Source organism: Acartia tonsa, chromosome 11 (genome assembly GCF_053477335.1).
Source record: "Acartia tonsa isolate MP-2025a chromosome 11, ASM5347733v1, whole genome shotgun sequence".
NCBI lineage: Eukaryota > Metazoa > Arthropoda > Copepoda > Calanoida > Acartiidae > Acartia > Acartia tonsa.
The window spans coordinates 47,894,665-47,966,753 of record NC_137270.1 but is presented as its reverse complement, the minus strand read 5'-3'; the positions used below and the strand labels follow the sequence as shown (position 1 = coordinate 47,966,753).

The 72,089-nt window shown below is 32.2% G+C and overlaps 2 protein-coding genes and 2 long non-coding RNA genes across 4 annotated transcripts; 1 reads left to right on the top strand and 3 right to left on the bottom strand.

The window, feature by feature from the left end:
• Positions 1-25,670: 25,670 nt before the first annotated feature.
• Positions 25,671-29,871, bottom strand: LOC145332106 (uncharacterized). The gene is made up of 11 exons (XM_080177035.1): positions 29,786-29,871; positions 29,579-29,682; positions 29,346-29,446; positions 28,511-28,788; positions 28,209-28,327; positions 27,762-27,816; positions 27,345-27,405; positions 27,010-27,053; positions 26,530-26,631; positions 26,109-26,247; positions 25,671-25,794 (listed from the first exon to the last, which is right to left on the bottom strand). Exons 3-11 carry the CDS (start codon positions 29,377-29,379, stop codon positions 25,757-25,759), a joined length of 870 nt encoding a protein of 289 aa, XP_080033161.1. The 5' UTR covers positions 29,380-29,446; positions 29,579-29,682; positions 29,786-29,871; the 3' UTR covers positions 25,671-25,756.
• Positions 29,872-30,154: 283 nt separating this feature from the next.
• Positions 30,155-38,022, bottom strand: LOC145331341 (uncharacterized). Its single transcript, XM_080175958.1, has 15 exons — positions 37,861-38,022; positions 34,875-35,000; positions 34,529-34,620; positions 34,028-34,182; positions 33,425-33,496; positions 33,182-33,353; positions 33,036-33,057; positions 32,739-32,804; positions 32,335-32,407; positions 32,147-32,218; positions 31,797-31,900; positions 31,394-31,494; positions 30,572-30,690; positions 30,362-30,480; positions 30,155-30,293 (listed from the first exon to the last, which is right to left on the bottom strand). Exons 2-15 carry the CDS (start codon positions 34,961-34,963, stop codon positions 30,155-30,157), a joined length of 1,395 nt encoding a protein of 464 aa, XP_080032084.1. The 5' UTR covers positions 34,964-35,000; positions 37,861-38,022.
• Positions 38,023-40,262: 2,240 nt separating this feature from the next.
• Positions 40,263-43,507, bottom strand: LOC145331504 (uncharacterized). The gene is made up of 5 exons (XR_013883760.1): positions 43,462-43,507; positions 42,327-42,407; positions 41,215-41,283; positions 40,852-40,887; positions 40,263-40,346 (listed from the first exon to the last, which is right to left on the bottom strand). It is a non-coding gene; the product is annotated as an uncharacterized LOC145331504 (long non-coding RNA).
• A 12,521-nt stretch (positions 43,508-56,028) lies between these two features.
• LOC145332103 (uncharacterized) lies at positions 56,029-57,953 on the top strand. Its single transcript, XR_013884029.1, has 3 exons — positions 56,029-56,339; positions 57,248-57,368; positions 57,779-57,953. It is a non-coding gene; the product is annotated as an uncharacterized LOC145332103 (long non-coding RNA).
• Positions 57,954-72,089: the final 14,136 nt, after the last annotated feature.

Here is a 72,089-nt window from a genome sequence, read left to right as displayed (position 1 = left end):
ATAATACTGTTGAACACACACATATGTTTCATGCTGAAATAGCTCTTTAGGTCAAGGCATCAGGTTTCAGATGTAAAGGAGGGTGGTTCAACAACCACCACTTAACTAATATTTGTTTCAATTTTATATACTTTAACATTTAAAATAAGACTGTAAAACATATAGATAGGTTTTATGCTGAAATAGCTCTTTTGGTTAAGGTGTCAGCTTTCAGATGTCAAGGAGGGTAGTTCAAGACCCACCACTGAAACAATATTTTTTTCAATCTTACATACTTCAACATTTAAGATAAGACTGATGAACATACACATATATCTCATGCTGAAATAGCTTTTTTGGTTAAGGCGTCAGGTTTCAGATGTTAAGGAGGGTGGTTCAAGACCCACCACTGAACTAATATTTTTTTCAATCTTCTATACTTTGGCATTTACAATAAGACTGTTTTAAGGCGTCAGGTTTCAGATGTTAAAGGGGGTGGTTCAAGACCCACCACTGAACTAATATTTTTTTCAATCTTTTATACTTTGGCATTTAAAATAAGACTGTTGAACATACACATAGGTCTCATGCTGAAATAGCTCTTTTGGTTAAGGCATCAGGTTTCAGATGTCAAGGAGGGTTGTTCAAGACCCACCACTGAAACAATATTTATTTCAATCTTATATTTTACGATTTAAAATAAAACTGTTGACCACTTACACATGTCTCATGCTGATATAGCTCTTTAGGTCAAGGCATCAGGTTTCAGATGTAAAGGAGGGTGGTTCAAGAACCACCACTTAACTAATATTTGTTTCAATCTTATATACTTTAACATTTAAAATAAGACTGTAAAACATATAGATATGTTTTATGCTGAAATAGCTCTTTTGGTTAAGGTGTCAGCTTTCAGATGTCAAGGATGGTTGTTCAAGACCCACCACTGAAATAACATTTCTTACAATATTATATACTTTACGATTTATAATAAAACTGTTGGACACTTAAACATGTCTCATGCTGAAAGAGCTCTTTTAGTTAACGCATCAGCTTTCAGATGTCAAGGAGGGTGGTTCAAGACCCACCAATGAACCAATATGTTTTTCAATCTTATACAGGGTGCACCACATAAATCCGGACTTTTTCTTATTTTTAAACAAATAAACATAAAATCGTCAATTTTAAAGATTTTATTGAATTTTAAAAACTGGGAAGCCACCTAGGTATATGACTATTAGATTATTTAATAAAATCACCGCCAGCCTCAATCACCGCCTCTACCCGCCCCCTGATCTGCCCGTTGACCCTGGTCACCATGTCCCTGTTTAAGCAGGCGAAGTTCTCCATGATGGGAGCAATGAGAGATGTCTTTTTGGTATGGGCGCAACTACTTGTTCATGCTTTAATGGCGCTCCAGGCCCAAAAGTCCGTTGGATTAAGATCGGGGCTGCTGGGAGGCCACATCTCCATAAGGACGGGAGTAACTGCAGGATCCAAATTAACCCATCTTTAAAGCTACCCTTTGACACGGTAGCTCTCATTTGGGCCACAGTTAAGCTATAACAACGTTTTATACCTTTTTAAAAATGGCATGAAGATTAAGATTGGGTTATTAGCGCAATACATAGTCTAAAACGAGTTTCAAGGCTACATATTGGCCCCTGACATTTTTGACATCTTAAAATCTATTTTTAAAAATATTTTTAAATTTTTTTATTACTTATTATCTCAGACAGTGAAAATTAAATTTGGTGTTTGGGTTGTTGCAAACTGAAAACTATCGAATGGAACCTCATTTCTACCCCTGAGCTACGATGACAGACATGGAAGAGTGTGAAATTTTAAATGATACTATAAGAAATAAGTTTTTGTATACATTGTCTATTTTCACAACTAATAATTGGTCTCCAATATAGCTCATTTATAGAATGTTGGTTACCTTATCTGTATGTTGCGGGTTCGAGGCTCTCTGAGAGGGGCAGGGATTTTGTTGTTGTTAAAAATTGGGAGTTTCTGTGTAATAAAAGTTGTCACAAATATAGGTATTAAATAATTACTTTGTCCCCTAGGGGAGGGCATGAGAGGTCAGGAAAATAGCTTAAATCCGCCCAGTAAGATAAGTATAAAGCTTATCTGAAAAGAATAAAACAATTGAGATCACCAATTTCTATGATTTTTAACTGTAAACAGAAAAAAACCTTAAAATACTTAAAGTTATTGAATATGTTTTAACTAAAAAATAAAAAAACTTAATTTTATCATAAAACAAGAAATATTTAAGCTATCTGGCTATTTTTTTTAATATGATAGAAATTTTTTTTGCTTAACAACTTTGCTTTAATTTTTTGTTTTGAAAAAATTAGTTTAAAACCGGTTTAATTGTGTTTGAAAATTTAATTATGAGTAATTAGTGTCATAACAGCTTGAATAAGCCTAGAGTAACCCTTGTCAAGTGGGAGAAGGTTAGTCTACTCTACCCTTAACCGTCAACTATTTAGAGGCACCTTTCCCTACTTAAGGGCCCTTAGACTAACGTAATCTAGCATAAAGACACTCTTCCTTAAGCCAGGACACCAATACCCAGGTTATCTAGTACCCAGGTGGGCCAGGGTAACACCAAAGAAGTCCTCTGTAAGCTTGAACTAAAGATCTTTAACCGATACTAAGATATCTTCAACCGTTGTCTACTTTTAAGCCTTCTATACTACGCTAAAGGGTCTCTAACTACCCCCTGAAGGACAGATTTACATCGTAAAGTACCTTAGTAGACACTTTTGTGTTGTCATATTACACTAAAACCTCTACCAAATTAATAAAGGGTCACCGTGGACATTCGGAGATAGATGCACATCATAGTTCCCCTAGAAAATACACTATACTTGAAATTTCACTTATAAATGTTTAAAAACATTAAATTCCAAATTGACAAAATCCATGTTTCTTCGATAACTAGCGAACAGATTGAGCTAGATTCGATGTTAAGGTGTCTAAATGACCGTCTCGACCCCACGGACTCACACAAAAAAATTAGGACTTAGGACAATTTTTAGGGGGGTAGACCAAACGATGTTTGATTTTCTGATGCAAGTTTTGGCGAATTTTTTATCAATTTTTCTTTAAAAATCAGTTTTTCCTAGAAAAACTTTTTTATTTCTCAACCGATTTTGAACTTCAAGGTGGCAAAATGTCCGTCTTGATGAGATACACACGTGTACAAAATTTGGGGTCAAGATTTCAACTCCTTCCCTGTCGGATCAAACGATATTTGCTGAAAAAGCTACGCCAAAACTTGTATCGATGGACTTACATCTTGTGGTCCAGCCCCCTAAACGTTGAGCTATCAACCTAAAATTTTTTGTGTAAATTCTATTCACTAAGACGGTCATTTTGCCGTGTTTAAATCTTCTGTAGCTCTATCCTAACCCAAATGAGAAAGAAAATGAGATTTTTCAGTGGCACCCTGCTGGGTTCACGCCAAAACTTGTATCGATGGACACAAATCGTTTGGTCTACCCCCCTAAATATTTTCCTAGGATCTTCATCTTTTGCAAGCTGATGAGGCTCATTGAGACGGTCATTTAGACACCTTAACCTCGACTGTAGCTCTATCCTAGCCCAACTGACAAACTTTTGCCAAAACTTGTATTGATGAGTTGAGAGGCCGAAATCCAACTTCGCCAAAACTTATATCGATTGAACATACATCGTTTGGTCCAGCCCCCTTAACTTTGAGCTACTGACGTCAAATTTTGCACAGGTGTCTGGCATGATAATGCGCTAATTTTGCCGTGTTTAGATCCACTCTAACCCAATCCGTTCACTAGTAATAGGGGATTACTGAAATTAGTTTTAAAATTTTGTTAAAATGAAGCTATAGTGCTGGTTATGGAAAAACTGGATTAGAATCAGTTCTTAGCCATACTAAAAATCCATGTATACCATCGCATTTTAGTAAATTTCCTTGTGTACCAAAATTAAAATCGTCAAATTTTCAACAGTTTTGTTAGCCCAGACAGTCTCCCCCTTAAGACTAACAAAACAGGTTAAAATAATTTAATTTTTTATTTTAATATCCGCGGAAAGTTGTCTATATAGGATGCGATAAATAAATATCATTTTAATGTGGAATTGATAAAAAGACAATTTTCTTAGGGACCAAAAGGGATAAGACAATGGCAAATTGATGTACATTCCCAATGATGATAAAAATTTACCCCTTTATTTAAAAATATTTAAAATTTATGGGCTGTTTATTACACTAGTCCCCAAAGTTATATAATGAAGTTTTCATATTCGTTGGCTCAACAACTTTGGGAACTACATTAAAGTTTTATTAGTTGGATCATTTATTTGAGTGTTTAAACGTTTCAACCACTAATTTTACGCTACAGAAGGGGCAATTTTGTGTAACGTCATTGGGGATGTACATCAATTTATCGATCATTGTACTATCCCTTTAGATCCCTGCATAATATATCTATGGTTACCAACACCCATCAGACAGACAACCAACCCTTTGATTGCATGATCTTTGTCTAAAGAGTTTTAACTGTGCATGGTAATTAGTGGCGCCTATTTATGTTGCACACCTGACATAGAAGCAGTATGAACCATTTTTAACGTCTTTAGTTTTCAAGATATAATTTTTAGAAACATAACTTTATAAGAAATTCAAATATTTTCAGCTAACTTATAATATGTTTTGTCATAGGCTTCCCTTTATACGAAACAATTCACCCAAGAAAAGCTTTATCCTAAGATATACGTTAATCTACACAGAGAGAGAGAGAGGGGACAATGGGCTGTTTATTACAAGAGTTCCCAAAGTTTTATAATAACGTTTCCTTATTGGTTTGCTCAACAACTTTGTGGATTAAAGTGAATTTTGATTGGTTGGCTTATTAAGTTTTGTGCCCAAACGTTTCAACCACTAATTGTAATCTACAGAAGGGGTAATTTTTGTGTATCATCAATGGGGATGTACATCAATTTATCGTCTTTTGGCTTATTATGCAAAATAAATGCAATAGTTAAGCCCTAAAATCTGTACAATATTTCAACCAATGACATAACCGGACTGTTACTCCGCTGTTATCCTATAGGCTTCCAACATTCATAAGTAGCAAAGCACACAAAAATGAAGTTTTTTTACATTTAACTTAAGTCCGTCCGCCCGTCCGTACGAGACAATTATGTCCTTTTTGACGAACATTGACAAATATAGAGTTCTATCTCTCTCTCTCTCTCTTTCTCCTAAATTACACCTAAATTATTAACCTTTAAACCTAAACGTATCTATAGTATCTATCTATCTATTTTTCTCCTTCTTTCTATCTTTAACTAATACATTTTAAAGATACTTGTTGCTTCGTCCCTGGTCCTTAGGAGAGGGAAGGGAAGTTATAAGCAGAATATTAACTTAAGGTATATAAACTTACTGTAAAATTGTAAAGATATAGGATTCTCTTTACAGGCATCCTTACATTTTAACAAAAACAATTTATATATATGCTTTGCTTAAAATATTGTACCTTTTGGTCCTAGGAATCATTGCTTCATAAATCAGATTATAGGGATAATTACATTTTATAAAAGATTGTCAAAAATTTAAAAATTTAAATGTTGGTAAAGTCAGTTCAAAATACCCCCCACCAAATGTTAAACTATGTTTACAAAAATGTAAAAATATGTAAACAAGGATGACAACATCTATAAAAGCGAAGCACTGAAACGGTAGGACAAACGGACATTAACACTTGTATAGTGTCAGAACTGAATAATCAGAATATAAATAAAGAATCGGAGCAAAATTGCAAGTAAATTTGTTGATAAACTACTTGATACAGGATAATGTTTATGGACATACTGACATTTTTAGGACTTGATTATAGAGTTGCTTTGCTTATACTTTGTTGTCCCAGGAATCAACTTTATTGAACTGATTGAGTTCTTTGTTTTAAGGAAGCTTTACATAGGTCCAGAGAAGGTTTTAGGCTATTTTTCAAACTCATTCTTATCCCTTAATATATATTGATAGATAGATTGACTATTATTAAATCTGTTAGAAATACTTATGGACCAACAATTTTCAAGGGAGCAATAAAAAGCTTGCATGAATATTAATTAACAAATTAGTCCAGCGGTTTCAGGGATCTTTTACTAAATATAGACAGATATATAGACCAGCTATAAAGAAATATATTTAGAATGATAAAAAAGCTAAAGAGTAGCTCTGCAATGAAATATTTATGCTTAATAACCGCTTTTCTCAGCTTTTTATCTTAATACTAGCGGCTACGCCCCTAGAGGCTTTCTTAGGGCATTTGAGGTGGGGAAGGGAGTTAAATTCTAAAAGAAAGAGTAAAATTTTGTTGTTTTTTTTGGGGGGGGGGAGGGAAGTTGATTACCCCCATTTTCATTTCAATTTTTAAACGAAAAATTGTGAGGGGGTGGGGTCATTTTTTTTGGTAGAGACAGACACAGATTATCACTTCCTTAGATAGATAGATAGATAGATAGACAAAAAGATGGGTAGATAGATAGATAGAGATAGATAAAGAGACAGATAGATAAATAGATAGATATATAGATTGATGGATGGATAGATAGATAGATGGATGGATGGATAAATGGATAGATTGAAAGATGGATATATGGATAGATATATAGATAGATAGATAGATATAGATGGATTGATAGATAGATAGACAGATAGATAGATAAATAGATAGATAAATTAACAGATAGGAATATAGATAGATAGAATCAAATAAAAAGAAATAGCCTAAAACCTGTCCATATAACAATACTAAGCTTCCCTGACAATTTAACAATGAATAGTTAAGAAAGCGTCATCTATTAAACTGGTTTTAAACTAATTTTTTCAAATCAAACCATAAAAGCAAAGTTGTTAAGCATGAAAAAAACTCTAACATATTAAAAAATTAGCCAGATAGCATTATTTTTCTTGTTTTATGATAAAATTAATTTTTTTCTGTTCTACAGTTTTTTTCTGTCTAGAGTTAAAAATCATGAAAATTGGTAAACTCAATTAGTTGTTCTTTTAAGGGCAGCTTTATACATATCTTACTGGGTGGATTTAAGCTATTTTCATTACATCCATCGCACAAATATATTATAATCTTATATAGGAAATAACTGCAGAGAGAGAGGGGACAATAGTCCCTAAAGTTTTCGTATTCGTTGATTTAATAATTTTATGGCCTAAAGGGAATTTTGATTGCTTGGTTTATTGAATTGTCACTCACTAATCTACAGATAAGGTAATTTGTGTATAATTTGGGATGTTTATCAATTTATCGGCCATCGTCTAATCCCTTTAGATCTCTGGTTATATTATAACAATTTGTTATTAAAAAATCTTTAAATGTCATTTTATGTTTTATTCTTTTTAGTAACAAAGCTACTCTATAAATAACTTTGTGTGTCTGTCCGTCCGTCCATCTGTACGGCTAAGGGGAAATATCAATTTCGTAGAAAGCTGAAATTTTTAGTGTTAACCTAAGAGAGAGAGGACAATGGATTGTTTATTACACTAGTCCCCAAATTTTAAAATAAAGTTTACTAATTGTTGGCTTAACAACTTTGGGGATTTTTCTTGACTTTTGATTAGTTGGTCCATAAAGTTGAGTGACTAAACGTTTCAACCACTAATTGTAATCTACAGAAGAGGTTATTTTGTGTATCATCTTTGGGGTTGTACATCAATATATCGGAAATTGTCTTATCCCTTTAGATCCCTGGTTATATTATAACAATATCTTATTTATCTTTATCTTTAAATTGCTTCTTATGTTATCTTTTTTAGCAGCAAAGCTACTCTATAAATAACTTGGTGCGTCTGTTCGCGCGTCCATCTTTATAAATAATGGGAAACGTGTATTTCTTGACTAATATTTAAGGTAGAAAGCTGAAATTTTCGTTGAAAACTTGTAAGACCCATGCACATCTTGAGTGAGCCATACCCCTAATTTTTCATGCGTCTTTTATTTTTTCTTTCATTTGAGCTAGGATTGACCTACAGTCAAGGTTAAATACTCTACAGAACCGTCTCAATGAGATGGAGATATAATTCCAAACAACCCCTAGTCTAAAATCAATATTTCGTTACGCTTTCCGGGGTAAGGCTCACTTTTGAGTTTTTGAAAAGTGAGCCTTACCCTGTAAAACGTATCGAAATATTCATTTTAGACTATGGGTTGTTTGGAGTTTTATCTTTGTCTCATTCAGGCGGTTCTGTAGAGTATTTAACATCGACTGTAGGTCAATCCTAGCAGAAATGAGAAAATTTGGTAGCTTGGGAAAATTTAATATCTTATTTCTAATATTCTGGGCGAAAATCCGAGAGAATGTGTTTGCAAAACTTTGAGCAACAGTATAATTTTCGGATTACTTTGCTTCTAAGAAAGCTTAATTTATTTGAAAATATGAAAAATAATTGAGTATATGCAATGCCATAGGTCCTGTGATGGTTTTAGGCTATTTTAATTTTAGATTTAAGTCTTGGTTTTAAGCTATTTTTGAAGCCCTTTTCTATCCGTTAGATACAGAGCCATCCTAGAAATGAAAGTATGTACTTTATTTAATTTATTTTGCAACAAATTCATGTTGTCTGATGTTGTCATTCTTATTTTGGTAAATTTATGTGCTGTATGAAATAAAATTAGAAAAATTATTGACTAAAATAATCCTTATATTAAAGTAACAGTGTGTGTGTGTGTGTGTGTGTGTGTGTGTTTGTCTGTCTGTGTGTATCAAATGATCTCGCTAACCACCGAACCGAGATGGTTTTCTTTTAAAATGTAGCTTTTTATAGGTCCTTGTAAGGTTCTTAACTATTTCAGGGGAGGGTACTACGACCCTCTGTTACAATACTTTTAACCTTTTGATATTCATTCTATGTTAAATCATACATGAAAACTTTTTAGTAGCGAAGCTACTCTATAATTCACTTTGTTAGTAGCGAAGCTACTCTATAATTCACTTTGTCCGTCAGTCAGTCCGTCAGTCAGTCAGTCCGTAACGCTATGGGGGAAATGGGATTTACTCAGCTCCTATAAAAGATAGAATGCTGAAATTTTTTGACAACATTCCCATCATTAAGAAGCACAATTGACTATAAAACATCATTGGCGTTTGGACCGATTTTTAGCAGGTTTTAGGCTATTTTTATATTTTTCACATTTTTCTCAATATCTCCAGTGTTTATGGTCCGATTTTCAAAATTTTTTCAGTTACAGATATCAAAATTAAATTTCCCGTCGTTTAAAGGAACAACCATGAAGGCCAGACTGCCTTTTTAGCAGGTTTTAGGCTATTTTTATATTTTTCACATTTTTCTCCATATCTTCAGTGTTTATGGTCCGATTTTCATGTAAACAAATATGTCAGTTACTTTGCTAGATAGATAGATAGAGAGAGAGATAAACAGATAGATATTTGCAGGGTTCTCCTTGGAAACAACAAATTTTTAAACAGTCATTTAAATTTTTTGTCTGACTGACAGTTAAATACTTATTTTAGGTGTAAATGTACTTTATTGGATATTCGGAAAGTGTCATGTGTGACGTCATTAAAACCTACCCTTTTTAGGGGTTTCCTTTTCCACTTCTCCTCTAATCCTTTCTCTTTAGATATATTTTTATGACGTCATACATGACACTTTCTGCATAACTACCTTTCCTTTAAAATTTAAATTTCAAATTTTTATTTTGTTTATATTAATGAAAACAAAAATCAATAGTTAGCTTTGCTCCTCCTACATATTTGTATATTGCCCCAAGACAACTCAAGAAGGGTCCATTTTTAAGGGAAACAAGGATGACAACATCCATAAAAGCGAAGCACTGAAACGGGAGGACAAACGGACATTAACACTTGTATAGTGTTAGAACTTAATTATCATAATATAAATTTATAAGAGTCAAAGCAAAATTGTAAGTAAATTTGTTGTAAAACTGCTTGATACAGAATAATTTTTATGGACATACTTACATTTTTAGGGCTTGATTATAGAGTTGCTTCGCTTATTACATTATACTTTGTTGTCCCAGGAATCAATATACCAAAAATCAGATCAATCCGATGATTTGATCACATAAAAATTTGTTGTTAAAAAAGTAAAAAAATCAACATGTTTAAAATGGACGTACGGACATTCTGGTAATGATTATAGAGTTGCTACGCTTTCTAAATCGTACCTAACTACTAAAGGAATCACCATGCAAAATTTGAAATCGATAGGACAATTCTAACATGCCTAAATTAACGTAAAAAGCTATCCGTTACGGACGGACGGACGTACGGACGGACCGACCCTAATTATAGAAAAGCTTCGCTTTTAAAAAAGGAAAAGGGAAAAGGGGAGATATAAAGATAAGTAATTATACACAGTGCCTTCGAAGGTGCTTTGACTTTAGTGTCAGAACCTAAATTGGGACATAGTGCATTTCATTACCCTAGGTTAGGTAACTTCATTTAACTTTTCAATAAAATCTAAAATGCAGCGGTTTTTGAGAAAATTAGATTTAAAAATTTCAAGTTCAATTTTCACCCACTAGGAGTTACCGCATAATCATGACAAGAAAAGCAAAGATTATTTAATTATTATTTTGAACAACTTTGCTTTTATAAAGTCAGTCATAAAACCTCTCTATATATGATTTATTTAAGGCTGAATTTATGTGACCTTAGCAAAGCAATTGATAAAAATGGCCATTAATTAACTCACTTCAGGAATGGTTTTATGAAGAACTTTATAAAAGCAAAGTTGTTCAAAATTTTAAATAAATAATCTTTGCTTTTCTTGTCATGATTATGCGGTAACTCCTAGTGGGTGAAAATTGAACTTGAAATTTTCAAATTTAATTTTCTGAAAAACCGCTGCATTTTAGATTTTATAGAAAAGTAGAATGAAATTACCTAACCTAGGGTAATGAAATGCACTATGTCCCAATTTAGGTTCTGACACAAAAGACAAAGCACCTTCATTTGCTGTGTATAATATCTAAAACAAGGGTTGTTAAAAAAAGGGTGAAGGAAGCGAAATTTGACTTACATTTGGGTCGGAATTTCACTATAAAACAGGAAACATGCACAAAACTTTGTAGCCCCTTAGCTCTAAGATGAACTGAGATAATAGGGGGGGGGGCATTTAACGCCCCCCCTCCCTGACCAATTAAGGTGTGGGGCAAGGGTCCCGACAGTTAATGGTTAAATGAGATGCCAGTTAGGTTATATTATGAACAAAGTAAATGTATTAAAATTACTAAATATTATGTAATTATTCCTAGCCCATTTACTTTTCTCTATATCCACGAAAATGTCGTTTTAAGTGGGGGGGTTGACAAGGGATAGGGAAAAATATGCTTCAAGTATTTCAAGAACTCTTTTTGTATTGAAATCTTTAAATCTTAGAAAAGAAACTGATAGGAAGGGTTAGGTAGGAGGGATTTGGGAAGATTTACTAGATGGTTTGCAAAAAAAGTAATTTTTTTCATTATGTTTAGAAAAAAATCATATCAAGCACATAAACTAAACATCTAATAACAATTTTTGATTACATATTTCTGTCCTAATGTGTTATTTACTTTTTCTTTTACAAGTTCACTTTTATTACTAAGTGAACTTGAAAACTCTTCCAACCTTTGTAAGATATGCTTAAAAAAAAACAAATGATAATGCACAAAATTACCCCTTCTGTAGATGAAAATTAGTAGTTGAACACTGAATTAACCAACCAATCAAATTCACTTTAGTCACCCAAGTTGTTAAGCCAACAAATAAGAAAACATTATTATAAAACTTTGGGTACTAGTGTAATAAACAGCCCATATTTCCTTCTCTCCCCCCCCCCCTCCTCTTCCACTCCATCCTATTCTATAAAGTAGTAAGCTTTTTTTGTCTGTAGTGAAGGATCTTGCTAACCGCTGAACCGATAAATAAAGTTTTTTTTTATGGGAACCCGTCAACACATTTAGCTGTGCGGACGAGATAGCACATCATTTTATATGATTAAAGAAACAGAAATACTTTGCAGTAGGGGAGATTTGAATATGCTTTTAATCTAACATTTATGTGGTGATGAATAAATTATCAAATTACATAAAATTATTAAATTCATAATGAAGCTACTCTGTTATTGAAAATTTCGTTATCATTTACGTAAAATACTGTCCAACAAACAATTAACCCTTTGATTGCACGAATTTTTTTTCTAAAAAGTTCTAACTGTAATTGTTAACGAGTTGCGCCTTTTTAAAGGCCAAGGCATTATCCCTTCTCTAACTGTTTATGACGATCACATGACAAATCCAAAGTAGAGAGGATTTTTAATAACTTTAGTTATGATCTAGTGTCAGTCTTACATTCGAACCTATCACCTCAATTTTTAAATTAACAAAAAGAGCTAACCGTTACGAACAGACGACCTTAATTGTAGTTTTATAAAAAAAATAATAAAATGAAAATTATTTCATATTTCATTCTGAATACTGAAAAAGAAAAAAAATATTATTATTACTTATCGTGCTGTGCTAATTTTGAATAATTTCATCCTTTTAATCAATTTTATCAAAATCTTTGGAAAGGTTGTGTGATTTAAACAAGACATTTTTGGTTTTCATATGTGAAAACTCTTAAACTGGCTCTAAAAAAAATATTGAGAGCCACTACATATTAGATTCCAATGTTTATCTCTAGATCAAGGTATTTATGACTTGGTGCTTATCTTAGCTAAAATCTTTTACATATAAGATTCAACAATGGCTCTTTAAAATTCTCCAATGAGCCGGCTCTCGGATTTTATATTAATACATACAGACGCAAGTATGCATGATTGACAGATGAACAGTTTTCTTTCAAAATAAAGTGTAACACCGAATTCCCCCCCTTCATACTAATAAGTTAGATTCATTGCTACCTTGAAGATATTTTAGTATATAAAAAAATAAGGGGGCTGGGGTTCATTACTTTCACATGAAAAATAAGGAAATATAGATCACAGGTAGGCTGATAGATTTATGAAAAAATACAAATCTTACGTTATAGTTATACTTGGAATTTAGTCATATAATAAGATATATTTCAAATCGTATTGTTTTTGGATTTAGAAAATATTGTTGGAAATATAATTAGAGCCGAGTACCTACAAACCATCAGAAAGCTACTTGCTAGCAAATAAAAAGGGTCTCCACTAATTTGGGCAGGTATATATATGGATTATACATCTATTCTTATTCATTTATTGTCGTAGAAACAACTATTACAATTGATTATAAAGATTAAAACATATCTAATTTTTTACCTCTATCCGTTTAAAATCCGATGGATTACATCCGGATTTAAACCATACATAATAGACAATCTTCCAAATTAAAAAAAAAAATAATACCTATTTGTTAGACCGGAACTTAGGCCCCTCTTGTCTAACAAAACTGTTTTAAATCTTATAATTTTTCATTTTAATATCCTCGGAAAGCTGTCTATAATACGATGCAATAAATAACTTTATCAATACATTTTTGTAAAGGTGTTTTTAAGCAAAAAAACTCAAATCTTTGTAAACGCAGCAATAACAAACGTCCGCAATGTTTTGTTTTTGCAGATTATGACAATAAATCACTAAATTCTATATTTTTTAACAATCCTCATTGTTTATTTCTTTAAAATTCATCTTTAAATAACGCATAAGTGTTATTGATTTTACCAATATATCCTCATAATAAAGTAACAGGAAGTTTGTCTGTCGGTTTGTACCGAAGGATATCGCTAACAGCTGGTTATAGGTTACCTTCTCATAGGTCCTGGGAAGGTATATAACTATTTTGGGAGAGGATACCCTCACAAGAAAAATAAATATAAAATAAAAAAAAACTCCTCCCTCCTCAATTGCTCCTAGACACCTCTAGGAGTATAACCGCCAGAATAACATACATTATTTGTATTAACTAACTACTCAATAGTAAAAGCTTAAGAACACATCTTTTTTACATAAATGTTGCTTTATTTCTAGTAATGAATAATAAGAGTTTCACAGGGAGAGAGAAGGAAATAATATGAAAACAATATCGAGTCATGGAAAGATAACGAAGTAGCGGGTTTCTTCGAATTTTCCCAGTAGTCTTTAGGTTTTTAATAGGTTAGGTAAATAATAATGATTGCCTCGCAAAGTTAGAAAATAGGAAGTCCCATAGAGTTAGAGCCCCCAGCAAGGGGAGCAAAGCTACTGTGCAAATACAACTAAACCCGATACTTCGTTTTCTTTCCATGATCCACATTTTCAATTCAAAATCTACCAGTCATGGCGTTTTCATATAAAGTTACTTTTGAGCATTAAACCCCTACCTCTCAATTTTTAAAATAATTGAAAGCAACCGAGGAGAGTATTATTAGTAATATTTGTTTATCAGAATAATTATTACAAAACCATGATAAGGATAAGAGAAAAAAATAATAATAATAATATTGTATGTTCAGGAATATATGTAATATGCATTATGAAAAAATTGTACTTTAACACAAATTGACTTTTGAACATTGTTACATCACCCCTACTCCCTTATGTTTTATGTAAACGCCTCTAGTGCTCTAGTGCTAAATTGGGGGGATAGGGTGATTGTATATTTACCCCGGCCCCTCCTGTTTTCAATTTTAGTTCTCCAACGTAAAATAAAATTTACTAGGGCAATCACTCTTATTTGAAGAAACTCTCGCAACTGCGCCTCTAACAGTTAGGGTCTTATGATTAGTGTATATTGGGCAGAAAAATAACCTAAAACCATAATATTTTAGGGGAGGGTACCCAAGAGTGATTGCCCTAAGAAATTTTATTTTACAAATTTGAGAACTAAAATTGAAAACAGAATAATAATATGTTATTATATTGATAACTAGCGGCTACCCCCCCTAGAGGTCTCTAGGGGCAATTGAGGAAAGGAGAGTTGGATTTTATAACCCAATTTATTATTTTACATTTTAAAACAATATTTTTTGGTTGGGGTGTCCAACCCATTTTTAATTTTAGTTTTGTTTTAGATTTGTTTGGGGATTTTTTTTCTAGGGGCGCCCGAAAATAGTTATAAACCTCTCTGGGACCTATAAGAAGCTACCCTGTTAAAGAGAACCCTATCGGTTCAGCGGTTAGCGAGATTCTTTGGTACAAACAAACAGACACACAAACATACAAACAGACATCCTGTTACTTTAGTATAATGATACCAGCAGAAATAAAAAAATTATATTAGATACTACTCATGAATGAAAATTTTTTGTCTCAAATACCATGTCCCTGGTAGCTATGATATGGAATAAGATGCTTAACAGAAGATTGAATACAGCCATAGTCTTGTCTTAACCATACTATATAGTAGGGTTGGGCCGGATACTGGATATCCGGCAGATTTCAATGCCGGATATCCCTTAAATTACTGGATATTTGGCCAGGTAACTGGATATCTGGCATTATAAATCAGCCGGATATCCGGTATCCGGATAGTTTTGATATCCAATATCCGGACCAACACAACAGTATATAAATAGGGTTGGACCAAGTTATTATTCTCCTTCATTACACCATCCCTGGTAGCTAAGATATGGAATAAGATGCTTAACAGAAGATTGAATACAACCATAGTCTTGTCTTAACCATACTATATAGTAGGGTTGGGCTGGATATCCGGTCATTTTTAATATCCAGCCGGATACCAGATATTAAAAACTATCCGGATACCAGATATCTGGTCATTTTCAATATCCAGCCGCATACCAGATATTAAAAACTATCCGGATACTAGATATCCGGTCATTTTCAATATCCAGCCCGATACCAGATATCAAAAACTATCCGGTTACCAGATATCCAGCTGATTTCTAATGCCGGATATCCGGTCATCAGGGCGGATATCCGGTAATTTGCCTTATATTGAACGTTTGCTAGGTACCGGATATCTTGCATTAGGAATCGGCTGGACATTGGTATCCGGTATCCGGCCAAATTGAACAGAGAGAGAGAGGGGACAATGGGATGTTTATTACAATAGTCTCCAAAGTTTTACAATAACGATTACTTATTGGTTACTGAATTTTTATTGATTGATTTATCAGGTTGAGTGTTTAAACGTTTCAACTCCTAATTTTAATCTACAGAAGGGGTAATTTTGTGTTTCATCATTTAGGATATACATCAATTTATAGGCCATCGTCTTATCCCATTAGATCTTTATAAATCTATACTTATAACATAAAGATAGATAGAAAAGGAAATATATTCACAACAATCTGGAGGGGGTTAGGGGATGGGGGAGGGTTGCGAGAAATAACCCCACTCACCACCCTCTGTCCTCAGAAACTATAAGAAATATCAAAACTAAAAAGCAAAGTTTTTGGACGAACTGGTAAAGCGTATATAGTTGCTACGCTTTCTAAATTATAACTGTTAAAGGTATCCTCATATAAAGTTTGAAATTGAAGGACAATTCTAATATAGTAACCTTTATGTATTTACTTACAGACCCTAATCATAGAAAAGCTTCGCTCTAAAAAGTTAAACATCCAAATTCAAATTAAAATTTTATTTTTTTGTACAGTTATAAGATATCTGTCTCAACCCTACTAAGCAATACCATATGAATGTCTTAAGCAATCCATATGATTCATCTCTTTTCATAAAGAAACAATCATAGAGTAATAATAAAGATTAGTAAATATTAATCCATATGATTATCTATTTTCATAAAGATACAATCATAGAGTAAAAATAAAGAGTAGTAATTATTAATCCATATGATTCATCTCTTTTCATAAAGATACAACCATAGAGTAAAGATAAAGAGTAGTAATTATTAATCCATATGATTAATCTCTTTTCATAAAGATACAACCATAGAGTAATTATAAAGATTAGTAATTATTAATCCATATGATTCATCTCTTTTCATAAAGATACAATAATGGAGTAAAAATAAAGAGTTGTAATTGTTAATTGATATGATTCATCTCTTTTCATAAAGATACAATCATAGAATAATAATAAAGAGTAGTAATTAGTTATTCTTATAATTTATCTCTTTTTAACCAGTATTATTTTGAAACTGATTAATATACACTGGATTAGAACTGGTTCTCATTCAAACGTATTAAAACAATTTTCTACGAACATTTAAAAAAAACTGGTTCTAATCTTACAAATTTTTTAAAGTCTGCGGAAAACTGTTTATAATATTTTTAATAACTATTACAGATTTAATTACTTTTGAAAAAGACAGAAACGTGTTTACCTCTTTTCCTATTTCTCAATGGTAGTAGCCAATTCATTTTTGGTTAGCTACAGTCAATTTACATTATATATAATAGATCTTATTCCTAGTACATAAAGAAATATCTGTCTATCTGCTTACTCGCAAGTAATAGGATGATTATGTTGATTATGCGTTAAGATCTAAATTGTAATAATGTTTTATGATTTACAAGAAAGCTTAGTTCTGGGTTAATAATTAAAAATCAATTCAAGTAAACCAATAAATTACAAGAATATATTAAAAGCAGCTTATATAGCGTCTGACAATGAGAGGCCAGTATACATTTTACCATTGATCAATTACAATGAATAATGGCCTAAGATTGGTCATTTGTATTGTATGGCGTCATTTTTTATCAGGCACTATAAGCTGCTTCAAAAGAAAAATAGAGCAATTTTTTGTTGGGAGGGTGGGCAATTTTTCTTGAAAGAGTTGACGTACCCATTCGAAAAATAGATAAAAAAAACATTTTGGGATCTAAAAGAATCTTCACTTATGGATTTAGCGGATTATTTATAAGGCACAGACACACAGACAGACAAATAAACATTCTTTCTTTATATAAAAATTTAATTTTTTTAGCTAACAGAATGTTGAAAATATGAATTTGTGAAATAAGAAAAACAAAGAAAATTTCTGAAAAGAAAATACTAAATAATTTAGAAATGTTTTTAGAGCTATGTTTTTTTACATTATTTAGAGCGTAGCAATTCGAGTATTTATCCGTTCTTGAAAAAGTATTTCATAAAGATTAATATATTTCAGAATATTTTATTACCATTTCTGTAGATAAGAAATAATGGTGGAAAACTTTGAACACTTGTACACAAAATCAAAACTTTTTGAAAGTCCCCAAAGTTCTTAAGCAAAAATAATGGGGAATATTTTATAAACTTACTGGTTGAGTTCAATTTGCAGGCTAATGTTCATTTTCAAAGTGCAAATCATCATGGAAGGGTGTTGGTACCCTCATCCAATAAGAAACCTATAAGAAAATTAACTGACAAGGAGGATATTATCGGTTCAGCATTTAGAGAGATCCTTCGCTAAAGACAAAAAACTACTTTTTATAATAGGATACCACATATTGTCTCTAATAACTGTTCAGTGTTAACTTTAATCAATATATAATTGCTTAGATGTTGCACCAAATTTCCATGTACTCTGACAAAGTGATGCTCGTAACTGGCTAAAAGATTAGTACCCCATCCACCCCAATTTACCCCATACTCTCCCCTCCTATTGGATGAACGAACTGACCAATAAATGAGGTCCATATTACTTAGGAAGCTAAATTGATGACATGTTTTCCCCTGTCAATATATCCATGTATATATTATATCCATTATCTTATTATTGCTGCGCTACTTATGAACACAAAACATGTTCTTGTTATAATATATTTTTGAGAAAAATAATTTCAATTGATTGGCGTGTTTGTTTACATTTTCAGATCAACTAAAAATTGATTACCCATTTCTTCCCTATTTTCCGAAATTGTACAGCAGATAACCCAAACATTGCAAAATCTATTTTCAGCTACTCCGGTCAAAGGGAAAAGCGATATAATGTATAAACAAGTTATGCATTATACATTCAAAATTTTAATTTTTAATTTTTTTTTGGAAATTTGAAGCTTTTTTATACTGCTACAGGAATGGATATAGAAAACATGGATATATTGACAAGGGAAGGGTTTTCTTCAATTTAGGTTGCTATTATAGACCTTATTTATTAGTCAGTTCTATCATCCTGTAGGAGGGTAGTAGATAAGGTAGAAAAGGTATTTTGTAATTTTAGCCAGCTGTGAATATTACTTTGTTAGAGTACATTAAAATCTGGTGCAACATCCAAGTAATAATATATTGATTGCTAAAGGATACGGGGATGTGCCAATAGAGAGAAATTAATATTTCTCAAAATTCTAACATGTTTCTTCTTATTTTAGAAGCTGAATAATTAAGGAGGGAAAAAGGTTGTTGTCTATTCCAATAATTTTTACCAGTTCAATTTCCTAAATTCTAAAAATGTAATAGAATTCTAAAAATATAATCCTTATAATAAAGTAAGGGATGTTTGTCTGTGTGTTTGTTTGTACCGAAGGATCTCGCTAACCGCTGAACCGATCGGGTTCTCCTTAACAGGGTAGCTTCTCATAGGTCCCGGGAAGGTTTATAACTATTTTCTTGGGGGGTGGGACACCCCCAACCCCCCCAAAAAATGAAAAATCCCTCCCCCCCCAAAAAGAAAAAAAAAAATTTTTTTGAATTTTTTTAACTAAAATTAAAAAAAAATTTTCGTCCCCCCCCAAAATTTTTTATTACTTTTTCTTTTAAATTCTAAAATAAGAAATTGAATTATTAAATTCTTTCCTCAAGTGCCCCTAGAGGCCTCTAGGGGCGTAGCCGCTAGTAGTATATAAAACGTTTAGTAGCGATGCTATCCTATAATTTACATCGTTTAGCAATTAGTTGGTAATGCTAAGGGGGAAGTGCTATTTTCTCAGCTGATATTTAACATTTATTTAAAATTTTATTGTGCTTCACTTCTTATGAGTGCTGTCATCTTTGTTGTTTCTAGAATAGTGCCCGATTACAGATCCTCTGAATACTAGAACCGTAGGTAAAATAAAACAAAACATAATGAAAAACATAACATAGAACTCTGCTACTTATATTTGAGAATAAAACAGTTGTTCAATTTTAAAATAATAATGTACACACATTTAGAAAAGTTTTTAGTAGCGAAGTTACTCTACATGTGACATTTTATGTTGTTCCTCTTTATTTCTCTCTCTTTTTCAAAAAGCTACTTTGTTTTGAAGATGATTAGAGTCTGTCCACAGATTATGACCTCATACGATAAAATAACCAATGAGAGGCCAGCATAAATTTTACCATTGGTCAATTGCAGTGTATACTGACCTCTCATTGGCTATTCTATCGTAATATGTCATAATCTGTGGAGGGACTTTAATCATCTTCCTTTGTTTTTTTTCCAGTGGTGTGCACAGTGATTTATCAGGTGGGTATACACCATTATGGGGTGGGGAAAAAAAGTAAGACAGGTCTAGCAAATTTCAATTTTAAGGGGGGAGGTGATGACAACACTCTAAAAATGCCTTTAGTAATGTTACTTTGTGTTTGGAGCAAAAAAGGTATAAATAATGTGTTTTTGGGCAAATATAGAAATATACTTGGATTCTGAATGGTTCAACTTCCAATTTACAGGCTACAAGGATTGATTAATCATTCTTACACGAAGCACAATAAGATTATTAAACATTACTAAATTTATCCATCAGATGATTTTTTTCTCAATGTCTTACAGTTTCAAGATTTTTTTTCTTTCAAAAGTCGGCCATGTCTATGTACTTGGCTGTGAATTTTAGAATAAGGATCCCAATCCTTAAAAATTAGTTAAAACGGCACCGTGTGTGTGCTTACTAGTTGTTTTCATTTACATTTTCATATTTTCATGCTTTTATGTTTATCTTTGTTATCACGTGTTTTCACAAAAAAACAGGTAAAAAAAAAGTTGTGAAAATTAGAACGCGCGAATGTGGCGTAATATATCCTACTATATAACCTTACAAAAAAGTAACAAGATCTGTGTATGTCTGTCTGTACCGAAGGATCTATGTAACCGCTGGATCGAAATATTTCTTGAGAGAAAGTGCCTATAAAAATGACCTATAAAATTGTTTACTTTCTGTTTCTTTTTATAACTGAAATATGGCGTGGGAGTGGGGTAGACCTCCCTCTTACATCAAGGGCTCAAGGGTCATAGCCACTCATATCATAAAAAATGAAACATCTTCGCATACATTGGTGTTCACAGTTTTTTACCGGGGGATGTAATAAATTCAAAAGGTTTAATACACTAGTCCCAAAACTTTTATAATTAACGTTTTCTAATTCGTGGTCTTGACAACTTTGGGAACATTTATTAAATTTTAAATGGTTGGTTAGTTAAATTGAGTGTACAAATGTATCTACAGAAGGGGTAATTTTGTGTATCATCATTGGGGATGTACATCAATTTGACAGTCATTGTCTTATCCCTGTAGATCCCTGTATTATGCTAGTTTTTTTTAGATGTTTTGTTGGGACTCAACTTTGCTTTTATGTTTGTTTGCTCTTTCAACATCTTGCCACTTAGCTAAACTCATATGTTCAACAGCTAGGGATTTAAAGGAATAAGACAATGGCCGATAAATTGATGTATATCCCCGATGATGATACACAAAATTATCCATTCACCATCTTGCCCCTTAGCTAAACTCATATGTTCAACAGCTAGGAATTTAAAGGAATAAGACAATAACTGATAAATTGATGTATATCCCCTATGATGATACACAAAATTATCCCTTTAACATCCTGGCACTTAGCTAAACTCATATGTACAACAGCTAGGGTTCTAAAGGGATAAGACAATGGCCGATAAATTGATATATATCTCTGATGATGACTTACAAAATTACCCCTTCCACATCTTGCCACTTAGCTAAACTCATAAGTACAACACCCCAGGGTTCTAAAGGGATAAGACAATGGCCGATAAAATTGATGTACATCTCCGAATATGATACACAAAATTACCCCTTTCACATCTTCCCACTTAGTTAAACTCATATGTACAACAGCTATGGATCTAAAGGGATAAGACAATGGCTGATAAATTGATGTACAGTACATCCTATTGATGATACAAATCTACGCGTTTCATAAGAATGCATGCTTTTCTTAAAATACCAAACAAATGTTGTAATGTCAGATTTTTATATTGATGACATTTTAGTCAATCATATTTTCGGACAATTTTTTTTTTAAAGCGAAGCTTTTCTATAATTAGGGTTGGTCCGTCCGTCTATCAGTTCGTCCTTCAGTCCGTCACGGTTTGCTCCTTTCGTTAATTTAGGCATGATAGAATTATCCTATCGATTTCAAACTTTGCATGGTGATTCCTGTAGCAGTTAGTTACTATTTAGAAAGCGTAGCAACTGTATAGTCATAACAAAATATCCGTGTGTCAATTTTAAACATGATGATTTTTTTTTTTACTTATTTGACATTATTTTTTTTATGTTAGAATTATCCAATTCATCTGTTTTTTGGATCACTGATTCCCATTACAACAAGGAACAATGGTATAAGCAAAGCATCTCTATACTCAGGTCCTAAAAATTTAGGTATATCCTTAAACATTTTCCTGTATTGGCGCAGTTTTTCAACAAATTTGCTTAAAATTTTGTTTCTAATTTTATACGTTTATATTCTGATTATTCAGTTATGGTACTCTACAAGTGTTAATGTTCGTTTGTCATACTGTTTCAGAGCTTCTCTTTTAGGAATGTTGACATCCTTGTTTCTTTTTTTAATGCAGCTACACAATGATTAGTGTCAGTATGTCCATCTGACTGGTTGGCCTCGAACATTTTTGTAAGAGAGACTTAAAATGGGATCTCAATGGATAATACAAAAACTTTCAATCAACAACTTGAGATTTTGAAAAGAACCCAAAGTTTTTAAGCTAACGAATAAGAGAAAGTTTTACAAATAAACTAGTGGCTACGCCCCTAGCCTCTAGGGGCTACGCCCCAAGAGTCAATATAAAAAAATTAAGTATTTCTGGTGCTGCCATTTATTTTGAAATAGTTTCTCCAGGAAACAATTATTTTTTTGGGGGGGTCGAATTTTAATTTTTTTGGGGGGGTTTGGGGTGTCCCACCCCCAAGAAAATAGCTTAAAACCACCACAGGACCAAAAGGTATATACCCTGAAGACTAGAATCCGATCGGTTAAGTGGTTACCGAGAACTTGAGGGACGGACGGACGCAAGGACGGGCAGACATACCGGTAGATATCATTTTACTTTGCATTTTTAGATAAGTCCAATGTCCTCGAAACAATTAAATATGTCTGCAGTAAATATTATGTGTCATTATTTTATGTTGATACTAGCGGCTACACCCCTATGGGCCTCTCCGGGGACATGGAATTGGGGGAAGTTAGAAAGTGGACGCGTCCCCCCCTCCCCCATCACTTTCAATTTTAGACAAGTGCTCTGATGCTGCTCTGCTAGAGGACAAAAATTTCCTTGTTTCATTCAAAATGTCGCTGGTCTTGTTACTATTTTTAAAGGTTTTGAATTACATGACAAAAAAAGTTAACATTTGAAACTTTATAAACAAAGATTGACATGTAATATTACAAATAATTAATCTATGAAATATTAATCCTGACATTTCTAAAGCATTTGACAATCAACAATAAGAAAATAAAAAAGTACTGATAGTTTTTTTTATAGTATTATAGACAGATTTTTGGGATATTATTATGAAAATTAAAACCAGTTTGTTTGGCCCGGTTGGCCAAAGACCCGATCAAAAAAACTGGTGTTAATTCTATAATTTCATTTTAATATTCGTGTAAAACTGTCTAAAATGAGAGTCAATACATGATGTTTTAGTATGGCTGAAAACTGGATCTAGTCCTGCAGACATTAATAGCAGACATAGCTTGGGTAGGAGTATTTTCATGAACAAGGAAGACAGCATCCTTAAAGCGAAGCTTTGAAACGTTAAAACTTGTAGTGTTAGAACTGAATAACAGAATATAAACGTATACAAAATTTTTAGTAAATTTGTTGAAACATGTTTAAGGACATACATCCTTTTTTAGGACTTGATTATAGAGATGCTACGCTTTTAATATTGTACCTTGTTATCATAGGAATCAGTATGCCAATTATCAGATCAATCGTATAATTTTATCACATAAAAATTTGCTGTTAGAAAAAGTAAAAAATCAATATGTTTAAAATAGACGTACAGACATTCTGGTAGCGATTGTAGAGTTGCTACGCTTTTAAAATCGTACCTTACTACTTCAGAAATCACCAGGCAAAGTTTGAAATAGATAGAACAATTCTAACATGCTTAAATTATTGAAAAGAGCTAACCGTTCCGGACCGACCATAATTATAGAAAAGCTTCGCTTTTAAAAATTTGGGTGGTCGAAGGTATATTTCGTACCAAAATCATAATATATTTCAGGTATTTAAATATTACATTTTCCAAATGAACAGGTATATCCAATTAGCACCTTTAAATTAAACTTTGTTTAGAATAAGATAGCTCAAATTCATATAGTTTTTTTCGGGGAAATACATATATAAAAAAAAATATTTTTGGGGTGAATCATTTTTATTAGCAGGGTTGAGATTACCTGGACATATAAGAAGCTTCACTATAAAGGAGAACAAAGTTGGTCCAGAGATTAAGTAGATTATTTGGTAGAGTCCGACAATTATTGTATTACCTTATTTTAAGTCTAGGGGCTGCGCCTCTTGAGGCCTCTAGGGGCACTTAAGAAGAGGGGATTTGAGTCCAAAACCTATTTTTTAAAATTTTACAGGGCGTTTTCTCTTGGGAGGATGGTGGTACCCTCCACAAAATAATTATAAACACAATACTGCATACTTGCTACATTTAAGGAAACTGCCATCTGTAAAGAAAATATTGATATGAAATACCCAATAAAATTTGACTGTATATATAATAATATAAATGTCTTATTTAATTCATTTTTTATTGTTGTTTATTTTATGTATGTAACTAGCGGCTTCGCCCATAGCCTAATACCACCACAGGACCAGTAGGTATATTCCCTGAAGAGTAGAATCCGATCGGTTCAGTGATTACCAAGATCTTAAGCTTCAGATGAACGGACGAACAGACATCAACCTACTTTGTATTGTAGATTGTACACCAAGAAATAATAAATCTAAATCTAAATCTGAAGCCATAGTTTAAATAAATTAAAATTTTGACCCCCATAAGAGGAGAAATAAAAATAAAAATTTATACATAGCTGAAATAATAGACCTAAAACTTTAAGTCTAGGTTCAATTGTCATAATTTGTTAGGATGTTGGGTTTAGATAGTGTGCTTGTCAAAATTACAAAAAAAAATTGCTTTCTTGGGATACCCTAGTATTCATAACCAGTGGCATTAGTGTAAATGATAGCATAATACTGCATCATATTTAAGAATGGCACTTACTACTGATATGTCTCCTACGTTCCACTAATAGTGAGAGTAGGGGGAGTGCCTTGACCCATGAACAGGCCCAACTCATTATCATGCACAGTTAGGACTTCAAGACAAAGGTCATGTAATCAAAAGGTTGGTTTTCTGTTGGATGTTACTTAACCTGATATCTTTGGGTGTTAATGTATCACATCCCATCACAAGCGGATGATGCTATGGAATTTTTGGATAATTAAAGAAGAATCCTGCGCAATGTAAGGTATTCATAAGCAATTTTAAAATTATATAGTACTGGTATTTCTTTTGATAAATAATAAACCTTTTTAACTGTTATATGTATTTCATGAAGATCTTAACATGAATTTAAATTACAATTGTATTAATTGCAATGAGGGAATGCTCTTCTTTAGTACTTAAGAATGGCACTGTTCACATGAACCATACCTGCAAAAATAATCAATTCAATTCACTTAATATAATATAATATAGAAAATTACTCCTTCTCCTCATTAAAAATATAAAGTATTATCCTCTATGAAATATTTTTTATATTTTTTTAAAATTTTTATACCCCCCCCCCTTCCCCTCCTCCTCCTAGCTTGCCTAGCCGTGGGCACTCGGAGGTGGGTATTAAAATTTTAGAATTAAAAAAAAATATTTTTGAGAGATTTACGCCAAATAGAACTCACCACAATCTCAAATGCCTCTATAGGCCTCTATCAATAATAACTAAAAAAAGGAAATAAGGATAAATTTACCAACTATCCAGTAAATGCACTGGAAGAGTACAACAATAAGAGGAATCCCAATTCTAGCAAACATCTTGCATTTGACAAGCATGTATCTCTCCTCATTATTAGCTCCTCTGTACATCCTATCTCTGGCAAGGATTTCAGTCTAAATATAGGAGTATTATTCAATTATTATTTGATAGCAAACTAACAACTCTTACATTCTTCAACCCCTTATTTTAATATGCTTCAAAAAACTTTCAAAAAATATTTGGTGGATAGGAACCAGTTTTCATCCATAACAAAAAAATTATGTCTGGCATTGTATTATATCCAGTTTTATATGAATATAAAAATGTATATTTTATATCTGCGGAAAGCTGTTTATAATACGATGCAAGATATAACTACTATCATACTAAATATCTAAGTGTATATAAAATCCTACAGTTTCATTTCTTGAGATGATATCCAGTGGGTTGATCTTGTTATCCCTGAGAACTTGTTCAACTGATGCCATGCGGTCATTTCGCTTCTGGATAAATGTTCCCTGCCATTTTCAAATAGTAAGTAACTTTTTTAGATTAATTTATTATTACTTAGATGTTGCACCAGATTTTCATGATCTCCAATAAAGTGATACTTCTAGCTGGCTATAATAAAGATACCCCTATCTACCTACTTTACCCCCTACTTTCCTACTGGATGAACAAATTTTCCCCTATATCCACCTATTCTATATCCTTTCTTTTATCATAATGAATATTTTGGGTATAGTCCCTTTTGTGACAATGACTCTTAAGGGGCATTTGGAAGTCAAGTTACTCTATACTTCACTTTGTCTGTCCATTAGTCTGTATTATACTTTTTTCTAAATTATTTAAAAACTTATTTGAATAGTTATTTTTTTTCTAAATTAGATTTTTACTTTGAACAGATTTTCCACATCATTCACCTTGTTTGTAAAAAATCCTGAATAGAAATTTAGATTAAATTAGATATATTTATATGTATCATATTACCATCTTCTTGCCCCTAAAAAATAATCCACATGAACTTATTTTTCTTTCTTTTTAAAATTAGAGATAAAAAAAAGAGTGTTACATCTCCCTCCCCCCTCTCTGCCACATTTTTAAAGGCCTCTTGGCGCATAAATGCTAGTTATATATAGAACAATAAATAACTAGAGTAAATGTAATTAGATGTCAATTCTTTTCTTCAAATTGCTTCATGATCTCTTTAAAGGTTGGAATTATAAATTACCATTGTTGGACACTTTTATCTTCTTTCCATGATGGTTGATTTCACGTCCAGCCGTTCTTACCTTCTCAATATTTAAATAATCTTTATTTTTTTCCAAAGATCAAAAGGTATTAGACATTGACTGATAGATTAATTTACATCCCCAATGAGGATACACAAAATTACTATTCATGTAGATTATAATTAGTGGTTAAAAGTTCACTAAGTTGTTAAGTCTATGAATAAGAAAATGTTATAATAAAGGGAAAGTGTAATAAACAACCCATTAGCCTCTTTTTTCTGAGATTTTAACTAATACGGAAAGACTTAGAAAATTAAAAACTGCAGGTATGAATAAGAAAATATAATATTTATGTTTGTTTGTAAGAGATTTGGAAAAATATTAAAATTTGCAGTTGATGAAGAAAAATGAATTACTAGACTATGCGATGAATTCTTCATAACATCTCCAAGAGGATCATCACCAGATTCACTGCAACATAAGTAATTTTTTAAAAGTATTAGGATGTCAATGGTTGTGAGTGTGTTTGTCTGTCTGTCAGCACCAAAGGATCAACTCTTTAGCCAGTTTGGTTCTTCATTACAATGCACCTTTTTATTTATCCTGGGAAAGTTTATAACTATTTGAGGGAGGGGACCATCGCTTTTCTAAGAGATTTCACACATCGTAAAAAATAAACCCCACCAATTTTTTTTATTAATAATAATGGTTCAATTACACCTCCCCTTGTGTCCTCCATAGATATTATAAAATTTGTTATAGCTGGCCTATATTGGGCTAGACAAATTTTAGTTTAACAAAAGAATCACATACTGTTATTAAAGTAAATATGATATTTATTCAAATAGATGAAGTTTACTTACAGTCGTAGGTAATCCATGTAAGTATGAAGAAGGACTTCCAAAAAGGGCACAAATAGACAGAAGAGAAGGTAGACATCTATCATCTTTATGTAGGATGTGGGAGGTAAGCTATTGCTAAACTAAAGTAATTACAATATTACAGTGATTCATTGATATATATATATTGATAAAATACTTTCAAATTTAGGTTTACAAAACAATTACTTTAAAAATAACTCTAGGACATTTAAGTTTTCTTGCATTTTCTAAAATACTGTAACTATTTTAAGTTAAGAATCATTCAAATAATAAAAAAAACTTACACTGACAAAAAGTGTCACCAATACAAGTAAAGAGGTCAGATTTACAGTGACTGAGGCTTCAAAGAAAAAGGGTTTGAAATAGTTAGTGGCATGGCTAATAATTGTTAGCAATATAGTTGGTATGTACACTGTTAGCACTAATGCCATCAGCCGTCTGCCCAAAATTATATTGATCTTCAGATAGGTAATTCCCTCTTCGTCTGTTGTAGACATGTAATAATGCTCAACAACATATTCATTTTGCTCAATTTCTCCCAGAAAACTCAATACCATTGCCTCTAAAACATGAAAAATAAAACCATTAGGCATTGTGGAGTAAAGAACAATATTTAATAATTTGTCTCTTATTCATTCGAAACAGATTATAATGTGGTGGATTAGAACTGGTTCTCATCCATACAAAAAATTATGTCTTTTATCATATTATATCCAGTTTTATACGAATAGAAAAATTAACAATCATAAGATTAAAACCAGTAGCCTGTGCCTTTGGCATCTCAGGGCTAAAAAAACTGGTTTTTAATCTAATAATTATACATTTCATTTCCACGGAAAGCTGTTTATGATATGTTGCAAGAATTTACTATTCTTGTATTCATTCAGAACCAATTAATATCATGTAGATTAGAACTGGTACTCATATATGCAAAAAATACTATCTCTAGCATTATATTATATCCAGTTTTCTATGAATATAAAAATATACAATCATAAGTTTGAAACCACTTTTAATATTATAATTATACATTTTATATCTAGGGAAAGCTCCTTATTATACAATGTGAGAAATAAGTATTAAGGAATTTGAATTGGAATAATTTGATGATGTGTTTACCTAATTCTGCAAAATCTCCTGATTTTCCTTGCATTCTAAAGATAAGTTGGCAATTCTGAAGGTCAAATGGATACCATTGTAAGCGATAAGTACAGAGAAACCTGTAGAAGTACATTAATCATAAATAATTTTTTGTAGGATCTAGAAATAATTATCAAACTCCAATTTTTATTTCCAGTCAACTTGGTTTGTTTCAACTATAGTTAAGAATCTTAAAATACTACAAAAAATACCTTGTGTTGTAAAATCTTGACAATGTTATTGGATTTTCACTGCCTTTATAGATTTGTCTTGTAGCAGTTTCACTTTGAGGTGAAATTGTATGATCGCCAACCCTCTAAATTTAATTAGATAAATTATAATATCATACTTTATAAACTTATTATAAACTTTTATTAATTGAACACTTTACATGATAAAATTGTATTTATAAATAGTACCTTTATAGTACCACTGGAATTATCATCTGCAACTGTGTTAGGCTTTTCCTCTGTGTTATCTAATACAAGGCTTGGAATCCAAAGAGACTATTGGTTAAGATCTTTATTTTATAAATAATCTTGTTAAAAAAAATCGGGTATAGTCCCTTTTGTAACATCAGACCTTATGGGGCGATTCTTTGTATTTTTCACAGTAGCCTTTCTCATATTTCCAGCCCCTGCGGGGGCTCTAACCCTGCGGGGCCAATTATCTAACCATGTGGGGCAATCACCTAACCCAATATAACTTAACCTAACCTAAAATAACCTATAAAAAGCCATTTTAAAATACGACAAATTGCCCCTTATGGGGCGATGTTATGAAAGGGACTATTCCCAAAAAATCTTTTCCTCTTTAGTGCTTACACCATGTTGAAGCTTATTCGTTACAAACAAATATCTTTCCTGTTTTTCATCAGGTGATAAACTGTTTAAACCAGTATCATTTCTCAAATCATAGAAGTTTAGCCTAAATCATTTTAAATATAGGTTTTTGTCATCAGGGAATAATTGATGTTCAATGAAATGACATCTTACCTTGCATCATACCAAGTAAAATGTAAGAAAAACTGAACATGAAATATTGAGGATATTTCATTGATTTCCATAATATTGACAAGATCAGCAGATACTTTGATGATTAGTTTAGACTCATTCTAATAAAAATAAAAAAGATCATTTTTACAACCTAAATATTATTGAAATCAAGAACTTCTTATTAATTTTCTGTATGAAAAGAATGTAAGCCTTAAAGAGAACAGGTGGAGCAATGTATTTCTGATAAGCAGAGTCTAGACTCAATCTGTTACATCCTATTTCATCACTTCTGTCTGAGCAATCTGGTCTACTGTTGCATCTTAACTCTACATATTTTTCAACAAATTATTTCACATTAAAATAATAAAAATTTGTGTAACAATGGGATTTAAAAAAAAAACAATTGTGATTGCTTAACATTTGTATATTGTTTAAAACTTTAATATCCATTTGATCAACATTTTTTGTCATGTCCTAAATAAAAAAACTGTGCTAGTGAATAATAAAAAAGTTATCATTTATGAAAATTTTTCTTATTATTTTTATATTATCATTCTTTTCAAGTGCAAGATTTCATTTTAAATTGAAAAAAAGTGTTTTAAATTCAAAATTATATATCTAGCTCCAACAAAAACTTAATAAAATGGCTATCTCCATCTATAACACAAAGTAGAATGATGTCTGTTTGTAGCAAGGATCTTGCTAACCACTGAACCAATCAGGAAGGTTTCTATTTTCTTGGGGGTGGGACACCCCCACCACACAAAAAAAAAAAAAAATTTTCTTTTTAAAACTAAAATTAAAATAGTGTGGTCGACTACCCCCTCTTCCCAAAAAAAATTTCTCCCCCCCCCAAATTTTTTTAAAAATTTTCTTTTAAATCTAAAATACGAAAAATTGTTTTGATCAAGCCACTTAAGGCAAAGCCCCTAGAGGCTAGGGGCAAAGCCGCTAGTTAAATTATAGCAGAAACAATATCTAAAAGAAGCAGTCAAATGTCAATAATTTGTGTAAAGATTTGTTGAATTCCTAATGGTATGCATAATCCATTCTGACATGTAAACTGATTATCTGTACAGGATGATAATGTCAACAATTTGGTTTCTGTAACCTTGCTACATTTTCTGTCATTGCTGAAAGATAATTTGTATGAGATTTTTACTTGAAAAGGATCATGGAGAGAAAATGTAGATGCGGATATCTTTGTAATTTCACCATAGCTTTTCTCCTACTTTTAGCCCCAGCATTGGGGGCTCTAGCCCAGCTAGGCATACTTTCTAACCCTGCGGCAAAATCATTTACATTTACATAACCTAACCTGACCTAATATAACCTTTCAAAAGCTACTGTAAAAATATGATGTACACCACAACTTTATTTCTTTTCAATGACTCAACTTAAATTCTAAAAGTATCCTTATAACTAAGTGTATTACCTGATTTTCCACATATTAGTACCCATTACCATACTAGCCAAAGAAGAGTTGGATTCAGCCCTAATGTTCTTATTGTATGCAATCTCCATATGCCAGATTTCAGCCTTACAATGAATAAAGTGAGTTGCAAAAAATGTAATTTTAATTTGAACCTATTTTGTGAAAGACATAGAAATTTATGATCAATCTATCAAATTTAAGATTTACCTAATATAGTTTAATTTGGATGTCATTTTTAGGTTTAGGTTAGTACTTGTATAATGCACAAATATTTTTTAAAACTAAAAATGACAAAACCAAACCTTTTACATAAATTAGCATTCCCTATATAAATGATCAACTATAACTACCTCAGGGTCATATCTTATGATAGTTCCTTTGACACCAATAAAGGTAATATATCCCATCTCATCATTATGGATCTTAAAAAATAGGATTTACATTTGAAATCATTAGTTATGCTTTGTTTTATAAGTAAAAGTAAAGTTAGATATTGTAAAAGAGTGTCAACATAGAGTAAAATTACTTAAAATTTTACCTCAAATTCTTTATCAAACTCTGATCTTGAACAGAGGCCTTTTAAAGTAAACAGGACATAGTTGTTCATTTGCCTGTTAATGATTCAATCTTTAAATGAGTTCTAATAAACACTTAAACACTGCTTTTAAAAAATCAAGCATTAATTATTTTTCTAAAACAACACATTACTTTACTCTTGCTAAAATTTAGAAAAAAAACTTGCTAATATACCTTACCCTAGACTAAGAAAAAGAGTACATACTAGTCCTTGATTTCAAAAGAAATTAAAAATAAGTAAAGTTTGCATCAAAAGATCTTACTCACAACTTAAATCAAAGTCAATATATTTTAAACATAAAAGTTTTAAACAATTAACTAAGAACTGATAAGTAAACTAGTTTAAACTCTAGATGTGAATGATACCTAGGTACATTTGCAGCAGCACATGCAGCCCATTCCCAATCTTCATCTATGCAAGGCATATCATACCTACATTTAGGAAAATTTTTTGTGTAAAGGGGTTGTATATTTTCAGCGTGTAATGTTTGGTGATTAGTACAGAAAAACTTATAGTGAGAACTATAATAACTGCATTAATCCTAATGACCTTCTAGGTTAAGTGTTAGTGATGGAAGTAGCATATAAGTCTTTAAACTGTATAAAAATCTATGAATAATTGTTATGTTATATCAACAAAAAAAATATTGAGTAAAATCTTACCAACTAGTACCAACCTCTAAACCTAGATAAAATTCTTATGTAAGAAGAAGTTTATTAATTTGATTTTTAATGTAACATTTTATATTAAGTGTTTTGCAATTATAAATAACAAAAAAATATTTTTAAAGTATTGTTAAACTTATTACCAAAATATGATTTAATGCATGTTTCTCCTTTAACTCTGTCATTAGGTTGGCTCGGTCTCCAGAGGTTAATAGCCAGTGTTGTATTAGTGTAGATGTGGACAAAATCTTCACGTTCATATTTGCCCTCAGTTTTGTAAGCTTTGTAGGGCATCCAATGTAGCAAGCGACTACCCTATAGAGATAAAGTTATACAATAATAAGGAAAGGATAAAGGAATGAAATCTTGAAAATGTTTGAAGTTACCTGCCAACACTGTTCTTTTACTGCTGGCTTTAGAATACTACTTGTGTGATAAAACTCATAATCTTCAAAAGTCTATAAGTATACAATTTTATATGGTTAATATATACTATAAATCTAATTTATGTCATATTACAGAAAAAAATTATTTCCATACAGTTCTAAATAGACATTTTTTCTTTCTTACGTTCCATCTATCATTTTTTGTAAAATTGTTTACAAATGCATTCTTACATGTTTGTGTTAAATTTTATTGTTGAGTGCTCAATTTTGGACATTTTTATCTTAGACCTGCACTTGATTTCTATAAGTATAATACACCTCTGGATGATGGAAAATTTATCTCAAGCCTAATATCTATTTGTGACCACACATACTATTGTATAGCTATTTTTGAATAGTAGCCAAAAATTTATTTAACCTTAAAGAATGGTGTGTTTTTTAGTCATTTCTAAGGCAAGGAACAAGATATTTTGAAACGAACAAAAGTTTCTAATTCTGATATAATATGTTGCTAGACATGATTTTTCAGTATGGCTGAGAACCTGTTATAATCCACAAGATATTAATAGGTTTTGAAGCATTACAGGAATAGATAAAATATACCTGAAAGAGACCAGTCATACTACCAATAGTAATCTTATTGCATGCTTCTTCTGCTTTATCAAATGTATCATACAGCACAGGAAAGTTTACAATAGAAAAATTTCTAGGGCAGGCCATTTTTTCCCAATCATGTGTGGTCTCCTTGATTAATGTCCCTAGAAATAATGTTTAAAAAGTGTTTAAATTCAATGTTTGATCAGAATTTTAAAACTAATTTTTATTCCTTGTAATTATTTAAAATAAAAAATAAAAACATAAATAATCTAGAGGATAGATGAGATTTTTCAATGAACCACTTCAATAAGGAATATGATTACATTATAAAAAAAATATTTCTTTTTTGTAAAGACAAATTGTTTCAGCAGGTCATGCAATTTTCATATTTAGAAAGTCAAAAGGAGAACATCAATAATTATTTATTATTTTTAAAAATGCCAATCAATAAAAAATTAGTATGAAAGTTGAGGAAATATCAACATTTCTAATGTATATTAACACCACCTGTTATATTCCAAGTTGTGGTTGAATTTATAATATTTCCAGGGTCTCTTGTGTGGGATGTACAGGAAGAAAACTTTGTCAATTCTTCAATGCTGAATCAAATAATGATAGCAGTTTATTTTAATTATTACTAAAATTACAAAAATATAAATTTATATTAACGGTCCCTGGACAAACGCAGGAGTCCCAAACGTCAGAGTGGACAAACGCAGGAGTGTTAAAATACTAATTTTAGTAACTATTTCTATACAGGTTAGGTTAGGTTAAGATATAAATGTACATATAAGTCCTCCGCAGCCTGCCTGGGTTGGGCATTTAACTGCGTTTGTCCTAGGACCATATTTACCTTAGATATCTGTCCCAAACATCAATATCAGATAATAAACCAATCAATGGTTTATTATCAAAGTAGTAATGGCCAAACTTGATCATCATGGAATTTGTGCTGTTTGTCAGTCTTCCATTTACGTCCCTTAAAATATATCTATGTGATATAAACATGTTAAAACATTAAAATAGTTGGGTATATTCCTTTCCACGACATATCTCCATAAGGAGCGATTCTTCGTATTTTTCACAGTAGCTTTTCTCCTATTTCTAGCCCCTGCGGGGGGCTCTAACCCTGCGGGGCCATTTACCTAACCCTGTGGGGCAATCACCTAACACAATATAACCTAACCTAACCTAAAATAACCTATAAAAAGCCATTTTAAAATTACGAAGAATCGCTCCTTATGGAGATATGTCGTGGAAAGGACTATACCCAAATAGTTTAAAATGTTTAGAGACTGGATACAAAAAGTAAAAATTTGCAATATATAATTTAAAGATCAAACTAAATTTAACCACTTTAAAATTTTGACTGATATTGACAATTAGGGTGGAAAATTTTGGACATTTTTATCTGAGTCATAAGCGGGAACTTGCACTTTATTTACATAAGCTTCAGACCGACAGACAGACAGACAGATGGATGGACGGACAGACAACAAGCTACTTTGGATTATAGATAATACACCTTTATTATGATTTAAAATTTATCTAAAAACCGTTGGTGACCACACAAACAATTGTATAGCTATTTGTGAATGTGAGTAAAAAAATTATTGAATCAGAAGTAAGGCTTCATGGTAACCCGCGACCGTGGCTCAACACGTAGCGCATCCGCTCATCGTCGGGAAGGTGATAGGTTCGAATCTTGGGCCGACACCGCGTCATAACTAAAGACGTTAAAAATGGTTCCTACTGCTGCTATGTCAGATGCGCGACATAAATAGTTAGAGTAGGGGGAATGCCTTGGCCCAAAACAGGCGCAACTCGTTACCATGCACAGTTGGGACTTCTCAGACAAAGGTCGTGCATCACAGAGAGTTGGTTGTCTGATGGATGTTACTTAGCCTAATATCCTTGGGTGTTTGGACAGAGAAGGGTGCGTTAGTCATCCTTAGTTCTCCTGGATTGCTGGTCCAGGACCTGGACAGTACATCAAGTCGATAACGTCCGGTACTGCAATCCTGCCCGTACGAGGTAATCTAGGTAATCTAAGGCTTCATGGTTCTTCCTGAAAAGGCCTTGAGGAATAGAATCAGGAACTTTTGTTCATTTTACAATATCTTGTTCCTAGCCGAAGAAAATCTCAAAAAACCTTTGCAAATTGGAATATTCTAAATAAACCCTAATTTTTAGTCATTAGGCTAGGAACAAGATATATAGAAACAAACTAAAGATCCTGATCCTCTTCTAAAGGCCTTTTCACCAAAAAGAGCAGAAAAGTATTTTCATAATACTGATATGGGTATTTCAAAACTTGAAACTTTTCTCACCCCTTCATGGATGAAGAAGGTAGAAATAAAAATGTTTCAATGTGCTCACAATTGACAGAATAATTTGAAAACCCATTCACATGCGTGCAATAATACAAAAATACATTACATTATTTTGCCGCATTTTAAGCAAACATGTATGAATGAAAATTAAAAATTATACTCAAATAATACAACATGTGCAATGGGGCTAATTACTTACACAATACACATCCAGCAAATTTACAACATGATATTTGTACATTAAAGTTTACATACCAGATTATTCATAAACATTGATTTCCTTATTTAGCTTGACATAATAGTAATGGTACATACTAGTTTTTTTTCAATTTAATATTATTTTTTCAATTAAGCATAACATTTTATGCATTTTTACTATTAACATAATCTAAAAATAGCTTGTATGACTTCAATTATTTCGATGTTAAAAGAGTATTAAAGTGGAATGGTATATTTAAAAAAAAACTGTATTGCCCCTGATGATATTATGTCATACATACATCCAAAAATGACAAAAATACATTCAATATTATTAAACATTTAACATTAGGCATTTATATTACTATGCATTTATTCAACATTAAGAACATTTAGACTTAACAAGCGCATTTGACTAGAAGCTTGCTCACAATTTTACTTAGGATTAAGTTTTGTATGATTAAGCTACTATTCCTTCTATTTGAATATTTGAATATCTATTCACAATTAACTAGATTTAATACAGTATGTTTATTGGGTATTTAAATTCTAGTTTAACATCTTTTTACAAATATGTGGCAAAGGATCTTGTTAACCGTTGAACCAGTATGGTTTTCCTTTACATAGCCCTCCCAAGAGAAATCACTCTATTCATCTTCTTTTAAAAAGCGAAGCTTTTTTATAATTAGGGTTGGTCCGTACGTCTGTCTGGACGTTTGGACGCCTGTCTAGGCATTTTAGAATTGTCCTATTGATTTCATACTTTGCATGGTGATTCCTGTTGTAGATAGGTTAGATTTAAAAAAGCGATGCAACTCTAGCAATGTCCATATGTCCAGTTTAAACATGTTGAATTTTAAAGTTTTTTAACTACAGGTTTTTATTTGTTATAATTATCCGATTGATCTGATTTTTGGTATACTGATTTCTAGGACAACAAAGAATAGTGTTATATGCTAAGCATCTCTTTAATAAAGTCCTAAAAATGTAAGTATGTCCTTAAACAGTATCCTGTATTAAAGCAGTTTTCAACGAATTTATCAAAAAATTTTGTTTCGATTTAAAAATTTATATTCTGATTTTTCAGTTCTGACACTCTACAAATGTTAAAATCCATTTGTTCTACTGTTTCAGAGCATTGCTTTTATGAATAATGTCATCCTTGTTCTTTTAAAAACTAAATTGTCTTTGGGACAATATTAATTTTAAGCAAGTGTGCATGACAATTGTATAACAAATCAAATAAAATAGTCATGCTAAGATACATCAGTACAAAAACATGTTGTGTTTTCTATTAAAAAAAACAACCTTAGGATTTTCCTTGAACAAATGCCATCAATATTTTGTCCACCAACAAATATGTCAAGTTTATTTCTTGTGAAAGAAATTGCAATACATAAATGATTCCATTTCCTGATCCATCTCCAATTAGAGGGAGTGCCAAATGAGTGTATACCATCAGTCACTATGCTTCCTAAATAAGCACAATTAGACACACACACAATTCACAATTCTTCTTACTTGAGAATTTTCCTTTTCCAGAAATCTTCCACATTTTTGCCATTCAGGAATACATCCCATTTATTTTTTGAAAATGATATTGCAAAACAAAGATGACTCCATTTTCTGTTGTAGAGCGATTTTGGATTTGATGTGAACGATTGCAAACCATCCAAAACAATGCTCCCTTGATTTTAAATCTTATAAAATTAGCGTTGGGCTGGATATCTAACGTTGGCCAGATAACTGGAAACTGGATATTGAAACTATTTGTATACTGGATATCCGACTTAATTCTGATGCCGGTTATCAGGTAATTTGCTGGATATCAATCATCCGCCAGATATACGGCCGGATACCAGATATCTGGCATTAGTTATCAGCTGAATATCCAGTATCTGATATCTGACAAAAAAAGTATCTAGCTCCACCCTATTATAAAATATTATTTAATCAACAATGTAAAATATTGGGTCTGAATAATTCTATATTTATTTTACATCATGTCATGTATAGCAATATTTTATATCAAAATAGTATTACCTTTTTTAACTCCCTAAAGAATAGTTATATATTTTGCATTGTATTAGAGACAGGTTTCTGCAGGTATTGAAATGAAAAAGTTTGAGATTAAAACCAATTTTGTTAGAATGGGCGTTCAGCCCCTCACGGGCTAATGAGTTTTAGTTATACAATACATGAATTTTCAGTCCGGCTTGAAATGGGTTCTAATCCTGTGGATATTAATCAGTTACGAAGCCATACTGGAAAACACTTTAAATTTAAGCCACAAAATTTTATAAAAATGATATTCTATTTATCACAAGAAACAAGAACTACAACATCCCAAAGTAGAAAAGCCTTGCAAAAAAAACATGGATTGGAACAAGAACGTCCAAGCCTTTTTATTTTAGAGGTTGGGGTATTCTTTTCATCATATAGGCAAGAAAGTGGGTTAATTAAAGTTATCCCCCCCCCCTCTCTTGGACGTCCCTGGATGTAAACACAGACAAGGAGATTCAAAGAATATTTGTAGGAACTAAGAATCACAAGACCTTTCTCACATATTTTTATAAATAACATTTATATTATATTTGTAACTAAAAGACCGACAGACACAGTTAATTACTCAATGGTATAGGGAATCTTTACAAAAAAAAATCAGAAGTATATCAGGAATAACAGCTAAAAAAAATTATATTTAATATATAGTGTGGTTGCACCGGATATCATGCCAAAATTTGATATCTATCAAATTACCGGATATCAAGCCGGATAACCGGACATCCTGCATTAGAAATCAGCCGGATACCCTGTATTCGGATAGTTTCAATATTCAGTATCCAACCAGATATTGAAGATGGCCTGATATCCAGCCCAACCCTATCACATAGTACTGACTGATGGACTGAGTTTCTGACGAGAGGACAGACAAAGTGAATTATAATGTAGCTTTGTGACTAATAACAAAATTACTTACTAATACTTATGTAGTATAAAAATCTATATTTATATTCACAAACCTGGCCTAAAAAATAAGTTACAATTAACCAGGGATCTAAAGGGATAAGACAATAGACAATACATTAATGGGGAATAGTCCATTTCATGGCAACACACCTTAAGGGGCGATTCGTCATATTTTTAAAATGACTTTTATAGGTTATTTTATGTTATATTGGGTTAGGTGATTGCCCCATAGGGTTAGGCAATTGGCCCCACAGGGTTAGAGCCCCCTGCAGGGCCTAGGAATAGGAGAAAAGTTTCTGTGAATAATATGAAGAATTGCCCCTTAAGGTGCATTGCCACGAAAGGAACTATACCCAATTAATGAAGTACACCTCTAATGATTAAACACAAAATTATCCATTCTTTAGATTACAATTAGTGTTCGTTGTGTTTGGACACTCCTCCTAATGAACCAACTGATCAAATTTGGATTACAAAACCCCTTTCAAGTTTCACAGGTTTTTATATTGGCTCAGTAACCCTTGCCAATGTGTACTAAAGTGAACTTCCAAAATCGAAACACCCTAATATATATGAATGTAAATTTACTATTGTTGAGTGTCAGAATAAAAATAATTAGTCTAAACAAAATTGTATGTGGGTGTGTTGCAAAATTGCCTAAATACTGAATACTGTTTAATGGCATATTTACATTTTTACAAATTGATTATTTATAAGTATTAATACTTTCATAATTTTGCTTACTTTAGAAGCAGAGAAATAGCTGGATCTACAGTCTCATCCACTTTGTAAAATTCCAGCAATGGTATTTGCCCTCCAAATCTTATTACAAACTTTTAAACTCCATAGAGGCAGTAGATTTAATTTCAGTTTATGTTTTAAATCTATATCAAATCCATTTACCCAGAGAAAAGGGAATGTGATTCAGACAAACAATACTAAGTGAAAATTTGCCAACAACCCCCCTTCCCCTAATTCTACCTTTTCTTATCCACTTTCCTTCAGTTACATAAAAATCAACTCTACGCTAACAAAATATTTAATTTTCAGCAATTTCAAAGGAAATTACTTGGCTGAATAGCAGCCCCTGCATCCACCCAAAACAATGAATTATTTCCTCTAAGTTGTATTGTACTGACATTGCATTAATGAATCATCATCCTAAGCCTCTAGGGTCTTTATCTCTTGAGGGGTTTTGGCTAGATAATAATAAACAAGGATGAATACATCAATAAACCAAAGATCTTAAATGATAGGACAAACAAACCTTAATACTGCATTGGGGGAAAATATAAAACTATTTCGGTTATTGATTAAATTTGTATTCCTATCAAACAGAGGAAAGACTCTTACACAAGCTGATACCTAAAATAAGTTTCATATTCGTGAAAAATTAAAAGAAATTCATCAAATTAAGATTGAGGTTCTTTTATAAAAGAAATATAGCTTAACGATTAATAAATTATAGAAAATTTGAAAATATGCATTATTGAAAAAATTTTAACTTTTTATTTGCAGAATTTGTAAAAACTAAAAAAAGCGGCAAAATTACTGTCAGTTCAGGTTGTTAACATGGACATCACAGGAGGTGAAGGGGATAGATGGGGGGGGGAATTTTTATTTTAGCCAGCTACAAGTTTACTTAGAGTATAAAACAATCTGTTCTTAACCAAGTAATAATAAATCAATTACCTCGTCAAACATGGGTTTTCCTGTGTTGTATGTCATAATACCATTCTCAGGACCAAATCTAACATCCATCTAAGAAGAATGGACAAAATTGAAATATAAACTGTCCGTCTGAAGCTTAAGATTTTAGTAACCGCTAAACCGATTGAGCTCTACTAGATTGCAATGAACCTAGATGCTAGAATGCAGATACTTAGTTTAACCCTTAACGCTCGGGGGGGGGGGGAGGGCGTCTCCCCCCTTTCTGTGTGTGAAAGATAGAGGGCTTTATATACATGTTTTTTAACTCTGGCTGTAATGGCCACCGCAATTTATTTTTTGATATTTCTAATATAAAATTTACATAAAGATAAGAATTTTCTGAAAAAATTTTTCTAGCTTCATAAATAAGAAAATTACAGCCTTTTGAAATTTTGAAGTAAAAACAAAGGTTGTTAAATAAAAGGGTGAAGGAAGCGAAATTTTACATTGACCCACTTAAAGTTGGAATTTTATTATCAAACAGGGGACATGCACAAATTTTTTTAGCCCTATAGCTCTAATAGGAGCTGATATAATATGGGGGGGGGGGGTATTGAACAATCCTCCCACGCCCCTGAACGATAAAGGTATGGCTATGGGCCAGACTGTTAAGGGTAAAAAGAAAGTATCATATTAATATAAGATAACAAACAAGTTTTTTTTTAAAGAATAGGCTTTGATTATTTTTATGTATTTTTATCAATTACCCTTTTCCTACCCTTACTTTTCTCTATATAAGTAGCTTAAAACCTATATTGGACCAAAGATTTCTTAAAACCATTTATATCTGTTTTTCTAGTAATTTTTTATATTCAATTGCTAAAATTAGATTAAAATTCAATAAAATCTACTTGGCTTTCCATCCGTTATCACAAAATACCCTAAAATGACTTAAAGTTCAATTTTAACACTGTAAAATTTTTAAATAGAACGAAAAACTCCAAAGATATGTGAAAAGCACTTGTAAAAAGCTAAAAAGCTGCAAAAACCGCCATGGATGCCTTACACTTATGTACAATCAGTTTCTAAATGACAGATGGATGGACATTTTGAATTATAGAGTAGCTTTGCTATGAAAAACAATCTCAACAAACCTCATTGTCCACAAAATTGAATGTTCTTAACATTTTTTCTGCTCCAGTAGCAGAAAAAAGTAGACTTAGCAAGATCATTTTCTAAATATAAATACTGTATATAATATACACTGAGAATAAAAAAAGAGGCAAATCCGAATTTTACCATAAATAAATATAATATGTAGATGCATATTTTGGTTAATGGTTTCGACAATTAATTCTTATTTTGTTTAATTAGCAACAAAAAATAAATTTGATCCCTATAAATTTAGAGGACTGCTGCTGACCTCCAGTCCCATGGATGTAGCTAAATACATGTTAACGATAAAAATTACCCTCAAAAGTATACAAAAATGTTTTTTGATGTGTTATAAAATCAATTTTAAAATCTTGATTTTGAGGATGATGGCCTTTAAGATGCTCTTACTGGTGGTGATGGTGAGCCAAATGTTATCAAAGTGTATAAACATGATGACAACTTGTATATTAAACTATCGTTCAATTTTTGGAGTCATATTAGATTGAGATCTTGTGCTTCATTGGTGCTGATTAATAAAAAATTAACAGTAGAAACTAGTAATCAAATTATGCATCTACATTTTATATTTATATTAAAATCATTCGAAATGAATAACAAAGCTGCTATTCTAAAATTCGGATTTGCTTTTTTTTGTTTTTCTGCTGATATACATAAGAAGAATTTATAATAAAAAAAACATTTAAATACAAACTATTTCATTAATTTGCAAAGTTGATCCAATTTTCATCATTTGATAAAACAGTAAAGTAAAAAAGACATTTGGGGGAGTCTTTTTTTCAAGGTGCCATATCTTTGGAGAGTGTTGTGGAACCCTCCCCAAAAATAGTTATAATTTTCTATTAGAAGATACAGGAGAGCCATATCAGTTCAGCATTTAGTAAGACCCCTTTATATAAAAGAGACATCCCATAACTTTCAAATAAGGATTATATGTACGGAAAAAGGAAAGGAAATTAAACATCTCTGTTGTAAAATGCTAAATATCAATTTTCAAATTGGTGGATAGTCCTTTGACCAAATTAAAAAAATATTGTATTAGGTTAGCTTTGGTAAACTTCGCACATGTTTGATAAATATTTATTTACAAAAGGGATTTAGAAAAAAATTTCTTACCAAAATCATGATTTAGACCCTTCTATATCTGCTCGGCATCTGAGAGAGGTCTGAATAATATTACATGGTAGCACAATATTTATATCATTTCTCACAGCAGAGTATAACAAGAATAACATTTCTCACAGTAAAGAGTGACAGGAATATTATTTCCAGTATTGTTTCCAAACCGATTAATTGGTTAATTGGATTAGAACAGGTTCTCTGCAACAATGAAAAATTATGTATAGCATCATATAATATCCAGTTTTCTATGATTTTAAAATTTACAATTATAAGGTTAAAACATAAAAATAAAAAAAATCAGCCATCTATCTTAAATAAGAGCCGTTTCCCTAAAACTAGACAGACATATCAAATTATAGTGCATTGTTACTAAAAAAAGACCTTTATAAAAAAAAAGTTTAGAAAAGTTCATATTTCGAAGATAGACAAGAATATTTGTATGAAATGTCAACATAAATAATAATAATGCTTAAATTGATTGATTTGATATTTAGAAAATAAAAGTTTGTCTCTTTAATTCTTAATTTACTTCAAGACTACTTTTTAACTTTCTTTATGGGTAGGTAGGTCATTATACAGTAGATACACGTGTAGCGAGCTGAGATGACGACCCCTCTACCATTCTACTGGATGAACGAACTGACCAATAAAAGACAGGGGGGTAAATAGCAACTTTAAATGACGACAATTTTTCTGCTGTCATAACATCTACTGATTATATTCTACATCTCTTCTCTTTCTGTATTATAAAAATGATTAAATGTGACTAAATACAAACAAAAATCTTCATCTGCTAAAATTTCTTTTATTAGTTGAACGGATTATTGTGCCTAAATGCCTGTCTATGGTAATAATTTTATTGCCATGATTCTGTTAAATATATGTAGTTTTTTTCACCATGGCTTTATATGAAAATAACTTTGAATGTCAACCCTTTCAGATCGGGGGGGGGGGGTCATATTGACCCTCCCCCTCTAATTTTTCAATGTCATTTTTTTTGTAGGTAAGATAGAGAGTTGTGACTTCATGACTTTTTAAGTTTAGTAATTATACGTCGGCAAGAGTTGATTTTATTAGGATATCTGGTCTGTGTCGGTCGTGGTGTCCGGTCAAAGTCGGTTGGGTAGCACCAAAATTTAAAAAAATTCTAAATAAATCTTAATTTCTACATTATGACTTTGTATAAAAGGTAGAAACCTAAAATTTTTTTGGGGAATACTGAGATATCAATGACCTTATGAGAAAAGTGGTCTTATGACCGTTTGACCGCACCCTGACTGACTTTATGACCGATTTTTGTCCGGCTTTTACTACAGACATAAATCATGAATATCGTGGCTTCTATTACAGGTAGAGACCTATACATTTTTTTGGTAAATCCTTGAGCAATAATAAACAGATAAAAATATTAATTGGCGCCGCCAACCGCCGTTTTACCGCCGTAACCGCCGAAAATTGCGGTTTCCGTTATTTGCCATTTTTTGGCGATGATCAGAAAAAGTAATTTTTTGGTTATGAAAATAAAAGTTCGTCCTAAAATTTGGTCATCCTAGCTGCAAAATTGGCCGCTTGTCTTGGTACTTTCATAGTGTGTTCCTTGCGGGATCGAACCCCCACCTAAAGCTTACTAGAAATATGAGTAGAAGACGACTTTTGTAGTTTGAAATCATATTATCTAAGCAACGAAGCGCATTATAGCCATATGTGTGCGCCCCACGCGCTTTCTTCCTTTGTATTGTTTGATGCCCTTAGCACGGCACATGTTATGTGACGAAAAATCCTGTTCTGCATAGAATGAGTGGTTAGCTGTGTGTTTTTTTACCTCTATATACTTCCTGGCTTGATATGAATTAAGACTGGTGAGTATTCTTTCTTTTTAACCTTTGAATTTTGAAGATTAAAGTGATTTTTTTGGTTTAAGATATAGCAAATTGATATCTTTATTTTTTCATTAAAATAGACCAAATCATTGACTTATTTTTACCTACGAATAATTTTATATATTTTAAAATGATTCTGTTTGAAATTTATCAGTTTCTATTAAAAAATATGCACGTTGTTGAAACATTTTTAATATTTTGTATTAATTTTGTTATTATCTTTTTAGATCCCACCATTTCATAGTGTAAATACACTATTTGTAACTGCATCAGTGCCTTATTCATTGGAAGTAGTGAGGATGATTGTGCTCCATGCACTTAAGATCTCGTAGACGGCCACGTAGGCCTAATTACCGAGATATTCGGCCCAAAGTACCGAAACAATGAAACGGTAATCAAGTCTGTCAGTCGAAGAAGAAGCTGTACTGGATGATGTTACTGTTAATGTGCTGGATTATTGAATAATCTCCAGACCAGACTATAACTGTAATCAGTGCTAGTTAAAGTGACATTATGGCTCAATACAGCAAACTTGTCAAAGCGCAAAAAAGTTATGGTGATCTGAAATGATTTATTTGATGAACTCTAGACGTTACCAACCATAATTGTAATCAGTGCTAGTTAAAGTGACATTATGGCTCAATATAACAAACTTGTCAAAGCGCAAAAAAGTTATGGTGATCTGAAATGATTTATTTGATGAACTCTAGACGTTACCAACCATAATTGTAATCAGTGCTAGTTAAAGTGACATTATGGCTCAATATAACAAACTTGTCAAAGCGCAAAAAGTTATGGTGATCTGAAATGGTTTATTTGATGAACTCTAGACGTTACCAACCATAATTGTAATCAGTGCTAGTTAAAGTGACATTATGGCTCAATATAGCGAACTTGTTACAGCGCAAAAAACTTATGGTGAACTGAAAAAGACTCTCAAAGATATCGAAGATCTTAACCCTTACAGATCGGGCCCCAATTCCCACCTTAATAGATCGGGGGGGGGGGGGGGGCTCAAAGAGCCCCCCCCTCTATCTCGGCTCCTGGTACAGATAAAGACGTAAAATTTTTTTCTGGTGGTTCATGTGTATTTTTAGAGAAAATTACTTTTTCTAGTCATAGCAGTCAGACCGCTCCTTAGCCGCTTTTTAGCGGCCAGCCGCTAAATTTTAAAACAGCTGTAGAGCGGCCAATTTTGCAGCTAGGATGACCAAATTTTAGGACGAACTTTTATTTTTCATAACAAAAAAATTACTTTTTCTGATCATCGCCGAAAAACGGTAAATAACAGAAACCGCCATTTTCGGCGGTTACGGCGGTAAAACGGCGGTTGGCGGCGCAAATTAATATTTTTATCTGTTCATTATTGCTCAAGGATTTACCAACAAAAATTATAGGTCTCTAGCTGTAATACAAGCCACGATATTCATGATATATGTCTGTAGTAAAAGCCGGACAAAATCGGTCATAAAGTCGGTCAGGGAGCGGTCAAACGGTCATAACACCACTTTTCTCAGATGGTCATTGATATCTAAGTATTCACCAAAAAAATTTTAGGTTTCTACCTTATACACAAAAGTCATAATGTAGAAATTAAGATTTATTTAGAATTTTTTTCTAATTTTTTTTGCTACCCAACCGACTTTGACCGGACACCACGACCGACACAGAGCAGATATCCAAATAAAATTAACTCTTGCCGACGTATAATTACTAAACTTAAAAAGTCATGAAGTTACAGCTCTCCATCTTACCTACAAAAAAAATGAGATTGAAAAAACTAGAGGGGGGGGCTCTTTGAGCCCCCCCCCCGATCTGTAAGGGTTAAATCATTGAAATTCATGATGGAGATAGCAGGCGATGATCTATATAACTGTAGAGTTGAGTTCATCTCTCTATGGGCTAAAGCTGCCGCCATAATTCAAAATGGTTTTGTGAAACCGCCTGGCACTTTAGTTGATGATATCGCCAGTATGTTTTACTTATTGGCCAAGGCCAATGTTGAGCCTTGTTTGCCTTCTAAGAAGAAAAACACTGCTGGGGCGAGCACTGCCGTAGCTGTTGATGATGAACCTGTTGGTTCTGCTTGTGTAGCTGTTGTTGATGCTGTTGTTTGTGTTGCAGTCAATTCTGATGTTAAAGATAGAGCTGCAGCCGTTAACAACACTGCTGGGGCGAGCACTGCCGTAGCTGTTGATGATGAACCTGTTGGTTCTGCTTGTGTAGCTGTTGTTGATGCTGTTGTTTGTGTTGCAGTCAATTCTGATGTTAAAGATAGAGCTGCAGCCGTTGACAACACTGCTAGGGCGAGCACTGCCGTAGCTGTTGATGATGAACCTGTTGGTTCTGCTTGTGAAGCTGTTGTTGATGCTGTTGTTTGTGTTGCAGTCAATTCTGATGTTGAAGATAGTGCTGCAGCCGTTGACAACATTGCTACGGCGGGTGTTGCCGTAGCCGTTACTGATGATAATGTTGTTTGTGTTGCAGTCAATCCTGATTATATTGAAGATAGTGCTGTAGCCGTTGATAACATTGCTACGGCGGGTGTTGCCGTAGTCGTTCACAATGCTGATGTTGGTTGTGTTGTAACCAATTCTCATGATGTTGGTGATAGCGCTGCGGCGGTTCCTGATGATGATGTTCACGTTCCAGCCTTTGCTGCTGTCGTCAGAGTTGCAGCCAATTCTAGTGTTGAAGTTGTTGCAGTTGGCGCTGATGCTGATAGTATTGCAGTTAATACTGAAGTTGTTGCAGTTGCAGACAACATTGAGGTTGGTAGTGTTGATAATCACTGCCGAAGAGGCTTCCAACTGCTGAAGATGGTTGGAGGAAGCGGAGCAGCTTTGAGGGCTGTCTCCACAACAGAGAAAATTATAGAATATTTCTCTTGTGCAATTAAATTAGTGCCATGTGATAATGGCCGCCGACACTTTGTATTCGATACAGGGTGGTCATTTTGAAGCAGTCCAGCCGCGGATTTTTTGTAGCCAAGCTGGCCAGGGAAGTACCGACAGAAATACCTATCCCTGCATATCTAATCTACAACATAAACTATTTATGTGTGAAAATGATCTTCTAAAGAAAAAATATTACAAGTTATATATTAAGCTTGTGAAGGGAACCAAAATGGGTTCTGTAAAGAATAAGTATTTTTTTTTCAAGTATTTTATTGTTCATATTTAAGCACAAAAATTCTACAAAACTGTTTAGACTTTTAAAGCAGATTGTTCAAAGATTTTGTTTCTTAAAATATGATTTTTGAAAGCAAAAATTCGTGTATTTAAGTACCTAATAATTTTTGCAGATTTTTAAAAAAAAAACTAAGAAAAATATTTTTTTACAAGTTATTTTTTGAGGTATTTTTTTCATGGTTCACGTTTACTTAAAAAATGTTATTTCTCAGATTCTCATATGAAATAATGCATTAAAGTAAAGAACACAACATGTAATATTATTATGATAATATTTAAAATATTCCTTATTATTATTTTAAAAGATTATCGCAAAAAATCAAGATATTTGTTTAAATTTGTAAGCAAATCAAAGATTTTCTTTCATTCCGGAGGCAGAGATTTCTAACAATTCATGTATAAAAGTTTTTCTTTCACTCCGGAGGCAGGGATTCCTAGTAATCCACGCGTTAAGATTTTTTTTCATTCCGAGAGCAGAGATTTGTAGTAATATACGTACCTAGCGATTTCGGACAATTTTAAACCTAGAGAAAGTATTTTATAGCTATTATTTTCCTAGGTACATATATTTACGTTCATGTTTAAAAATGTAAACTCTAATTTCTATGAGATAAGCATTTATAATAATGAAAACGATGTATGATATTATTAAAATATTGATTATTATTTTATATGAATATCACAGAATTAATTTAAGATAAACTATGCATATTTTAAATTAACCTTACCTTCATTTTATCGCAGATATTAAAATTGAAGCAGTATTTTTTTAAAAAAGAAATTACTCATTTCTTAAGATTTATAACTTAACGCAAATTTTCATACAATTTGTTTTAACTTATAAATGAGTTCAAGATTTTATTTTTGAAGCATAAAACTAAAGTTTTCTAATCGAATACGTAAGTTTTTTCAATGAATTTCATTTGATCGGGACCTTGGATTTTTTCGCGTAAAATATCTTAAGTACTTATTTTTTTAGAAGCGAAGCATTTTTGTTCCTTGTTGGACACAACATGAAATATGATATATGGATAAGAACAAGAATGAGACACATTTAATCATTTGAAAAATTATTTTCTTTTCATATATATACATTAGGCCGACTCAAGATGCAAAATTTTTTGGCGCGCTATTTTAACCCATTCTATTCATAAATATAAGACTATTGATACCTTTAAAAGTGTTCTCAGATTATTTTTTCAGCAATATGTCAAATTCGAATTTCATAAAAAAGGGGAAGGTTCCCCCCTGGGGGTGAAAATTTGTTTTCTTTCAAACCATGGCTTTATACACCTTCCTGAATTCGTCTTGAAGAGTACATTATGAATCAAAAAACGTTTTTTAAAAATATTGATCCCAGAAAAAGTTATCCTCAAATAACCGTCAAAATCACCTGATTTTGCTAAAATGGCCAAAATTGTTAGTTTTTTGAGAATAGCTCTTGCTATCAAAATATTTTAAAATCGTTTTTTGATCCTTAATGTACTCTTCAAGACGAATCCAGGAAGGTGTATAAAGCCATGGTTTGAAAGAAAAAAAAATTTCACCCCCAGGGGGGAACCTTCCCCTTTTTTTATGAAAATCGAATTTGACATATTGCTGAAAAAAAGCTACCAGAACACTTTTTTTGGTATCATTGGTCTTTATATCATAAAAGGAATGGGTTGAAATAGCGCGCCCATTGAATTTCAAAAAAAGTGGTAATTCTGAGTCGGTCTAATATACATGCATTACAAAATATCTTAATATTAATTATATTTAAGTTATTTTTTTCGTTCTGAAGATTTACCTAAAATAAAAGCAGTTAATTTTCATGAAGAAAGCAGATTTACTCTGATTTGTTTTGATTTTCTTGAAGCAGAGATTTGATGAATAATTTGATAATTGATTTGATGAATTATTATTGATTAATTTTAACTTTTATGTTAAAGATGTTTGAGTCCGGCGCCAGAGACCCTGCCTACAGCTAGCTCAAAGAAAAGAATTGTCGACTTGGTAGCTGGAGGCAGGGATTCTTGTGCCAGGCATATAAAATAATTGATTCTTGCAATTATTTTAAAATGTTTGTAGTTTGAATATTCAGCCGGAACTGAATATGATTATTTTGTGTGTATTGACTGTATCCTGTTGGAAAGCAATTACGCCAAAGATTTAGAGAGTTCGTAGATAAAAGCTTATTACCTACGTAACCAAAGAGCAAGTTTTGTTCAAATTTTTTATAAGAAAATGTAAAGTCAACAATTTTTAAAGTCCTTTTCATTTTTCTGAGCTTAATTTAAATTTGCATATTTCAAAAATGCATTTTTAATTTTATTTGAAGTTTTATTTTGATGATTTAATACAGTCATTTTGTGTGTTCTTAGATTTAAGAATGCTTTATTTATTTCGATGATTTTAATGCATTTTATGTTTGGCATTAAAGGGAGTGTGAACGTAAAAATTTCTCATCTGATTATCAAATCTTAACATTTACTAAGCACATTTCACTACACTGATCAACCAAAAATGTCCAATTCACAAAAATATCCAGAAATAATGCCTTGATTTTATGGTATTTTGAGAGGGAAAAAGGAAAAAACAGGGAAAATCTGAACGTTTTTGTTTCTTATAATGTTTGTAGGGATATTTAACTTGTCATATATAGTTTGAACAATTTACTTACTGTTAAGGATTTATTTTATGCTATAAAATTGACAATTCGTTTTTTTATAACGTAGTAATTAGGTAATAAAGACATATTTTAAATTCGTATTATTGACAAAAAAATACCTCACTGTCTACAAAGGGTTGAATCTCATAGGTTATATAAAATGATAATATCCTTTTTTATTGTGTTGAACAATAAATAACCCACTTTGGTGAATTAGTTTACACTTTTATCAGACTGTTTATAAAGAAATATTGCGTCTTTATTATTTACAAATTTGTAATTAAAGGTGGGCGAGAGATGGGCCATTTAAAGTTAATTGGATACTAATAAAAAACCTGTTTCTGGCTTTGTTATTGTATTTGGTTTTCAATAAAAAATATTGCTTATTTTATCAATTTCTAAGTAACTATACATTGGATTAAAGCAAGGATTATGTTAAAAGTCAGCTTAACTGTTAGGAAAAATCTAGAACTATGTGAAAAAGTTTAATTTTAGCTATAATGGGAGAAAAAAGCAATTTAATGCACATTTTATATAATACGGAAAATTTCTTCCTTTCCCCGTACCTTATAAAAATCGTCGGAAAAAGCCGTTTTTTAAGCAAACAAAAGCGCGTTTTGCTCTATCTGTGAGATATTATGAATGAGATAATGTTAAGATTTAATATTAGGATGAGAAAAATTTACGTTCACAGTCCCTTTAAGGATTTGTTTATTATTATTTCTTTCTTTCTTTTTTGAGTAAAAAGATTTGATTGAAACGAAGTTTTTCTGATTTTATTATTTCTTTCTTTCTTTTTTGAGTAAAAAGATTTGATTGAAACGAAGTTTTTCTGATTTTATTATTTCTTTCTTTCTTTTTGAGTAAAAAGATTTGATTGAAACGAAGTTTTTCTGATTTTATTATTTCTTTCTTTCTTTTTTGAGTAAAAGATTTGATTGAAAAGAAGTTTTCTGATTTTATTTATTTCTTTCTTTCTTTTAAGTAAAAGATCTGATTGAATTATTTAATTTTGATGATTTACCTTTTGATGATTTTATGATACAGTTTTAATGCTTAGATTTAAAGATATTTATTGTATCATATAAAATATTATTTTTAAAAACCCTTTTGGGTAGCTGATGAATGTTTGGGTATCTTTGTAATTATGGTCTAGCAAATTAATTCAAAAAGCAAATTCAAAATTGAATTCTTTTGTTTTAGTTGTGAGGCTATGTGGCACCAATGTTGTGTGTGAATGGGAAATGTGAAAGTCTTCAATGATGTATGCATTTTCTCCTATTCCTTTATTCCTGCTTATAATGTGTAAGTGAGGCAGTTTGAGTTGTTGTGGATATTCGTGAATGTTTTTTACAAGCAAACTTGAGGCCATAGGGCCATTTTTTAAACTCTTGTGATTTATGTCGTCATGAGTTTTGACTTTTGTGGACACTGTCTGCACACAAAATTGCAAAGAATGTTAATGATGTGTTCGATTCCTCAGTTCACAGGCGGGTGTGTCTTGGTACTTTCATAGTGTGTTCCTTGCGGGATCGAACCCCCACCTAAAGCTTACTAGAAATATGAGTAGAAGACGACTTTTGTAGTTTGAAATCATATTATCTAAGCAACGAAGCGCGGCATAGCCATATGTGTGCGCCCCACGCACTTTCTTCCTTTGTATTGTTTGATGCCCTCAGCACGGCACATGTTATGTGACGAAAAATCCTGTTCTGCATAGAATGAGTGGTTAGCTGTGTGTTTTTTTACCTCTATATACTTCCTGGCTTGATATGAAATAAGACTGGTGAGTATTCTTTCTTTTTAACCTTTGAATTTTGAAGATTAAAGTGATTTTTTTGGTTTAAGATATAGCAAATTGATTTCTTTATTTTTTCATTAAAATAGACCAAATCATTGACTTATTTTTACCTACGAATAATTTTATATATTTTAAAATGATTCTGTTTGAAATTTATCAGTTTCTATTAAAAAATATGCACGTTTTCTTATTCGTTGAAACATTTTTAATATTTTGTATTAATTTTGTTATTATCTTTTTAGATCCCACCGTTTCATAGTGTAAATACACTATTTGTAACTGCATCAGTGCCTTATTCATTGGAAGTAGTGAGGATGATTGTGCTCCATGCACTTAAGATCTCGTAGACGGCCACGTAGGCCTAAGTACCGAGATATTCGGCCCAAAGTACCGAAACACCGCTCTACAGCTGTTTTAAAATTTAGCTGCTGGCCGCTAAAAAGCGGCTAAGGAGCGGCCTGACCGCTATGTCTAGAAAAAGTAATTTTCTCTAAAAATACACATGAACCACCAGAAAATTTTTTTTTGTCTTTATCTGTAACAGAAGCCGAGAGAGAGGGGGGGGGTCAATATGACCCCCCCCCCCCAATCTTTTAAGTTGGGAATAGGGGCCCGATCTGTAAGGGTTAAGCGATTTTTAAAGAAATATCACCAGAGGGCAATCTTTAAAAAATTTCTGTCGTCTTCATCAGTGACATGATGTCTTCGTTCAATCAATCATAATAATGAAAATGCCCTGTTGGATTTTGTAATAACTAGCGAGATCTAATTACGAATTATTGCTGCCAGATATCGTCCCAATACTTGGCTGTTCAGAAGGAAACACAGATGGGTTACAAATCATTTATTGATGAAAACCTTGCATCTTAAAAGAATATAATAGTTATTTCTCGTATTGTATTATAAACGGCTTTCCGCGGATATAGAATGTACAATTATAAGATAAAAACTATTTTTTTAGCCCCGTGGTGCCGAAGGCACCGGCTAAAAAAACTAGTTTTAATCTTATGATTGTACATTTCTATATTCGTAGAAAACTGGATATAATTCGATGCTAGACATAGTTTTTTTGTATTCATGAGAACCGGTTCCTATCCACCGGATTCAAATGAATATGAGAAAATTCATTAAATCTGGACATATATTGTAAAAATACGATAGTTAGGACATTTATCCAATTTGCGTAAATTACAGAACTCCTCGATGGGTTTACATAATAAACAGAATTCATCCACAGCTCAGTGATGAGTTTAATACATTAAACATGACATAATTGTTAATACATATAAAAATACGTTTGATTTTTTAATAAATGCTGTTTTAAATCAAATACTTGTTTTTATTTAACAAAAACTATTATATAACAAGCCAAAATCTATTTACATGATTATAATTGTACCTGATGTTAAATTCGTGTAAGCAGAACAGCCGTATGAGAAATCTTTAGTGGCAAAAATGCATATTAATTTCAATCGCTAAACTCACATCTTAACTTGTGCAAGTTTCAAAAGAGACAGAATTTTCTAGAATCTCTCGGAGCCGGCACAACAAATTTTGAATGCCGCGTTCTCTGGGAGGGAAACTTAGGAGAAAGGTCATCGTTGCTGCCTTTCTTATGTAAGGATTAACGGACATTGGGATTTCCGTGAAGATTTGACTTAAAGGACTGTAGGAGCATTTAGGATCCGGCACACAGAGTATACAACTAATTATTTCACTATTGTTAATACGGCCTTTATAGAAGAACAAAATTATCTGTATATTATTTAATGCATCTTTTTAGAGCTATATAGGACATTATGCAAATGGTTAAATTATAATTTTAGAATTTTAAATTCTTAAGGCGTATACTCTGTTTAAATCCTTCGAGCTATTTTCATAATAATGATTAATTAAACAAAGACGACAGAAATTATATAAACATTGCTTCAGATATTTTGTTCATTTTTTTCATATTCTTGTTATTTCTGTGGAAATTTGACATATGGTCATGGAGTTACAAAAATGTTTTTTTTTAATTCTAGCATTTTATGGATAAGAAACTCAAAAAAATTGATAAAACCTTAAGGAATTTTAAAAATTTTGACAAAATTTATTATTGAATTTAGATAATCATTTCTAGTAAGTCTTCGAACCTAATTACGGATTAATATCCGATGGATTACAACTGATTCTGAGCCATACTGAAAAAAAAGTATAGCATCGTATTACAGAAAATTTTCCACAATTATTGAAATAAAAAATAACAAAGTTGTTCCAGTTTTGTTGGTCCAGGCCTTCTCTCTCAGTCTATCTAGACTAACAAAACCGGTTTATACAACATTAGTCAAGATCAAAGATGTATTGGCAAAAAAGTTTTGCTTTAGAGCTTAAGTCAGTAAAACTATGGGGAATGAGATATTTCAGTTTCTATTCAAGTTAGATGACTTACTTTTTTTGTGAAGATTCCTTGTACCAAGGAGCATTCAGTATGTGACTTATGTGATCCGTTAGACGGTCAGTTATGATATAAAAAAAGGGATATTAGAAAATATAATTCTTTGTTTTCATAAATACACTACAAAACTCTTTATCCGTATACCACCCATCCAGGATTGTTTATGTCTGTCTATCTGTCTGTTTGTATCTAAGGATCTCACTAACCGCTGAGTTGATCGGGTTCTCCTTAACAGGATAGCTTCTCATAGGTCCTGGGAAGGTTTATAACTATTTTCTTGGGGGATGGGTCACCTCAACCCCCTTAAAAAATTAAAAATATCCCCCCCCCCAAAAAAAAAGTGTACCACCACAAAAATTCTCTAGGTCTCTAGTGTGAAAAGACCCATCAAGAGTTGTCAGCATCCCAAAAATTAACCTTAAGAAATAATATTTTATAATAACAAACAAATAAAAAAATACTGAAATTTAAAAAATAACGAAGAATTACAAGCTATAATGAACAGTTTAAAAATCAAATTATCAAGCTAATCACCAGAAAAGAATCCAAACAAGAGAAATTTTTGCCAGTCTTAAACCAACCACGATCGAGTGAAGGTGAGATAGTGATTTTTATAATCAGTTTAAATATTACTATATGCATGAATTTTGGCAATTTACATATATGTTTTAGAGAATTTGTTGTAAAACTCTAAATTAATTCATTTTTTCTCTAAAGTCAAGCTTGATTAAAATAGGCACAAATCTACAGATTTTTTTCTCCCATTCGTTAATATAAAGAAACAGGACCATTGAAATTAAGTGCAGTATGCTTAAAAATCCATGTATTGTGATTTATTGACAATTCTGTCTAATTAGTGAATTTAATTTAGTTTGGACTCGCTGTAAGAGACCTAAGAATATTGAAACAAGAGGTAAAAATCTTATTTATATCTATTTACACTTATAAAGTAGCTACGCTCCTTAATTCACTCATAGAGTAGCTACCCCTTAATTCACTAATACAGTAGCTACCCCTTAATTCACTAATACAGTACCTACGGTCTTAATTCACTTATAGAGTAGCTACGGTATTAAATAAGCTGTAGAGTAGCTGTGCTATAAACCCCTTATAGAGTTACTACGCTCCTTAAACGTCTAACAATAGGCTGCGCCCCTAAGGAAGCCTTGAAATAATCATATATTAGTTTTTTTCTAATCTAGATTTGTTTGTAGAAGGCCGTTCCTTATTTAAACTATTTATGGAGTGGCTGCGCCCCCAAAGAAGGCCTAAAATAACTGAATATTAATGTATTCTAATCTAGATTTATTTGTAGAAGGCCGTTCCTTATTTAAACTATTTACAGAGTGGCTGCACCCCCCAAAGAAGGCTTAAAATAACTGTATATTAATCTATTCTAACCTAGATTTCTTTGTAGAAGGCCGGGCATCATTTAAACTATTTATAGAGTGGCTGCGCCCCCAAAGAAGACTTAAAATAACTGTATTATTTATTTATATATCTAGAATTGTCTATGGAGAGCCGGACCTTGTTTTATTGAGTAGCTGCGCCCTAAGGAAGGACTTAAGAGGCCAAGCATTAATCTTCCTTTTTTTATTAAGATATATCTATCTATATGAGAGGCGGACTAAATATCTATTGAGTAGCTGCGCCCTAAGGAAAGACTCAAGAGGCTAAGCATTAATCTTCTCTTTTTTATTAAGATATATCTATATGAGAGGCGGACTAAATATCTAAATATCTGTTGAGTAGCTGCGCTCTCAAATACAGGCCTATAAAGAAAAGTATCTAATGAAATTAATAGTTTTTTTATGTATCTAGAAATTCGTTGATGATGCACTGCTGTATGGCTTAGGCGGACCTGTTCATCAGACTTCTGGGACAAGACAAGAAGCCTCATATTGGTCCACCCCAACAGAGCTGTCCCTGCAGGGAAGAAAAGGTAGCTATAGATACTGATAGAGTAAAGGGGAACTTCCATGAATAGGGTTTCATCAGTTTAGGTATCTAAATAAACCCGAAGCTATACCTATACCTAAGACGGCCAGTACCTAATTACCCCTACAGGGATGTAATAAATAGATAACCCTAACCTAAATAAGAGGTTCCTAGATGGGTTTGTGTTAAAAAATCGTCCTAACTTACCTATACATTAAACTCTATAATACGTTGATAACAACTACAGCTTATGTTACATTAGAGTAATCATTTAAAAGAGTAAACCTTACCCTAAAGGGTCAAGCCAATGAAAGGTATTTAAAGGATTAAACCAGCTTATTTAATTGTACCAATAAGCCTTCCAGATTTGTCCGGCTATTGGTTTCTCTGACTTATAATAGTTTATTGTTTCAGTATTCAACACAGTTGATGCAACCGTAGAGAGACACTGCTTACATGTAAATTAATTCATATCCAGAGTCCTACAAACAATTAATACCTATAATTTTAACCACCATTTTATCTACATGTCTTATTTATTTGTTACCTATATAATTATGTGCTATTATAAATAAATTGTCGTTTTTAATTTATTGTTAATTACTGGTGGAGAATATAAGATCCATACGTAGCTATGTAGCATCTAGCCTCAAATATAGCAAGTGTTCCAACTTCATATAAACTTTCCCTTATGCCAGATAATGTTGAGAAACTGACATGTTATAGTCAGGCATCAAAACAATCAAAACTGTAATCATGAAAATACCATGTAAAAGTCAGGCATCAAAACAATCAAAACTGTAATCATGAAAATACTAAGTGAAAAGTTATCAAAATGTCAAAATAAAGATAACTTTTTTAAAAAAAACTAGTAAAAAGCAAATTAAATAATAGGATTTTGTATGATATCTGGTTATGACCAGGTTTATTTCTAGATCACAGTTTATTATTATTAGTAGCAAAGCTACTCTATAATTTGAAATGTCCGTCTGTCTTAGTTTGGGGGAAACGTGATTTTCTCGGCTCCTATGAAAGATTAAAGGCTGACATTTTTTGACAATATTCCCATTATTAAGGAGCCCAATTAACTATAAAACATCAATGGCGGTTGGACCGCTTTTTAGCAGGTTTTAGGCTATTTTTGTATTTTTCACATTTTTCTCCATATCTTTGCTGATTATGGTTCAATTTCCAAAATTTTTTCAGCTATTGATATCAAAATTAAATTTCATGTCTTTCAAGAAAACATCAATGGGGTCAGACTGCCTTTTTGTAGGTTTTTGGCTATTTTTATATTTTTTTTATTTTTCCTCATATCTTTGGTGTTTATGGTCCAATTTCAAAATTCTTTTAGTTAAAAATATCAAAATTAAATTTTCCGTTGTTTTGAGCATCCAGTATGTAATTTACTTTGACCGTCAGTCTGTTATAGTCATAGTACTGATATATAAGTAATAGTATTAAAAAAATAAAATAATTATTGAAAAGGTTTCGTGATTTTTCCCCAATATAAATGTTTTCGACAACTAATCTTTAAATTCTGATACATAATTTTTGTGCTTCGCTACTTATGGATGTTGTCATCCTTATTTTTTCTTTTGATTTTACTGGCTTATAGCTGCGCTACTTATGGACATAATTAAAATAAACTTATTATTTCTTGGATCTTACACCGGATTATCATTTTCTGTAAAAAATTAAACTTGTAGCTGGCTAAGATAGAGATATCCCCATCCACCCCTTTACCCCATGCGCTCCCCTCCTACTGTTTGAACGAACTGACCAATGAATGGTGTTCATGCTAACAACCTAAATTTAAGGTAATTTTTTACCCTGTCATAATATCCACATATATTTTACATCCATTATAAAATCCTTATAATAAAGTAACAGGATGTTTGTCTGTCTATTTGTATCAAAGTATCTCGCTAATTGCTGAACCGATATGGTTTTTCTTTACAGAGTAGCTTCTCATAGGTCCTGGGAAGGTTTATAGCTATTTTGGGGGAGGGTACCACCACCCTACAAAGAGAAATCGCAAGAAAATATAAAAAAAAAACAAGATTTTTGGTACTTGTGAAAAAAAAATATTTTTGTTATATAGCTGATTTTAACATAGATTGACAAAAACAATTTTACGTGTCTCTAGAGGCCTCTAGGGGCGTAAACGCTAGTATAATTATATAATAATTGTAGAAAGCAATAATAACAAATAATGTTGAGTGCTGAACAATTTATGAACAGAGCAAAAAATGTGAAAATATTCAGGGATCTAAAGGAATAAGACAATGGTCCATAAATTGATGTACATCCCCAAGGATGATACACAAAAATTCCTCTTCTGTAGATTATAATTATTGTTTGAAACGTCTGGAAACTCAACTCAATGAATCAACCAATCAAAATCAATTAAAAGTCACCAAAGTTGGTTAAGCCAACAAATTAAGAATTAAAAACTTTTGGGACTAGTGTAATAAACAGCCCAATGTCCCCTCCCTTCCCTGGAAATATTTTCCAATAATTTGTAATTGTTGCCAAACAAGCTTACATATTGGCTCAGTGTCATAATAATACCACCAAATTATTTTGATAGCAAAAATAAGGATACCTTTAAATAAATCAATGGCTTTAGAATTCGTGGATATTTTGACAGGAGAAAATTTGTATCTAATTTAACTATTTTCAACATTTTGTAAACCTATTATCAGGCACAATTTGAATTATTTAAACAAATTCAACCAAACAGTTGGTTGTCTGTTTGACGTTTTGCAATATGGCAAGAAACCAAATAGCATTCAAATAATTTTAAAAAGTGCAAAGATCAACCAAATCTTCAACTATAAGTAATGTATATAACAACTACATACTGTATAAATTTCAACAGGCAGACAATACACCAGCTTTACCCATGATCTTTCTTTCTTACTAGCGGCTACGCCCTTAGAGGCCTCTAGGGGCACTTGAGGTGGGAGGTGGGAAGGGGGATGTTTCGATGCCCATGTTCGAAGAGAAGGAACTCTCCCCCAAATAGTTATAAACCTTTCCAGGATCTTTGAGAAGCTACACTGTAAAGGAGAACCATATTGGTTCAGCGGTTAGCGAGATACTTCTGTACAAACAGACGCTGTTTATATTGAACATAATTGTCCTTGTTTCTTCCTAAATATGAAATCAATGTTATTTTGTTGAAACAATTTTCGCCTCACCCCTTTAACTCCCTTAAAAATAAACAATTTATCTTTTTCTATTTTGTATCGGCTCAACATATTGTACAACTTTTAAAACATTATAATTTTGTTTAGCTATGTAACTCTACAACGTGTGGCTTTCCAAATGTCCATCTGTCAGTATGGCACCCAATTCGTCATTCTTATTTTCGTTTATTTAAAGTTATGATCATGTCATGCTTCCTCTTGAGATCATTAGAAATCTAAAGGGATAAAACAATGTGCGATAAATTAATGTACCTCCCCTATGATGATACACAAAATAACTCCTTCTGATTACAATTAATGGTTGAAACTTAATAAACAAACCAATCAAAATAGAATAAAAGTCTTCAAAGTTTCCTAACAAATATTGAAAAATTTTAAACTATTGGGACTAGTGTATTAAGCAGCTCAATGTTCAATACACTATTTTTTTATGATTAACATAATTTAAAAATAGTATGCATGATTTCAATTATGTCGATGTTAAAAGTGTGAACCACCATTTAGAGGGTCAAAAACGTAATCATAGATTATATTTCTGCTTATATAAAAATGGATTCAACCTCCAAACTTTTTCAGGCTTAACACCTTCAATTCATGAAATTTTGTTTGTATTTTCAAATGATGTTTTTTAAAGAACTTGAGGCTTATTTACAGTGCAGTGCATGACCTAATTATAATTTCTAAGAGTGCATATCTAAACTGACAGAAAGAGTAATCTAAGATAAGATTAGCTATTTTCTTTCAATAGTGTTTATTCATTTAGGAAGAATATAATTAAGCTACAAATTAGACTTAAATTACACTGGTACCAAAGTTATCTACGTCATCAAAAATGATGGCTCCAAAAGTTTGGGTATATATTATTGAATTTTGATTGGGTAATTTAAATGGTACTTTTGTTGATCATCATTGGGGATGTATTATTTGCTGTCCACTTTCTTATCCCGTCAGATCTCTGAGCAAATCAAAGCAGCTAGTAGCTGTTTCAAAAATAGAATTAACGTGGATATGAACAGGGGGAAAATTGTCATAAATTTAGGTTGCTATTTCCCCTTTTATATTTGTCAGTGCATTCATCCAGTAAGAGGTGAGGGGGTTGGGTAAAGGGGGAACCGTTTTTTTTTAGCCCGCTACCAGTTTCACTTTATTAGAGTATATGATAATATGGCAAAAGATCCAAGTAATATTATCCATTACAATGGACTAGTGATTGATGTATTTTAACAAACCAGTCGCCCTATTAAGGCATTATAAATGAAGAGAAAACAAGGATGACAACATCCATTAAAGCGAAACTCTGAAACGGTAGGACAAACGGACATAACAATTGTATAGTGTCAGAACTGAATAATCAGAATATAAATGTCAAAAGTCAAAAGTCAAAAAAAAATGGTGTGTAAATTTGTTGAAAAACTTCTTTATACAGGATAATGTTTATGGACATACTTACATTTTCAGGACTTGACTATATAGTTACTTTGCCTATAATATTGTACTTTGTTGTCCAATGAATCTTTATAACAAAAATAAGAACAATCAGATAATTAGACCACATAAAAATTTGTTGCAAAAAAGTAAAGAATTAACTTGTTTATGGACGTACGGATATTCTGTTAATGATTATAGAGCTACTACGCTTTCTAAATCGTATCCAGCTACCACGGGAATCATTATGCAAAGTTTGAAATCGATAGGACAATTCTAACATGCATAAATTAACAAAAAGCTATCCGTCTCAGGCGGAAAAAAGGACCGACACTTATTATAGAAAAGCTTTGCTTTTAAAAATGCTATCAAAAGTCTATATCATAATACATTTTATGGGAACACCATTTTTTCTCCTTGCCCTGCACGAAAACTTTTAAGCAATTTTTGTTTATTGAGCAAATAAAAGTTTTCCGGGACAAGGGTACCTACAATGTCACGTGAGGAGTTTGTAGCAAATTGTCTGACAAAATATGGCCAAAAGCAGGAAAGGAGGATATATTGGCAGGGATCTACAGGATAAGACAATAGCCGATAAATTAATGTATATCCCCAATGATGATACGAAAAATTACCCCTTCAGTAGATTAGAATTAGTGATTGAAACGTCTTAACACTCAACTTAATATCAAACCAATCAAATTTAAATGAAGACCCCATAGTTCATAAGCCAACGAATAAGAAAACGTTATTATAAAACTTTGGGGACTAGTGTAATAAACAGTGCATTGTCCTTTCTCTCAATATAATATATTGGACTGTAAATCATATCGATACCCAAAGTTTTATAAATAGATTATTTTATTTGTTGGCTTTAAATCTTCTCAAATTTTGCGCTAAAATAATTAATTTTAATATTCTAACCCTTAACTTACTAATAAAATGGGATATCAGAAATAACAATTAAAAAATCAAGCACTATTCTGTATGATTTACAGTCTTGTAAAAACACATTCTAGGCAGAAAAGAATACGAAAAAGGCCATAGATCCAGATACAAAGTGTTCTATGTTTGCCAGAAATTATTGGTGGCTTAAATAAATGTATAAATATAGATGTGTAACACATAAAACTAACTGGTCCAAGTGGTGGAGACAATTTTCGTCTGCTTGTGAATTGCATTTGTAGGTATATGGCTATTTTTATATTTCAGTACAAAATCGCATAGAGTTACATAGAGTTACATATAGCTCATGCCCCCTCTGTTCTTTTTTTTTGATGTTGCTTACAATGATTTAACAAGGATGATTACGTCCAAAAGCAATAAAATAGAAATATAAAAAAAACAGGGACAAAATGACATAATTCAAATTTGATAATCAAGTTTAAGCACTTACAGATCATAGAAAAGACAGAAACGCTTTGTCATAGAATAGCTTTCTTACGGAAAATGAAATTGTGTCCTATAAATTAATATTTAATACCTTCATAACAAATCTTTTTAACATACTATGTTCAAAATATTTTGAAGCAATCAAAACTGCTTTGGATGATTATATAAAAGCTTCTTTATTTATAAAAGTGAACATAAGCTAAGCTAGACAAATAAAAAATATGGTCAAAATGTCTTTGTGTTTGTTTAGTCTTATTATTATTGGTCATGTCACCAAATATGATTTAGGTAAACAAAGGATATTTTAGAGGGATAAGAGCTTTAATATTGATAATTATGCCCATAAGTAGTAAAGACAGCAGGGTAAAAAATAAGAAGATGAGATAAGGAACTAAGTGTCTGCGGCTATAGTCGCAGCTAAAATCTAAACTACCATTCTTCTGAAGATGCCAAGTTTTAATTCAGCCACATGTAAAACAAAATATTTTAAATAAGCAAGTTTTCTGAATTTCCTATACATTTTTATGACCAGCTACATAAAGTAGGATATAATGACTTACCCTATTAATAGAATAGCAGGTAAACCATTTATCCGTATTTTTTTATAATCCTTATAAAAAGTAACATGATCTCTTTTTGTGTACCAAAGGATCTCGCTAACCACTGCACTAATTTGGGTCTCCTTCACAGTGAAGCATCTTAAAGGTCCAAAAAGGATTAAAACTACTTTTTGGCGATAGTACTGCTTCCCTCACAAAAAAATTTTCTTTCTTTTTATACCTAAAATTGAAAGTTGATGGTCTAACTTAGGAAACTTTTTAACATTAAATTTTTAATTTTTAGCCGGTGTGAAAAGAAACTAATATTTGTTATATTTATTAACCCTTTACAGTCGGGCCCCTTGCCGCACCTTAATCGGTCGGGGGGGGGGGGGGGGGCGTTCAACGCCCCCCCTAATTATCTCAGTTCCTATTAGAGCTAGAGGGCTAAATTTTTTTGTGCAAGTCCCCTGTTTGATAATGAATTTCCGACCTTTTATAAGTCTAAGTCAATTTTCGCTTCCTTCACCCTTTTATTTAACAACCTTTGTTTTTAGGTCTTTTTTTATTTAAAAATTTCAAACTGCTGTAATTTTCTTATTTTTGAAGCTAGAAGAAAAATTTTTTTCCAGAAAATGTTTATTTTTATGTAAATTTTACATTAGAAATATCAAAATATAAATTTCAGCGGCCGCAGCTTTACTTGGCAGCTGCCAGCCGCCGCAGTCGTCGGTCGGCGGGAAAACGGCGGCGGATCTTTATGAAATTTTAATACGTTATGTATACATGTAAGAAAAGCTTAAGTTTAAAATTTGAAGTCTCTAAGTCAAAAATTGCGGCCACAGGAGCCTTTTAAAGATTTCTGGAGACCTGGAGGATCAGGACCTGCAGGATCATACCTGGAACCTGAAAGTGACTTGAACACCTGTATTTCATATAAGGATGTACTACTAGAGGTTTTTTTTTGTATTTTAGTAAGATAAAATGCTTTGTTTTAGTCAAAAAAATATTTTTGCTCTTTACCTGGATGACCCTGCCAGGTTTGCTGGCATCCTGTGCCCGCCAGGATGGAGATATTCAAAAAATTCCAACTCTCAGTTACAGGGTGCGCCACATAAATCCGGACTTTTTTTAAACGGCCATAGCGCCAAAACTACTTGACCAAACAGGACGTTTGACCCTACTATAAAAAGCTTAGGTAATGACCTTTTTGCCCATGAAAATCTTTGGACGATGGAGGACGTGTACGCCGAGCTGGCCGCGCATATGTTCAACAAGGCAGATTCGAATCGCGCAGATAAATTACCATGGATTTATGACTTGGGCCTACTAAATTTGACCTCAGCCCATCTGTAGGTGAGATGGACTAATGAAACTTGCTGGAGATACTATCAGATACCTAGTGAAAACACAAGAAAAGACTAGAGCTCTCTATCCCAGCTGACTTGGCTGTAGTACTCCGACAAAGTGGATCGTGGTAGATTTTAAGATGTCAAAAACGTCAAAAATCTTGAAAATTTCTCGGTTCTTGACTTCAGGGGCTCATATGGAACCTTGAAACTCGTTTTAGACTATAAATTGCGCTGATAACCCTATCTTAATCTTCGTGCCATTTTTAAAAAGTTATAAAACGTTGTTCTAGCCTAACTGTGGCCCAAATGAGAGTCGCCGTGTCAAAGGGTAGCTTTAAAGATTGGTTAATTTGTATCCTACTGTTACTCACTCCTTAAGGAGATGTGGCTTCCCAGCAGCCCCAATCTTAATCCAATGTACTTTTGGGCCTGGAGCGCAGTTAAAGCATGAACCAATAGACGCGCCCATATACAAAAGACCTTTCTCATTGCTCCTATCATTGAGAACTTCGCCTGCTTGAACAGGGACATGGTGACCAGTGTCGGCGGGCGGTTCACGGGGCGGGTAATGGCGGTGATTGAGGCTGGTAGCGATTTTATTCAATAATCTAAAAGTCATATACCTAGGTTCCTTCCCAGTTTTTAAAATTCAATAAAATCTTTAAAATTGACGATTTTATGTTTATTTGTTTAAAAATAAGAAAAAGTCCGGATTTATGTGGTGCACCCTGTATGTGTCATACCCATACTTAAAAAGTCAAGCAGTTTGGGCTCTTTATCTTTCACACACAGAAAATGAGATAGAAAAAACCGGATGGGGGGGCGTTCAACGCCCCCCCCCCCCCCGACCGTTAAGGGTTAATAGCTTTTAATATATTCTATTTATAATACAAGTCTGTCTGCTTTTATAAAAAATATATCATCAACCACTGGAACTATTGTTATATATCTGCCTATCAAAGGCAATATTTATTTGTGTTATTAAGGTTTTAAGCTATTTTGGGAAGCAGTAGGCATTTTAAAATAATTTATTATGTTGTAAAATGAAATAAAAATATACTTTTTAGATCTATGTCTTATCCTTTTACAAAAGTAACAGGATCTGTATCTATCTATGTGTACCGAAGGATCTCCCTAACAATATAATTTTACAGTGCACATAGGGGCAACAAGGGGCAACAATTCACCACCCCCAAAACAAGTTTTAAACATTCTATGAGTATTATCATACCCAATGTACATCAGATTTCAAAGGAATCGTAAAAATACGCTTTTTAAGTAAGCATTCTAATGCATGGAAGTCAAGAAATGCAAAAATTTTCTTACAGTAAAAGGCATACTTTTTGTGTTTCACCAACAATTTTAAAAGTATTATAAAATCTCTTAGAATTAACGTAATTAGACAAAATAACTTCTGATGAGTCATGCATTACATATATTTTGACAGTATAAAAGAAAAAAACACAAATTGAAGAAATTAGTCCTAAATAATTCTAGTTGAAGTCAAGATTTTAGTTTTTATTTGTTTGTTTTTTAATCAACATTTAAGAAGACAGTATGAGGAAACATGTTTTCGCCGGGTGTCGCCAGCTAAAAAAACGATATTTGATTACCCAAAGACATATTTTAATCGCCAGTACTGATTTCATTTACCCCCCCGCACCCCCGTAGGGGTTTTTAGCCCGTTTTCTGAACGTGGGTGCACGAAAAGCTTGTAAGAAAAGGCGTTTAAATACGCTTTTAAAGTCAAAACTTAAGATATAATTCAAATAAATAAAAGACACAAAAACATAGATATATTGGGAAATAATTATTCTGACTTAGAATTAAAGTTAATAATAAATATTTTTAAGTTCTATTGCACTAAATGATGAAGAGGAGAGGGGGGGGGGCTAAAACTAAATCTAAACCTCTTTATGTTTGATGTTTAATGTAACTAAATAATCGTTTCTATAGATTATTACAAATATCAGGGATCTAAAGGGATAAGACAAAGGTCAATAAATTGTTTTACATCCCCAATGATAATACACAAAATTACCCCTTGTGTAGATTAAAGTTAGTAGTTAAAACGTTTGAACACACAACTGTAAAACTTTGGGGACTAGTGTTATAAACAGCCCAATGTCCCCTACCTCACTGCGGAAAAGTAAAGTTAATATGCAAATAACGTGAGGTTCATATAATCATTCTAAATTGGAATTAGCAAGTAGCCTTCTGTCTGTCTATTGGTAATGCTTTGATTTTAAATTATGAAGTTACAGGGTATTCATGTTTAAAGTCAGCAGTTTTATTTAGAAAGGGAGGGGACTGTTAAATACACTAGTCCCCAAACTTCAAAGTTTTATAATAACGTTTTTATATTCGTTAGCATAAGAACTTCAGGAAATTTAATTGATTTTCTATTGGTTGGTTCATTAAGATGAGTGTCAAAACTTTTCAACCACTAATTGTCATCTACAGACAAATAATTTTGTAATATAATTTATTAAATATGTATTTATGAAATATGTATCAATATTGGGGATGTACATATTAATCGGTTATTGTTTTGTTCCTTAGATCCCTAGGTGTTAATATATAATACAAAGTAGCTTGATGTCTGTTTGTCTGTCCGCCCATCCCTTAAGATCTCGCTAATCACTAAACTGATTGAATTCTACTCTTCAGGGAATATATCTACTGGTCCTGTGGTTGTTTAAAGATCTTTTTCAAAAATAAAAATCCCCCTCAATTTTTTCATCCTATTTTATAAAGTAATAAGCTTGTTTTTTGTCTGTAACGAAGGATCTCCATAACCGCTGAACTGATTTAGTTCTCCTTTTCATGGAATCTACAAATATATCCCAGTATGGTTTTGAGCTATTTTATTTCCGGATTTATGTCTTGGGATGGTTTTAGGCCATTTTTTACCATTTCCTAGCTCTTGAAATACAGAGCCCCTAGATGCTAGGGGTGCATCCGCTAGTATTTCTATAATTAGGGTCGGTCCGTCCGTACGTCTGGTACAGTTAGCTCTTTTACTTAACTTAAACAGGCTAGAATTGTCCTATCGATCTCAAACTTTGCATGCTGATTTCTACAACAGTTAGGTACGACTTAGAAAGCACAGCAACTCTATAATCGTTACCAGAAAGTCCGTACATCCATTTATAATAAGCTGATTTTTACTTTTTTGACAACAAATAATGGTTTTGAATGTTAAAAATATCCTATTCAATTCATCTGATTTTTTGAGTACTGATTCCTATTTCAATAACGTCTATTGTTATAAGCGAAGCATCTCTATAATCAAGTCCTAAAAACGTCAGTATGTCCTTAAACAGTAACATGTATTTAATCAGTTTTACAATTTTGTATAGACATGCATTAATATTCAGTTATTAAACATAAAAATAAAGTGAAACTTGTAGCTTGCTAAAATAAGGATCCCCATCCACCCCCATTTACACCATCCCCTCCCCTCCTACTGAAATGAATTCAATGACCCCAAATTTGACACTTTGAACACTAAAATCGGACTACAATTAACCTAGTTACACTTTAAAGGGCCCAAAAAGCTAGTGATAGGGTAGCTGCGCTACTAAAAAATTCTCATATTGCTCTGATAACCAAAACCCCTAATTAGACATTTTAAACACAAAATTCAAGATAGTTGATGGATAGATAGATGGATAGGTAGATGAATAGATATATGGATAGATAGATGGATAAGTAAATGAATAGACAGATGGATAGATGGATGGATAGATAGAGGGATAGATTGATGGATGGATAAATTGATAGGTGATGGATAAAGACATGAATAGTTGATGGATAGATAGATGGATCGATATATAGATGGATAGAGAGATGGATAGACAGATGGATAGATAGATGGATAGATAGATGGATAGATTGATGGATAGATAGATGGATAGATAGATGGATAGATAGATGGATAGATAGATGGATAGATAGATGAATAGATAGATGGATAGATAGATGGATATATAGATGGATAGACAGATGGATAGATAGATGGATAGATAGATGGATAGATAGATGGATAGACAGATGGATAGATATATGGATAGATAGATGGATAGATTGATGGATAGATAGATGGATAGGGTAAGGGGGGGGCTATTTTCGGGAGGGGTTAATCTGGTAATTTTCTATCTACCTTCATAAAATGACCTTTATCTCCATGTTCCTTTCAAATGACAGAAAAAAACACAAAAGCAAATTTGTTTGTTGTTAAATTACCTACAAAAAAGTATAAAATGAAATTTTTGTGAGATGAATTTTAAGGGTACTAAATAATTAAATCCCCTTTTTGGTTGATTTGCCCCAATGTGCAGTGTAGCATTTCTTAGGTAATATGAAGTTTTTTAACTATCGAAGGGAAAGGTACCACCACTCTCCGAAAAGAAATGACTCTAGAAGAAAACTAAAAAAATAGGTTCTGTAAAATGTAAAAAAAAACATTCAATTGGAAGAAAGGTGGAAAAAAAAACTCTCTCTTCTTATTTTTAATTGTTTAAATAATTTAAAATGGATTGGCTGTGCTCAACTGGCTGTTACCTATATATTTAAGTATACTATTAGTCAAGTCAATAATCATATTATAACATTGTATATAATTATTAGTAAACAAGAATGGCAAAATCCCATAGGTAGCATAGCACATTAATATATAAAAGTAAGAAAAGTAGCCAGGTAGATTACAGGAATAAGATAATGTATTGGCTAGAAAAATATTACCCAAAAATCAGACTTTTTACCTAGAATAGAAAAAAGAAATTTCCTATATTGGACGCTCTTGGATATGCCCTTAGAGTTACCTAGAAGTGGGTGTGTGAACAGTTTCAATTCTAGGTTTAAAAAGAAAAAGGAAAAAAATGGAGTGGGGGTAATGGTGACGTCGACGCCACTCAATTTTCAATTCTAGTTTTAAAAAGAAAAGAAAGAAATGTAGGAGGGTATTCTTTTTTGTACGGGTTATTTCTCCTAGGAGGTTGGTGGAATCCTCTCCCAACATTGTCCTTTCCTGAAGTTATATTGTAATGAGGAAGAAAATCGGTTCAGTGGTTAGCATAATTATCTTGTAAAGACAAACACACACACACAAAGACATCCTTTTATTTTTATATACACAGATTGCAGACATTTAGGCTAAGCGAATTATAGAGTAGGTGCTTATTGGTCTGTAGAAAATCACTTTCCCACTTAACTAAACTTACAGACATACACTTCTTATTAAAGATTAGCTTTGCTACTAAAATTGTCGATACTAAATAAGGAATAAAAGCACTTATAATATCGATAACCTTTTCTTTATTTTTTACATTTACAGTCAATCATTTGCAGTAATATACATGGTCATAAAAGGGATAAGACAATGGCCGATAAATTGATGTACATCCCCATTAATGATACACACAAATACCTTTCTAAAGATTACAATTAGTGGTTGAAATGGTTGAACACTCTACTTAATGAACCAATCAATCAAGTCCCCAAAGTTCAGAACCAACGAATAAACAAACTTTATTATAAAATTTTAGAGACCATTGTGATAAACAGCCCAATGTACCCCTCCCTCCCTGGGTATTTTAACAACAATAACATTATATACATTACCATCTAGAAATACATTATTTGGTTAAAGTATATATGTAAATTAGGTATATAATTTGTAGATCCTTTCTGAATCAAGTCTTTATGTTAGACAATTCATAGGATCACCAAAGGTATCAGACTATTTTTAAATACAACTCAAAATCTGCTGGGACTCGAACCAAGCACTCTGTCTTAAATGTTCACAGGCAATTAGCGACTAAAAAAATTGTTGAATAGTAGTATATTAGCCACTGAAAATTCCCATTAAAGATTATTTTATTTTTTGTTCTAATAATTTCTTTCTGTTTTGTACAAAAGTGAATAACTTTAAATGTGTACTGTATGAGCTCATACCCTAAAATAACAACTTATAATACATTTAGACATTGCCTCTAAAACTTTGGTGACATTGATTATTTAGATCAATTTATAGTCAAATGTCTTATCCCTTAAGATCCCTGGGGTGTTAGGTTTATCATAAAGGATTTTCTCGTATTCATTCGAATCCGGTAGATAGGAACCGGTTCTCATCCATACGAAAAAACTATGTCTAGCATCGTATTATATCCAGCTTTCTATGAATATAAAAATGTACAATCATAAGATTAAAACCAGTTTTTTTAGCCCGTGCCTACGGCACCATGGGGCTAAAAAACTGGTTTTAATCTTATAATTGTACATTCTATATCCGCGGAAAGCCGTTTATAATACGATGCGAGAAATAACTATTAAACAATTGAAATAAATCAAATTTGGTAAATTGTCCGAATTTTGTATTCAAAAATGTTCAACCTAAACTTGTAAGATTTGGATATATTTTAGGTATATGATATTTATGTATTTATATGGAAATGTGTATTTGTTTGTATATCATAGACCAATGAATCCTAGATTTATTTTTAAAAATATGTGTGAAAACCTTTCCAATAAGTCTATGATTTTTACTTTTCAGAGTAAAATTTACTACAGTACGAAGTAAAAAAACAAACAAATTTTTCGGTTTTTTGCAACCACCTCCTCCTTCCTTTTATTTTCAGTTTTAAAAATTATTTTTTTAGGAGGGTGGTGGTACCCTTCCCCAAAATAGTTATAAACCTCCCAATGGCCTTTGAAAAGCTACCCTGTAAAGGAGAACCATATGTGTTCAGCTTTTTAGCGAGATCTTTCAGTACACTCAAACAGACAGACATCCTGTTGC

Excerpts from the sequence above, each read along its gene's own strand:
- LOC145332106 (XM_080177035.1), bottom strand. The coding sequence starts at position 29,379 with ATGCAAGGAAAATCAGGAGATTTTGCAGAATTAG. Across the intron at positions 27,817-28,208 it reads TACATGGATTACCTACGACT|TGAATCTGGTGATGATCCTC; the intron begins GTAAGTAAACTT and ends CTTATGTTGCAG. Across the intron at positions 26,632-27,009 it reads ATGTGGAAAATCTGTTCAAA|GGAACATTTATCCAGAAGCG; the intron begins GTAAAAATCTAA and ends TGAAAATGGCAG.
- LOC145331341 (XM_080175958.1), bottom strand. The coding sequence starts at position 34,963 with ATGATGATCAAGTTTGGCCATTACTACTTTGATAATAAACCATTGATT. Across the intron at positions 34,621-34,874 it reads GTTTGGGACAGATATCTAAG|CATTGAAGAATTGACAAAGT; the intron begins GTAAATATGGTC and ends TATTTGATTCAG. Across the intron at positions 31,901-32,146 it reads TCATAAGATATGACCCTGAG|GCTGAAATCTGGCATATGGA; the intron begins GTAGTTATAGTT and ends ATTCATTGTAAG.